The sequence below is a fragment of the Felis catus genome, chromosome B1 (assembly GCF_018350175.1).
Source record: "Felis catus isolate Fca126 chromosome B1, F.catus_Fca126_mat1.0, whole genome shotgun sequence".
NCBI classification, from domain to species: Eukaryota; Metazoa; Chordata; class Mammalia; order Carnivora; family Felidae; genus Felis; species Felis catus.
Window position 1 is genome coordinate 198111586 of NC_058371.1, and position 68835 is coordinate 198180420.

Consider the following 68835-nt stretch of genomic DNA (forward strand, 5'->3'; position numbering starts at 1 on the left):
TGCAGAACATGCCACAGTGGAACTGTGAGTGTATGAAGATGATAGCATGCAGGCATTAGTCAAGGCGGGTGGTGGCAGAGAACCATCAGAGGCAAAATAGATGAAATTATTATAACAGGGAACACAAGATCTCAATCCACAAGGATCTGTGGCAATAGCTTCTATTCCATGGTGAATCTAGGGTTGAGATAGATGGGCAAGGTCAAATTAAGAGCTCCCAAGAGGAAGCCTGACCACCACAGAAAAGATAATTATAATCCCTTATCTAATTTCCAGTTAGAGGCCCAATCCTTTAGGGAAAGAAAAATGATTTGGTAAGCCACAGCAAATACACCCAATAAAAATTCTCCAAATTCTTCCCCGAACAGACCTTCAGCCTAATGAACAATATTTTCTAACCTACTAGGAAAGGATTTACTATTCATTGGCCATAGCAATAGTGACCATCAGAACTGGTTTTAAACCTAGCTCAATAGGTAACAATTTTGCATCAGGAACTACATTCCTAGAAGTCAGCCATGATAGTCTCATGGTTCTGAAAGTCAGCCCATGAACACTCTTCTGAAAGTCTGCCAGTCACCAAACGTTTTCCAATGCCTGTGTAAGATTGGCTCTCACTTGTTGTGGAGACCCTATGACTTGCAAGTACAGCTCTCCCTTGTTTAGCAAGCAATCAATCCAGCATTTTGTTTCAAATATTGAGTGGCAGCATCTTCCCTGAAACAGGCTCTTTTCCAGAATAATAAACAGTAAAGAAAGGGAGTATGTAGACCTTTGAGAACTGTTGGATAAAGTTTATGGATTGGCAATAATACCCAGGGGACTTAAGTACCATGACAGTTCCCAGAAGTTAGAATAGGCTTCTGGAGACCAGCACAAAAATGAGTCCTGGCAGAAGTCTTTCTCACCGTGGTCTTAGTTGGAAAACAAAGCCACTATCTATTTACATAGTTCTAAATGGATAATTAAGATGGATATTCTTATAAATTGTGATAACTTTTTCTTTACATAAATAGAGTAAGAGCCATAATTGTAGTTAAGAGCCAAGTGGAAGCCTTTGAAACTCCATCACTCCTCATCCCATGCCAAGAAGATCATCCAAAAGCAATACTGCACCCCCCGAGTAGGTGCAAAGATTAGTGCCCCATCAACTACTTAAATGATTCCAATGTTTTATTCCCCATTATATTACCCCTTTCAATTAACCTACATATCCCTTGATAAAAATTCATGGAATTTTGATATGGTGGATTCCCATAAACTTAATCAAATTGTTGGCCCAATCGCAACTTCTGGAAATTGGTAGTTAGCTGTAGATATGGTAAATGGGTTTTTTCCCCCAATTCTCATCCTTAGAAATGCTCAAGAGCAAATATGTATCATATTGCCCAGATTTCTGTTAACACTTCTGCTCTCAATCAAAATATAATCCTGCAGAGACATTGATTGCTTGACATTCCACAGGCCATCAGCCTGGACCTCACTCACTGGTGTTAGTTGTCAGTTTTGCATTACTGTTTTACACAAAGCTTCTGCTCTGTAATGCAAAGATCTTCTCAGAACTAAATTTTCTTAAATCTCCTTGTATGGAAGATAGACTAAAACAACCCCAGGCATCCTCTCCTTCTGGTATTCACATCCTTGTGAAATCAAATCTGACTGAATGAGTGGGACCTGTAACTCGCTTCTAATAGAATATAGCAAAGGTGATAGGATGTACTTAAGGCTGTAACAACCTGGGTCACCTGGGTGTCTCAGTCAGTTAAGCAACCAACTCTTGATTTATGCCCAGGTCATGAGATCGAGCCCTATGTCAGGCCCTGTGCGATAGTGCAGAGCCTGCTTGGGATTCTCTCTCCACCCCTGCCCTGCTTGTGTTCTAATTCTCAAATTAAAAAAAAAAAGATTGTAACAATCTTCTTGATAGAACATTTTCTCCCATCGAAGGCAGGCTTTGACAAAGCAAGCAGCTATATTGTGAGTTACTCTACAGAGATGCCCAAAGGTCAAACTAGGGGACCTCTGGCCAACAGTCAGCAGGAAATTGAGGCCTTCAGTCCACAAGGCCACAAGAAACTGAACTCTACCAACAAGCACATGAATTCTTTAATGGATCCTTCAAACATAGATGAGACTGCAGCTTCTGCTAAACTCTTGACTGCAGCTTTAGGAGATTCTGAAGCAGTGGACCCAGCTAAATCACCCCAGCATGTGTGATTTACAGAAATTGTGAGATAATTAAATATGTTGTTTTAGTCTAAGGCTGTCATAATTTGTTACAAAGCACAAGACGAGGAATGAACCCAATATGGCTCTGAGTTGGAGATTGCCAGCGAAAAGAATGCATGAAAAATATGGAATATAGAAAAGGAGGGAGAGGTCATTATTACTGAGAGGGACAACATTATATCTGGTGGTTTTGCAAACTTTCCCCTAAACTCCAGCTTTTAAAGATCTCTTCAATAAGCTTCTGTGATTATGGCAGCACCACAAAAATTCTGAATTCTGACTTCACCCTTACCAGCACACACTTTCAGCTAAAGCCATTAGTGCCTCTTTCTTGTTCTCCAGACATAGGCTTCTAGACATACACTTTTCTAGCTCTTTCTAAATTCCCGTAAATATTGATTCCTGTGGTATTCCTAGGATATGTGTAGTGGCTCTGTTTTGGATTATAATCATAAACATACAATTATACCAACTCAAATTTCTAGCAAACTTTAATTATGTTTACATAAATTCATGTTACCTAATATCTAAAACATTATGCCTGTATGTATCAGAGACAATATGGCTTAACTGAAGGTATCATTTAAGCTGAAATGGGATCCAACCCTATTTAGTAACTTGTGAGTAATCCCAAAGCCTCCTTATAGCTCTAACCAGAAATCACGGCGTGGCATCCACTACAGACTTTGGATTACATCTCTGTCCCCTTGTAGCAATCTATATCACTGCATTCAGAGAACCTTCATTTTTTTCCTTTCTCCCTTTGGGAAGCCACACAGTAGGGACATTCAAAAGCAACTACACATACAGGGAAAATTAGAAAGTGACTACACATGCCTAGGAAAAGATATAGGCTTGAAAAAGACCTGCAGGATCTTAAATTTAAACCTCAAGTGGACCCTTGGCACTGAGTCTATAATGATAAAAAAAATTAAAAACCAGCAAGCCCTAAGGGGGAGTAACTGATTTACAAAATAAGCTCATCAGTAAATTCAAATGCCCAGTTTTCAACAACAACAACAAAAAAAATCACACAGGGTACAAGAAAAGCAGGCAAATATTGTCCGTTCAAAATGAAAAAATACCCCAGAAACACATCTGATGGCAGATCTACCAAAGATCTTAAAACAATGGGCTTAAAGATGTTCAAGGAACTAAGGGGAGATGTGGAGAAAGTAAAAACCCATTAACAAAATGGAATTATCAACAAAGAGAAAAGCTAAAGAGAAGTCCCAAGAATTCTGGAACTGAAAAGTACAGCAACAAATGAAAAGTTCACTAGAGGGATTCAGAGGCAGATTTTAGCAGGCAGAAGAGTCAGAGAACCTGAAGATAGGACAATGGAATTATCAAGTCTGAGGAAGAGAAGGAAAAAAGAACAAAAGAGGTTAAGGCCTAAGATGGCAACATAGGGGGCTCTCCTACCACAGACACACAAAACTTATAAGTATACATGGGAGCAATTCTCTGAAAGGACTCAAGAAACTAGCTGAGTAACTTCTACACATCAGGCAAACAAATGACCACATTGAAATGGGCCACTGGCATCTCTCTGGATGAGCCTTGTGTACATCTGGTCCCCTGGCTTTTGCAGCTGCCACCCAAGAAACAGACCCTTTAATTACCAGGCTCCAGTGGTGAGCAGGGCTTGCTTTCATGAGCTCAACAGGACCATGCTAACAAGAAACAGTTCTTAACTAGCTACCCACTGGGGGCTCAGAGCAGGGGTGGCAGACAGAAATTCCCACCTCCTAGTATTTCCCTAAAAGAGGGCTATTTACTTACTCTAAAAGCTGTTGCATACAGATCAGGTTTCTAATTTAGCACACAGAAAGGGGCTGACTACTATCATATCCAGAGACCAGAGACATCAGGGAAGCCAGATGCTACCTCCTCTTTCTCTTCATAGCCCACTTCAAAGTGCCAATATTTCTCAGTAAGGAACTTGTGCAAACATCAAGCATTCTAGCTTTTGCAGCTGTCACCCCAGGGATGCATCTCTTGATCACCTGGTTCTGCTGAGCGCTGAGGCTTGTGTTCACTGGTCCTACAGGACCGTACCAAACAAAAACAGTTCTTAACCAGCAATACCAGGGTTCAGTGCAAAGCAGACAGAAACTCCCATCTTTCCATGAAGGAGGTCTATTCACATACTTTAAAAGATGCTGAGGGTAAGTCTTCTAAGTCAGCACAAATCTAGGTACTGAAATACTTTCCTTTGGGGTATTGATAGGGTCTCCTAGTAGTTCAGGGTGTGCCAAGACCTAAGAACAAAGGAGCCAGCTTGTATAATCACAAAGGATTGAAAAAACACCAAGAATAGCCAGGAGAGACCACTAGAATAATTAGACACCAAAAAACAACCTAGAAGAAATTAATTCCTAGAAATTTGTAATCTTCCAAGACTGGATCATGAATAAAGTCTGAGTAGACTGATTATTAGTAAAGGTAGTAAGTCAGTATTCAAAAACCTCCCAGCAAACAAAGGTCCAGAACCAGAGGATTTCACGGGTGAATTCTACCAAACAGTCAAAGATTTAATACCTATTCTTCTCAGACTCTTCCAAAAATTGAAGAGGAAGGAAACTTTCTAAACACACTTTACAAGGTAGCAATATCCTGATACCAAAACTAGACAGGACCACCACAAAAAAGAAAATTACAGGCTGGATTTCATTCCCAACTCCCCCCAACAGCAGATGTCTCCATAAAGAATATAACCTGCACAAAAGTACACAAGTTGGTCCTGCAAGACTCAGAAGTCACACCCTCCCAGCATGATTTCCTCTGGATTCAGGGGCAGGGTATAAGAAGAGGCCTCCTCTTCAATCATCATGATACTATGCTGGAGGAGATCTACTGGTTAAGAGCACAACCATTTCACTCAGTCCCTGGTGGCCAAATTAGAGGTTCAATCCATTTCTCTCGTTTATATCTAGTCATCATTAGACCCACAGTGAGTACTGAAGGCTGATTGCAGTCCAGTGCTGACACGTTCAAGGAGATAAAGAATTAGTATTTACTTTTAAAACTTATTAAGCTTTCTAAGTCAGCTTCCACTCAAAATTAAATCCAAATTCCAAGCAGCCCACATTCAACACCCTCTATAAACGAGACAGTAAAGTGATTTCAACATGGAGTCATGGAACATCACAGGGCAATCCTTCCATGATGTCACAAAAGGCACCAAGGGGATGTGTAACGCCCACCTTCAACGGACACTGAACACAAGCATCAGGGCAAATAACATGGTCATGTTGAAATACATGTGCCATACAAAATACAGCAATCAAACCATGAAATAGACGCTTGGCCCAAAGGATATTTATATATGTTATTAGAGACCAACACCTACAGAAGAACAGAAGGAAGTGTATTTGTCTGAGGGAGAGGTCAACTGTGACACAGACCCAACCAAGTCTCAGCCCGTCACAGTTGTCCCAGTTGGACAGAGGTCCCTGACCTTTATAACACAATTTCAGTCAGTAGATGTGCTAGGAAGGGCATTGCCTCAGTCAGGTGATTTTCTCCACTGGAGGAAAACCCTGAAATACTCCTTGCAGCTGCTGGAGCAAGTAAGTCTACTGCTGGGGGGTCTGGGCAGTGTTGTCCTTGCCCACCATGCCAGAAATCCCAAATAACAAGATAAATTTTCCCTGGGAATCTTGTTGGAGGCTTGTCCACAAATGGCTAAAGTATCTTCTGATAAAAAGGAAACAGCAGGTCCCCAGTAGAGTCAACTTATGCTAAACCCCTTATCAGCCAACCAAGGCTTAATACCTAATTATAGTCATCCCCATCCCCAGGAATGTAACTTTTACCAAATCAACCTGGAAATACCTAAACAGCACTACCGAGGTAATCCACCTGCTGGAGCTCATTTCTGTTACTAGATGGGATGCTACCCAATGCATGATTCACTGCACAAAGCCAGATTAATCTGTAGGTGTACTCAGTTGAATTTGTCATCTAACACCTCCCAAAATTAAAATTAGTATCTCCTGTCCTTCAAAAGGTGAGCATATAAACTGTGGTATATTCACACAGTGAATACTATCAGTGATTTAAAAATGAGCTATAAGCCACAAAAAGACATAGAGGAATCTTAAATGCATATTACATAGTGAAGGAGACCAGTCTGAAAAGGCTGCATACTATATGATTCAAATCATATAACATCCTGAAAAAGAAAAAAGCTAGGGAAACATAAAAACACATCCATTGCTGCCAAAAGCTGGCATGGAGAAGGGGAGGAGAAGATGAACAAGTGGAAGAGGAGAGTTGAGGCAACTATTCTATAGGCTGCAGCTGAGAAGTACCAGAATAATGTCCACGACATGCTTTGGCATATGGATTGTTTTGAGCTAAAGGTCACAGAGAACCAGTAGATGCCTGAAAAGCTCTAGAAACCAGGTATGTTTTCCTTTTATAACAGAAATTTACATTTTTAAAGAAAATATCAATTTGTAGAGATGTCTCCTCCTCCTATAGCAGGAAGAGTAAGACCTAATAACTCTTGCCAAAGACTTAGAAATTTGCCAAAGAAAGCAGAGCTTAAATCTGCATGATAAATGTTACTAAACAACCCCTGTGTACCCCACTTATTTCCAATCACCTTCCCATACCTTACCCCCCTGGTCCAGAAGCCCAGGTCACTTTCCCTTTGTTTTTTGCCTAGCAGGAGATATAAGCCCAACTTCAGCCACACCTCTAAACTTGGTTCACTCAGTCTGTTTGGCCAATCTCATCTACAGGGCCCCAACTGGAGAACATGAGTGGATAGAGGAAGAGACTTTTTTCCTCCCCTACGTTGTAATGGTAAATGTGAAACCAACACATTAACAAATTCTTGACCATTCTACCCTAAAGCAGCTCTGGCTAACCAGATCAACTTACCCAACAGCCCAGATTCCCCTAGGCACCTGCCTAAGTAAAGAAATTGAAGTCAACATAAGGGTAACTTATCAAGGTTTCAGCCAAGACTTAAAGCTTCACCTGAGAACCTCAGAATTAAACTCACCACACACAGTATCCATCAGATACTCTGTTACCTTGATGATCAACTCTTCAGAGCTTGCCATCCCTGTGGACACATGATGCCCATTCTGTCTCTGAACACTCATTCTGTGGACACTCTCATGTTTCACTCTCCTCAGCTTCTAGCTCCTGCTCTCTCAGATTACCTCCCAATGGTTACTAGCACACAAGCTCTCTTTTCAGGATTTGCTATCATGGGAAACCCAGGCTAAGATATTTGGATACAGGAGTGCCACAGAAAGCAAACCCCTGGGACAAGATTTTAGAACAATATTACTGATAAGAATCCCACTTCTGATGGTGAACACCACAGCTTGTGGTAACATCACCATTAGTGAGATTCGTGGTAGATTGGGATGAAGAGCAGCGAGAAGGTAAAATGTTGACTTGCAAGATAGCTAAGTCACCTGAAAGGTGTGGGGCAATGATTTCTAGATCACGGTTTCTAAATCAACAAATAAGACTCCTTGTAACTAACTCCACAATCCCTGTAACTAAGACAGTGACAGACTCAGGTTAGTTGACTTTTAATAAAAAGCACAGTATACAAGAGTAATTCCTGGGGCGCCTGTGTGACTCAATCGGTTAAGTGTCCGACTTTGGCTCAGGTCATGATCTCAAAGTTGGTGGGTTCCATCTCCACGTCAGGCTCTGTGCTGACTGCTCAATCTTGGAGACTGCTTTGGATTCTGTGTCTCCCTCTCTCTCTCTCTGCCCCTCCCCAGCTTGTGCTCTCACTCAAAAATAAACAAAAAAAAATTTTTAAGAGTAATTCCTGCAGCTCCTAAAGTTCCAGTCCAGAATTTATTTGTATGAATTCCCAGAATCTGGAAAGAAATAGTTTATCCATGGAAATAATTTCAGGACTTGGTTAACGTGTCCTGGCAATAACAACCTCTAGCTTCAAGACCCATTAAGAGGTGACACATCTATAAACAAAGCTGACAGGTCTTTTATTTTTTCAACTAGCCAAACAAGACTGCCTATATAGTCACAGGTACAAACTGAGTGAAGGGCACTAATTTAACACTGGTGGGTTTAATGGGAGTCTGGGTCTTACCAAATGGATCACCTCTGGGCCTGAAAGTATGACCCAATAGGACAGAATCCCTAGTTCTAGGTATGTTCACTTGATGTCCAATGGCCAAGTGTTTCCCCTCTATTAGGAACCAGTAACACACCTCAAGCTGTTTCTCAACTAAAGTACAATTCCCTGTTATAGACAGCAAGGATTTCCTCCACAATCCTAGGGACCTGTGCAGTGATTCTCCCACTGAGGCTTGCCACAGCTCCATGCCACATCTTTCCAAACCAATAACCTCTCCAGCACCAGACGATCTGCAACTCTCCCAACTAATCCATAGCCTGGTCTGCCTTTCCACAGAGGAGAAAAGAACCTTTTTATGAACTACCCCATAGGCCCTCCAGCTCTTACACTTAGCTACTAGCTGCTCACCAGTAATGTTTAGGATCTCATGATCTGCTTGGAGATTCTAAGCAGCAGCCAACCCACTCCACTGTCCCTGTAGTCTACTTCCAGGTCTTTCAAATGCCTGAATCATGCAACTGAAACAGCATTTCTCTCCACCAGGCCATATTCTCAGACCACCACCAATAAAAGTTTTAGCCACGAATATCTACCTTCTTCCATGGACTATCCTCCCTCCTCACAGGTAAATCTGAGTAAAGAGGAAGTCTGCTCATTTTTTTTCTTAAATTCTACCTATAAGTGAAATCATATGGTATTTGTCTTTGTTTTCACTTAGCATTATACTCTCCAGTTCCATCCATGTCATTGCAAGTGGCAAGATTTCATTCTTTTTATGGCTGAATAATATTCCATCATATATATACATACATCTTCCTTATCCATTCATCAGCCGATGGACACTTGGGCTGTTTCCATAATTTGGCTATTGTAGATAACACTGTTATAAACATCAAAGTACATGTGTCCTTTTGAATTAGTATTTTTGTATTCTTTGGGCAAATACCCAGTGGTGCAATTGCTGGATCATACGGTAGTTCTATTTTTTGAACTTTTTTTTTTTTTTTTAGAGATTTCCATACTGTTTTCCACAGTGGCTGCACCACTGCACCAGTTTGCATTCCCACCAACAGTGCAAGAGGGTTCCTCTTTCTCCACATCTTTGACAATACCTGTTGTTTGTTTTGTTTTTACCCATTCTGACAGGTGTGAGGTGATATCTCATTGTAGTTTTGACTTGCATTTCCCTGATAAGTGATGGTTAACATCTTTGCATGTGTCTGTCGACCATCTGTAGGTCTTTGGAGAAACATCTGCTCATATCTTCTGCCCATTTTTTTGTTGGATTGTTTTTTGGGTGTTGAGTTTTGTAAGTTTGTTATACATTTTGGATGCTAACCCTTTGTCAGCTGTCATTTGCAAATATCTTCTTCCATTCTGTTGATTGCCTTTGAGTTTTGTTGTTTCCTTCACTGTGCAAAAGTTTTTTATTTTGATGAAGTTCCAATAGTTATTTTTGCTTTTGTTTCCCTTGCCTCCGGAGACACATCTAGAAAGAAGTTGCTATTGCCAACGTCAAGGGGAGGGGGGAGGAGGAAAGGAAGATCAAAAAACAGACTCAACTATAGAGAACTGAAGATTACCAGAGGGGAGGTAGGTGGGAGGATGGGTGAAATAGGTAATGGGAATTAAGGAGTGCAGTTGTTTTGATGAACATTGGGTGGTATATGCAAGTGTTGAATCACTATATTGTACACCTGAAACTAATATTGCACAGTATGTTTGGAGGAATTTGGAGGAATTCCAAAAGAGGAGGAAGTTTGAATGGAAACATCTTAGAACTAGAGTCAATTTGTCCAGCACCTTTGAAAAGCCAAAGGCAATTTGGAGTTAAACTTGTATGAATCTGGTTAGGGGAAACATCTATACAAGAGAAAACAGAGGGAAGGCAGCTGGAACAGACAAGAGGCTCCAGAACATGACCTTGAGTGAAGGAGAAAGGGAAAGAAGATTGGGTGAAAGCAGTATGGACAGGGTGGAATCGAAGGAAGTTTCAGCAAGGTTGCTGAGGAGTCCTTGAGCCAAAAATTGGCTATCAGAGAAATTGGTTTACCAAGAACAGGAGTGTTGGTACCTCTGCTAAGCTCAGCTGGAAGTAGTCTTTACAAAGTGCATCCTTCAGGATAAATACTCTGATGGACTTCAGAGCTCAGAGGCTGGAGTCCTTTGTCATTTATACTTCCTGTACACTCACAGTCACAACAGCAGTATAAGTTTAAGATGATCTTAAACCAGGCCATTAGGGAGTTCTCCCCAAGGTTGCCCCCCAGAGGAGTTCTGCAACTCCCAGAAATGAGTGTACCTTAGAATCCCCAGGGTGCTCAGTGATTGGCCAGGAGCAGCCCATGAGGAGAGTATTCTCAGCACAGACACAGTGATGGAGAGGCTGAGGCTGCTAGTCAATAACACTCCCAGCAATCAAGGACATGGGAAGTACATTCTTACGATCTCACAATGAATTTCCTTCAGACCACTATGAATCCTAGAGTCCTAGCTGGGATAAACATACACTGAGCCACATTCTGACCCTTACATCTGCCCTCACACATGGAAGCTAAGCACTAATGGCCCCTGAGAACTAAGAAAACAAGACAACAGATTCCTGGACATCTGCACTCCAACCAAAGCACATTCCCCAATAAGGGACCTATTAGAGCAACAGGATGGCAAAATCAGGAGGCACTTGTTATGATTGACCTTTGCCAACTTGCTTAGAGTTCTGTGAGAGTGGGAATCTTAAATGCATGACTAAGAACTATGGCAAATAGGCAATTATATGTTGGGCATTTGTTCCTTGATGTATTATAAACACTTAAGACCTCTTAGACACTTAAATAATACAGGAGCAGGCCTAATATGTCTTATCATCATAGACTACATACTGGAGAGAAAGGCTATGGGAGGAAATCTTGCAGCCAAAGCACTGAAGTGTTCAAGCCATTTCAGTCACCATTCTAGAGAAAAATGGCAATGAACAAAGGAAAACCTTATAGCTGGTTAGATATCTTAGTGACTGTTTAAGAATGTGTACTAGACAAAAGCCCTATGCACTAAATGTCCATCAAAAATTCTTCAGTCGTGGCTCAAATTGAATACCAGAGAACTTCTACCAGGGAACAGGTCTTATCCAAATGTTTCTCTTCATTTTGTCAGCCACACAAAAATTCAGAGTGGATTGAAATCAAGTGTAATAAGTTAAATATGGCCATTTTTAGACGTCAAAATATAGGCAGAAAAGTAGCCAACTTGTGTCCCCCCCCCCCCCCCAAAATTTAATAAAAACGCTAAAGATCTAACCTATAGAGTAAGGTAATATTTGGAAGTGGGTCTTTGGAAGGTAGTTAGGTTTACATGATGTCTTGAGAGTGAGGCCCGCATGATGGGATTAATGTCCTTATAAGGAGACCGACCAGAGCAGGCTTTTTTATCACTGTGAGGACACAGTGAAAAGACAATCCTCTGAAAACCAGGAAGAAGGCTCAGTCTCACCAGGAACTTAACCTGCCTTCACCTTCATCTTTGACCTTCTAGCCTCCAGAACCATGAGAAATAAGTTTCTGTTAAGCCACCCAATTCATAGTTTGAGTATGGGCTGGCCTTGATGACTTGTTTGACCAACAGGATGTGGATTTCCTTGGACCTCCAAAGTTACATCATACGAAGCCTTGCAGCTTCTGCCAACCCTCTTGGGTTCCAAGGATGAGCATTCCAATTGCCATGTTGTGAGAAAGCCCAACCACCCCCCAGGGAGAAGTCCACATGGGAGAGGGCATAAGACCTCTGGGCCAAGAGCCTCACTTCATTCCCAGTTGACAAGCAGCACCAATCTGCCATCCCTGTTAGTGGGCCAACGCACTAACCCCCCTGAACCATTCTAGCTGATGGCACATGGAACAGAGACCAGATGCTCAGCCAAGCCATTCCTAAATCACAAGATTGTGAGCAATAGAAATTTGTTTTAGGCCAATAAATTTTCCTGTAGTTTGTCACATAGCAGTGGATAACTGGACCAACCTATAAATGCAACCACCACAGAGAATCCTTCAGAAATGATGCACCCTTAGATATGACAGAGTATGCTAGAGGAAAAACTTCAGGAATAGAAGGAATACAGAAGAAACTTATGCCATAGTTTAATTCAGTTGGTTTTTTAAAACATACAAGACAAAGTGATTTTCGAGCATATTCCCCAAAGGTTAACATGAAAAACATTTATACTAGAGGGAAACCTTCTAAATTGATGGAGCTAAATTTTTTAATTTGATGAAGCAATCTGAAATTTTTAAATAAAGTTTTACTCATGTCCTTAGCAAAATTAAGAGTATCTCTTCCTTCTGACCTCTCCACAGACAAAACTTTTACTAATAAACCTCATAGGAAATATTGCTAATGCCAAAATATAATCTAATCCTATGATAAGCTCAATCTTTTAAATTTTTTTAAAAAGTCATAACTTTGGGGCCCCTGCGTGGCTCAGTCAGTTAGGTGCCCAACTTCAGCTCAGCTCATGATCTCACAGCTCTTGAGTTCAAGAGCCTGCATCAGGCTCTGTGCTGACAGCTCAGAGTCTGGAGCCTGCTTTGGATTCTGTGTGTCTCTCTGCCCCTTCCCACTTGTACTCTCTCTCAAAAATAAATATTAAAAAAATTTTTAAGTCACAACTTTGTCATTACTTTTCTGATCTTGCATGGTCTATAAAATCTTTGTAGTTTTATGCTTGTGTGGACCAAGATTTGGGAATCTGCTTAAAATATCTTTTAAACACAAGAATCAAAAAGATTCCTCATTTAAAAGAAAATATACTCTATTAACTCATTTCTCATATAAATACTATAAAACAATCATTGTTCAAATTTGAATCCAATTGAAAAAATTCCACGAAGATGTTTTATTATTTCTATTCATGGCCTGTTTTATATTCCACATATATAAAAAGTCAAAGTATAGTAACAGCAAATGATGCTAGGATAAAGTAGCTATGTGAGAGATTAGAAACAGAACTGTAGCTCTCCCCCGCCCAAGGGGGCACACACAGGAGTGGGGACAAAGGGGAGGGAGAAAGACTTTTAAGCAGGGTTCACACCCAACACAGAGCCTGACTCAGGGCTCAATCCCACAGACTGTAGGATTATGAACTGAACTAAAATCAAGAGTCAGATGCTCAACTAACTGAAACACCCAGGCGCCCCTTTTATTTCACTTTTTATGGCAAAGTAAGTTCAAGTTACAACAGATTTTAACCATAAAAGACAAAGGGTATAAGGACTAAGAAAAGCTAAAAAAAAATTTTAAAGTCTGTGAGTGGGGAACAGCTTTTTAATTATGAGAGAAAACCCAGAAGGCACACATTTTCAAGTTGTAGATTTTTCAAGTCTTTCAACGAACAAAAGAAAGATTTCTTTAATAAACCATAAAATAAAAAAGAAACCAGCTGAGGAAAGTACTTGCAACTCAAATGATAAAGGACTTTATTTTAACGTTTATTTTTGAGAGAGAGAGAGGACACGAACGAGCAGGGGAGGAGCAGAGAGAGAGGGAGACACAGAATCCGAAGCAGGCTCCAGGCTCTGAGCTGTCAGCACAGAGCCCGATGTGGGGCTCAAACTCATGAACCATGAGATCATGACCTGAGTGGAAATCAGAGGCTTAATTGACTGAGCCACCCAGGTGCCCCTAGGACTTTAGTTAGCATATAAACTGCACCTCCAAATCAATAACGACATGACCACACAATTCACATAAAATAAAACCCAAGTGGATTTTAATTATATAGAAAATACTAAATCAGGGGAAATTTATTAAAACTAAGAGTACATGTGGGACCCAGGCAACCCGCTTGCCTCCTGATATTTCCCTATCCCACTGTGACTGACTGGCCATGTACAACAGCCAAAGGCATCTGTTTAGAGCTGGTGGTGGTCTCCAGCTCCCTGACCATGTGGAACTGAACCCTGTGGAGGGGACAGCTGAGGGGAAGGGAATGAAGAACAGACGTGGCAAGGAAGGACGTTAAATACCAGTTAGTTTTTGTTCAGCTACAGTGATGGAGGCTGCCATTGATCCCAGTAACCTTTTCTAGAGCTTCCGAGTGAGACATGCGCTGGAGCCAGAGAGGAAATGCCTCCACACTTGTGGATCCTGGGTCACAGGTATCTGGGATCTACTGCAGGTGCCACAACTGATGGAAAGCCGGAGCTGTTCTACTTGGAGCTCTGTGGCTGCGAGGCCACGCCCCCCAGTCTGCTACAGCCAATGACGGGTGCAGCAGGGATACTGAGGCCCACCCTTAGTCCTCTGATGGCTGCTTTGACTCAAGGACTCTCAGTTGGGACTTGAACCTTGCCTGGGCTCTCTGGGTCAGACTTTCCAGTATAGTCTGACACCTCTTCCTTCCTGTGCCCTATTTTCTCATTCCTTCTATTAAAACTCTTGTTCCTTTAATCTCTGGCTAGGCCTCTCAGAGAACCCAAACACACTCAACTGAGAAAACAGTAGGAGCCAAAAAAGTCAAGGATTCTGCCTTCTCATTTAATTCATCTTAGGCACATCCCACGTTCCTTCCCACAGAGCTGTTTATAGACACCTAGAATAGCTCGTTAGCATTACTAAAACTATAGACCAAGCAACCATTTGCAATGGGGACAGAAGGCATTGTGGTACATAATCCCATTCTCCTGTGCTTATCTGAAATTTCTCAAGTGAACATCTCCTTCAACAAACATGTGGCACTAACGGTATTAAAATTCCGATTTTTGGAGACCTAGGCATTGTACATGTTTTTTGTTATATATCACCTGCAAAAGTCAATAAAACATCTGTAGAGTTTGGAAATAATGAAATTGTAACTGTGGCAGGGAATGTACGGATAGAAGAAAAGTATCATGGAATCAAGACTCATAAGAGGTAGGTCTAAGCATCTTTGAGGATTGGTTCAGGTAAGCCAGGAGTGAAAGTGCCCATCAGTACACACCCACTTAAAACTCTGGCCTGAGGCTTCACCTGGGAGCATTCTGGCTATGTTTCCTCCACCTGGAGTTCCTCAGGAGGATTTCCACAGGCAAAAATGGTTGACCTTGACAATACTGTGACATAAAGGTCCCAAGGAGAAAGTTGGTCATTTCACTAGGATGGTCCCTTAGGAAGCCAGGGACTCACCTCCCCACTTCTCCAAAGAGGATTTCACAAGACAGATGGTGGTTCAGAACCTCCTGGCCTTTCTTCCCCGTGTTCCCTCAAGGGCATGAGGCTGGTGATTTAAGCACCTATGGACCTTGCTATTCTTGGGCAGCTTACTTGCACATTCTGAGGTTATGATAAAAACTTCACAAGGAGTAGCAGTTTGAAGTGAGGCATCTCATGTATAGTATGCTGCAGAAAATATATTGTCTGAATATAAAAAACATCACCTTGCTCAATTAGCTTGTAGATGCTGATTCATATAACCAAGAAATCAGGGCTAGTTTATTAAATAGTATGGACAGAGAAGTACACTTCAGGATCAATGCCTATTGTAGGATGAAAAAAATAAAGGAAAACAAGAATATCCAGTGTTGAGTTACTGATCTGGTTACTCCTGAAACAGGGCAAACACTGTGAAGATGAGGAAATCCTCAACATACATCGCTCTCTCACTTAAGGAAAGCCATTACTCAAAGGAAACTATAGGGTAAGGCTTTCCGACAGAATAATTTCTATTATACAGCCCAATTACTTCTGGAAAAGACAGCACAAAGGACAACTGCCCAATCAGGAAAGACGAGAAGTGGCAAATAGCATTTACCATCTGAATGTCTGAATGCTAGGAGCTTACCCAACAGTTTAAATATCAAAGATCATCATCGAGGAAAGATTTTCCTAGTTTTCTACTAACCCCTGTGGACCATCCTTCAATGGGACAAATCTGATACATGTTCTAGGTTGATGTCTCCCCACAAAATCAAAACCCATGAAAAATAGACCCACCTCCCAAAGAAAATATGTTACTTGAAGGTACAACCACATATGAATCCCCTACCAACAAAGACAGGATACTTCCATGGGATCAACTTCCAATGACTGAGAACTCAAGATACAAGAGCCTTGGGTAAGTACCTGAATGATGTAGGCTCACAGAAAATACTGCCACATAACCAGCATCGAGTCAATGTGTCCAGGAGTAAGTTGGAGCTAAACTCCGTTCCAGGACATCCAAAGGTTAATGCTCCTACCTGTAGCTTCACAGAACACAGACAGAAAGGACCCATCTGACAAACGGAACAAGTGTCAGGCAGGCAAGTGTTAAAGGATGACCCAGACTATCTCCAGCAGGGCTGGCAGGATGAGAAGCACACTCCAAAATAAGACCCCTGCAGGCAGAGTCCAGCAAAATAGCTCTGAAAGCCTTTGCCTTCATAGGCCAGGCCAGTCACTAGTGCAACCCCACCTCCAGGTTTCAAACCCATCCCACATGTCCTTCTGATTCAATTTTGGGAGGTTCAAGTGGGAAGGAAGCACTTCCCAGACCAGGCTTCACCAGAACACATGGGTAGCAGGAAGAGCACAAGATCATAGCATGGAATAAACTCTCACAAACAAGAGTCATTTGTTCACATTCAAGTGACTGACCATTCTTAGAAGCTCAAGAAATGGGGATGTGATTCACTGACAAATGCTGAAAGATACACCATTTTGATCATATATCCTAAATGAATAGGAATATAATAAAGTACACTCCTGGAAGGGGAAAAGGATGTCCATGTAGTGACATGTGTACCGTTAGAAGGGAGTCAGATATAGTGTAATATTCACACAGGAATGGAACACCTTATTGTCCATTCCATTCCAACTCAGGAAGGGAATATTGTAGATTTATTCCACAATGTTCTTTGCAAATTCATATCAAATTTTTGGTAATACTCCAATATAACCTTATTTTCCATGAAGGAATAGGAAGTTTGAAAAGACAGGAAAATCATTCATAGATATCAAGGTAAACAGATTTATCAGAATTCGAAGGTGTCTTGATTTTGGCTGACACACTGAGAGGCAGAGATGGGGGTCTGTAAAGAATCTCTTCTCAGGAGAGGAAAAACAGATTCCATCACAAGATGATGTCAGAGACCTCACCTATGCTATATGGATAACCTTGCTAATGTAGACCTGTCCCATTTCTACTGAAATGGGAACTCAGGAGGTTGGGTATTCTTCAGGGATGGGTGGGCATGTGTGGCAGAGACTGGGGTGCTCTGGGATACACCCTCCAAACCCTGTGCTTTCAGCACATCTAGAGGGCAGCACCAGGCCTGTTGCCCATGTTCCACCAGAAGACCCTCTTGTGATGTGTGTCAAGTTCTGTCCCAAAGCTCTGTTGGAAGTCTTCTATGAGAGATCAACCCCAGGCACAAGGTTCTTGTCAGATGAGCAGGGAGAGTACCACCTCCACCAATGGTGTAGATGGAGTTACAGGTGAGTACTTGGCTCCTGTCCTTCCAGGGAGGATATCTTGCAACACATTATATATGATTGGGTAGACAGTGCCTGCTGGAAATTACACACAGAGTGAGATGACCAGCTCAATGCTGTGTCCATTACTGGCTGTTCTCATTTAATCCCCCATTCATCACTCCAGCCCCTGTGCTACCTGGGTAACTTCCAGTAGAGTGTATGCCCTAAGTCCAGGTCTGAGATTCAGAACTCCAAGTCCAAACTAAGATATTCAGAGTTCAATTCAGGTTTCAGAAAAGAGGACTCATTCATTTATTGACATGAAACATTGGGTGTAAAACAACAGAAGGAACAACTTGGGGGGAATTATAGAGTATCAAGAAAAATAGAATGAGGAAAATAAAAAACATTTGATGAAAACTTTGGAATGACAAGAAAAACACGAGACTAGCCTGGAATCTTGTCACCCAGAGATGGGTGACATTACTCTAACTCCAAGCTACTTTCAAATGATCTTTGTGACTGGAGTCTGAAGCCTATAAAAGTCAGGGCACTTGGAAGTTGGTACCACAGAGAGTTCAACATATATACCCACTAACAGGCCCCTGTTTTGGACAATGTGGACAACCTCTTACTTCCAGGACCATCCTCTAACTTCCAGCATAGCTTGGGCACATGAAAATGTAAGTAGCTCTTTGCTGGGATAATCCCATCCACTGGACACCTCTTAGAAAATGCATCAATGTTGGGCCCCTCCTGAAGTGGATCACCTAAGGAGAAGCGAGCTAAGCCTGCCCCTCCTGCCCCCGTGCACCTTGCCTACCCACCCCAGCTAATACGCCAGATCCCCAGCATCACAAGCCTGGCAGTGTGCAAGTAGCCCAGATGGGCCACGCCACCCCACAGTGAATCCCACCCCTAGGAGAGGGGAAGAGAAGGCACACACCAGTCTGACTGTGGCCCCAGCGGTGGGCTGGGGGCAGACATCAGGTCGGACTGCGGCCCCACCCACCAACTCCAGTTATACACCACAACACAGGGGAAGGGCCCTGCAGGTCCTCACCACGCCAGGGACTATCCAAAATGACCAAGCAGAAGAATTCCCCTCAGAAGAATCTCCAGGAAATAACAACAGCTAATGAGCTGATCAAAAAGGATTTAAATAATATAACAGAAAGTGAATTTAGAATAATAGTCATAAAATTAATCGCTGGGCTTGAAAACAGTATACAGGACAGCAGAGAATCTCTTGCTACAGAGATCAAGGGACTAAGGAACAGTCACGAGGAGCTGAAAAACGCTTTAAACGAAATGCATAACAAAATGGAAACCACCACAGCTCGGCTTGAAGAGGCAGAGGAGAGAATAGGTGAACTAGAGGATAAAGTTATGGAAAAAGAGGAAGCTGAGAAAAAGAGTGATACACTAAAAAGAAATAATATATGCATAATTGGTATCCCAGAGGAGGAAGAGAGAGGGAAAGGTGCTGAAGGGGTACTTGAAGAAATAATAGCTGAGAACTTCCCTGAACTGGGGAAGGAAAAAGGCATTGAAATCCAAGAGGCACAGAGAACTCCCTTCAGACGTAACGTGAATCGATCTTCTGCACGACATATCATAGTGAAACTGGCAAAATACAAGGATAAAGAGAAAATTCTGAAAGCAGCAAGGGGTAAACGTGCCCTCACATATAAAGGGAGACCTATAAGACTCGTGACTGATCTCTCTTTTGAAACTTGGCAGGCCAGAAAGAATTGGCACGAGATTTTCAGGGTGCTAGACAGAAAAAATATGCAGCCGAGAATCCTTTACCCAGCAAGTCTGTCATTTAGAATAGAAGGAGAGATAAAGGTTTTCCCAAACAAACAAAAACTGAAGGAATTTGTCACCACTAAACCAGCCCTACAAGAGATCCTAAGGGGGACCCTGTGAGACAAAGTCCCAGAGACATCACTACAAGCATAAAACATACAGACATCACAATGACTCTCAACCCGTATCTTTCTATAATAACACTGAATGTAAATGGATTAAATGCACCAACCAAAAGACATAGGGTATCAGAATGGATAAAAAAACAAGACCCATCTATTTGCTGTCTACAAGAGACTCATTTTAGACCTGAGGACACCTTTAGATTGAGAGTGAGGGGATGGAGAACTATTTATCATGCGACTGGAAGCCAAAAGAAAGCTGGAGTAGCCATACTTATATCAGACAAACTAGACTTTAAATTAAAGGCTGTAACAAGAGATGAAGAAGGACATTATATAATAGTTACAGGGTCTATCCATCAGGAAGAGCTAACAATTATAAATGTCTATGTGCCGAATACCGGAGCCCCCAAATATATAAAACAATTACTCATAAACATAAGCAACCTTATTGATAAGAATGTGGTAATTGCAGGGGACTTTAACACCTCACTTACAGAAATGACAGATCATCTAGACACACGGTCAATAAAGAAACAAGGGCCCTGAATGAGACATTGGATCAGATGGACTTGACAGATATATTTAGAACGCTGCATCCCAAAGCAACAGAATATACTTTCTTCTCGAGTGCACATGGAACATTCTCCAAGATAGATCATATACTGGGTCACAAAACAGCCCTTCATAAGTTTACAAGAATTGAAATTATACCATGCATACTTTCAGACCACAATGCTATGAAGCTTGAAATCAACCACAGGAAAAAGTCTGGAAAACCTCCAAAGGCATGGAGGTTAAAGAACACCCTACTAACGAATGAGTGGGTCAACCAGGCAATTAGAGAAGAAATTAAAAAATATATGGAAACAAACGAAAATGAAAATACAACAATCCAAACGCTTTGGGACGCAGCGAAGGCAGTCCTGAGAGGAAAATACATTGCAATCCAGGCCTATCTCAAGAAACAAGAAAAATCCCAAATACAAAATCTAACAGCACACCTAAAGGAACTAGAAGCAGAACAGCAAAGGCAGCCTAAACCCAGCAGAAGAAGAGAAATAATAAAGATCAGAGCAGAAATAAACAATATAGAATCTAAAAAAACTGTAGAGCAGATCAACGAAACCAAGAGTTGGTTTTTTGAAAAAATAAACAAAATTGACAAACCTCTAGCCAGGCTTCTCAAAAAGAAAAGGGAGATGACCCAAATAGATAAAATCATGAATGAAAATGGAATTATTACAACCAATCCCTCAGAGATACAAACAATTATCAGGGAATACTATGAAAAATTATATGCCAACAAATTGGACAACCTGGAAGAAATGGACAAATTCCTGAACACCCACACTCTTCCAAAACTCAATCAGGAGGAAATAGAAAGCTTGAACAGACCCATAACCAGCGAAGAAATTGAATCGGTTATCAAAAATCTCCCAACAAATAAGAGTCCAGGACCAGATGGCTTCCCAGGGGAGTTCTACCAGACGTTTAAAGCAGAGATAATACCTATCCTTCTCAAGCTATTCCAAGAAATAGAAAGGGAAGGAAAACTTCCAGACTCATTCTATGAAGCCAGTATTACTTTGATTCCTAAACCAGACAGAGACCCAGTAAAAAAAGAGAACTACAGGCCAATATCCCTGATGAATATGGATGCAAAAATTCTCAATAAGATACTAGCAAATCGAATTCAACGGCATATAAAAAGAATTATTCACCATGATCAAGTGGGATTCATTCCTGGGATGCAGGGCTGGTTCAACATTCGCAAATCAATCAATGTGATACATCACATTAACAAAAAAAAAGAGAAGAACCATATGATCCTGTCAATCGATGCAGAAAAGGCCTTTGACAAAATCCAGCACCCTTTCTTAATAAAAACCCTTGAGAAAGTCGGGATAGAAGGAACATACTTAAAGATCATAAAAGCCATTTATGAAAAGCCCACAGCTATCATCCTCCTCAACGGGGAAAAACTGAGAGCTTTTTCCCTGAGATCAGGAACACGACAAGGATGCCCACTCTCACCGCTGCTGTTTAACATAGTGCTGGAAGTTCTAGCATCAGCAATCAGACAACAAAAGGAAATCAAAGGCATCAAAACTGGCAAAGACGAAGTCAAGCTTTCGCTTTTTGCAGATGACATGATATTATACATGGAAAATCCGATAGACTCCACCAAAAGTCTACTAGAACTGATACATGAATTCAGCAAAGTTGCAGGATACAAAATCAATGTACAGAAATCAGTTGCATTCTTATACACTAACAATGAAGCAACAGAAAGACAAATAAAGAAACTGATCCCATTCACAATTGCACCAAGAAGCATAAAATACCTAGGAATAAATCTAACCAAAGAGGTAAAGGATCTGTATGCTGAAAACTATAGAAAGCTTATGAAGGAAATTGAAGAAGATTTAAAGAAATGGAAAGACATTCCCTGCTCATGGATTGGAAAAATAAATATTGTCAAAATGTCAATACTACCCAAAGCTATCTACACATTCAATGCAATCCCAATCAAAATTGCACCAGCATTCTTCTCGAAACTAGAACAAGCAATCCTAAAATTCATATGGAACCACAAAAGGCCCCGAATAGCCAAAGGAATTTTGAAGAAGAAGACCAAAGCAGGAGGCATCACAATCCCAGACTTTAGCCTCTACTACAAAGCTGTCATCATCAAGACAGCATGGTATTGGCACAGAAACAGACACATAGACCAATGGAATAGAATAGAAACCCCAGAACTAGACCCACAAACGTATGGCCAACTCATCTTTGACAAAGCAGGAAAGAACATCCAATGGAAAAAAGACAGCCTCTTTAACAAATGGTGCTGGGAGAACTGGACAGCAACATGCAGAAGGTTGAAACTAGACCACTTTCTCACACCATTCACAAAAATAAACTCCAAATGGATAAAGGACCTAAATGTGAGACAGGAAACCATCAAAACCTTAGAGGAGAAAGCAGGAAAAGACCTCTCTGACCTCAGCCGTAGCAATCTCTTACTCGACACATCCCCAAAGGCAAGGGAATTAAAAGCAAAAGTGAATTACTGGGACCTTATGAAGATAAAAAGCTTCTGCACAGCAAAGGAAACAACCAACAAAACTAAAAGGCAACCAACGGAATGGGAAAAGATATTCGCAAATGACATATCGGACAAAGGGCTAGTATCCAAAAATCTATAAAGAGCTCACCAAACTCCACACCCGAAAAACAAATAACCCAGTGAAGAAATGGGCAGAAAACATGAATAGACACTTCTCTAAAGAAGACATCCGGATGGCCAACAGGCACATGAAAAGATGTTCAGCGTCGCTCCTTATCAGGGAAATACAAATCAAAACCACACTCAGGTATCACCTCACGCCAGTCAGAGTGGCCAAAATGAACAAATCAGGAGACTCTAGATGCTGGAGAGGATGTGGAGAAACGGGAACCCTCTTGCACTGTTGGTGGGAATGCAAATTGGTGCAGCCGCTCTGGAAAGCAGTGTGGAGGTTCCTCAGAAAATTAAAAATAGACCTACCCTATGACCCAGCAATAGCACTGCTAGGAATTTATCCAAGGGATACAGGAGTACTGATGCATAGGGCCACTTGTACCCCAATGTTCATAGCAGCACTCTCAACAATAGCCAAATTATGGAAAGAGCCTAAAGGTCCATCAACTGATGAATGGATAAAGAAATTGTGGTTTATATACACAATGGAATATTACGTGGCAATGAGAAAAAATGAAATATGGCCTTTTGTAGCAACGTGGATGGAACTGGAGAGTGTGATGCTAAGTGAAATAAGCCATACAGAGAAAGACAGATACCATATGGTTTCACTCTTATGTGGACCCTGAGAAATTAACAGGAACCCATGGGGGAGGGGAAGGAAAAAAAAAAAAAAACAGGTTAGAGTGGGAGAGAGCCAAAGCATAAGAGACTGTTAAAAACTGAGAACAAACTGAGGGTTGATGGGGGGTGGGAGGGAGGAGAGGGTGGGTGATGGGTATTGAGGAGGGCACCTTTTGGGATGAGCACTGGGTGTTGTATGGAAACTAATTTGTCAATAAATTTCATATAAAAAAAAAAAGAAAATGCATCAATGTTGAACAACAGCAGTGATAGTGGACATCCCTATTGTGCTTCTAACCTTAGGGGGAAAAGTTCTCATTTTTCCCCATTGGTGATTACATTAGCTGTCAGTCTTTGTTAAACGGCCTTTAATTATGTTGAGGTATGTTCTTTCTATCCCTATTTTGAGGGCTTTTATCAAGAATTTCAAATGCTTTTTCTGTATGTATTGAAAGGATAATATAGTTTTTATCCTATCTGTTATTAATGTGATGTGTCCTGCTGATTTGTGGATATTGAACCACCTTTGTAGCCCAGGAATAAACCCACTTGATCATGGTAATTCTTTTAATGTATTCTATTTAATGGATTCAATTTGCTAGTATCTTGAGAAGTCCTAGCATCAGCAACAAGACACCAAAAAGAAAGGCATATAAACTGTCAAGGAAGAAGTCAAATTTTCACTCTTCACAGATGACATGATACTCTATGTGGAAAACCCAAAATATTCCACAAAAAATCTGCTGGAATACAGGAGTTCAGCAAAGTCACAGGATATAAAATCAACATACAGAAATCGGTTGCATTCCTACACACCAATAATGAAGTAGCAGAAAGAGACATCATGGAACCAACCCCATTTTCAATTGCACCAAAAACCATAAAATACCTAGGAATAAACCTAACCAAAGAGGTAAAAGATCTGTATGCTGAGAACTATAGAAAGCTTATGAAAGAAATTGAAGGAGACACAAAGAAATGGAAAAACACTCCATGCTCATAGACTGGAAGAATATTGTTAAAATACCTATACTACCCAAAGCAATCTATGCATTCAATGTAATTCCTATCAAAATGACACCAGCATTCTTCACAGAGATAGAACAAACAATTCTAAAGTTTGTGTGGAACCAGAAAAGACCCTGAATATCCAAATTAATCCTGAAAAAGAAAACCAAAGTTTGAGGCATCACAATCCCGGACTTGACACTGTATTACAAAGCTGTAGTCAAGACAGTATGGTACTGGCATGCACGCGAACACACACACACACACACACACACACACACACACACACACACACACACAGGAATCACATCACCTCATGAAAACTGCCTTTGGCAAAGAGTTCACTCTCTGCTGATCTACATTACATACAAGTTGGGGGCAAAGGCGGTTGTGTTTATAAGTCTTCTCTGACCATGAAGAAATTCTAAGAACACAGATGACTTACAGCCATCATCAGACTCAACACTTCCTCACAGCCATATCAGGCTGTGATATCACAGCCATATGATATCATATCATATTAGGTTCACAGACCTAAACGTTTCATATCCTACTTAGTGGACGACCCCAGTGAGACAGGAATGAAGTCACCAAGATACCTTAAATAGCAGCAAAGGAAAAGCAGCTACATCAAAAGCAAATTGAGTTATCACTGGTACTAATTTCTTTGAAGGAGTGGTTGAGATCCCAATGAGGGCCTCCTTCAACAACCTAAAATGCCAGTGAAACATGAAGAGAAATCTTTTAAGTCACGTGAGAGGTTATACTTTGAAAGGGGTGTAGTGGGAAATACCTACACCTTGGGTGATTCACTTAACCACTTGGTGATCAGCCAATGGCACATGCCAGGAAATGGACAGTTTACACTTGGATCCCATCTATGGCCCCAGGGGATTACACAAGAAAGCTGGTATCATACTGTCTAAACAGACCCACATCTACTGAGCATGAGTCCCCACATGCTCAGTGTTTGGAGAACTCAACAAAGACCAGCTCAGTTCTCTTAGCAGTTAACAGGGAACATTCGTACATAGAACATGGTCTCCTGTCATAAAGAGGAGGACTGTACGTTTTGGGGGAGGACTATTCACACAGAAGCTGATTAGTCTCTTATTTGCCATCTTTAAGTGACACACGGTCTGTTGAGTGGTTTCTAAATGTAGGTTTTTGTCCCTACAACTGAGAAACCATCTTTGTTCAGCAAAAGAACATCACACATCAAAGCACAAACATTCCAGGGGCCCTTTTAGGTATGTGGTTAGTGATGAAATATAGTGACTGGGAGTGAGCTGCTGCTCCCTCATTTTCTTGCTGAAGGACTCACAGCTTTTTACAGCCATTTCAACTTTGGACAGAGACACAGGAGCTCTTGTTTTCCATTGACAAGCATCAGAGAGCAAGTGTGGGTTATTATAACCTTCCAGTGAATTTTGACTCTAGGGCTCTCTCCACTCTACACAAAGGAGGACTAACTTTCCATCCTGAGACACAACATCAAGGAGAACTATCACCGGCAGTCGAATCAAGGTACAATAGACCAGTGATGACAAAGATGGCTAGCTGAAGTGAAAATAGTCTGAAAGGCTCTATTCTTGGATAAGAAATGAGTAAAAGGCAGCAAAAATCAGAACACAAAAGAGAACTCAAGCACCTTACTGGGAGACAAAGAAGAAATCAATGATTGGACCTATAGCAGGCCAAGACTTACTACAGCTTACCATTGAAGACTCCAAATAGGCTTATGGTGTTTCTCTTTAAGGCATGAAGAATTCCAAGTACACACCAGGAGGTGATTACAATCTCACAAATCTATGGAAATATTAGCAACTGGAACTCCCACTCAACACAGTTGTCCAAGCTGAATTGATCTGGTACCTTCTGTGAGGGAGATCAGGACACTGGGCACTCCAGACTGGCAGCGGTCTCATCTGGGGTCCAAGTAAACTCTGTCCACTGGCTGAACTCTCACCAGTTTTACCGTTCTGAGGGGCTAAGATACATAATCTCCTCTCTCCCACAAAAAGGTTTATTGTTTCCATTTGGTTCATGGCTTGGGAGAAGGCCCCAGAATGGATAAAAAGCTGCTAGTGGCCGCAGGGAGGGTCTCAGGCAGCAGCTCTGACACCAGGGGGGCCTCTAGGGGGATCCCTCAAAGGCTGCTGGGTTCCAGAAGCTCCTAGTGTTACTTGAGGGTGAACCTCTCAAAGAGAGACTTACCCAGCCCATCCTGGGGCTAGGCAGCCTGCAGTTTGTTCAGGTGATTGTCCATGTTTCTTGATTAGTTTCACCTCCTTATCTAGGAAGTGGTTTCCCAGGAAGTAACACAGACAAAAGTCTGCATGGGCAGAACTCATGGGATACAGATCCAAAAGGGCCTTGTTCAGGTTCTTCTCCAGGACCATGGCAGCTTTGATGGTGTCTAGGGTTTTACCCAGTCATCTTGGGATGGCTTCTGCACATCTTGGATACCATGTAGATTTATCTTCAAATGATGCTAGGTACACTCACATTTCTCCTTGGCCAACTCATGGAAGAAGTGATCCATGCCCTCTAGAGTATATCATCACAGTTGAAATAGAAGCCCAGAGAGAGGTGCAAGAGGCTCAAGATGCATGTTGACCACGTAGTTGATAGCAGCTGCCACTTGGGTGGGAACACTTCTGAGGAATTAGCAGCTCATGATTGATTGTCAATAAGGAGCAAGGCTAAAAAAAAAATGGTGTCCCCTGCTTCTGAAGGCCAAATGATGGCTAAGAAGGATGTTTTTAAAGGTTAGAAAGGAGGTTGGGAGGGTGATCAGAGACTAGAAGAAGGGACATTCATGGGTCTGTTCCATCTAGACACTGTTGAAGAGACAGATCCATTGAGCCACCAGGTGCACTGTTGGTGCATGATTCTTTGTATTACAGGTCAGTGAGGTTTCTGCTTCACAGTCTTGTTGACCAGCAGGAGGGGAGATCTTCATCCTCCTCCTAACAGCATGTTCCTTATGTAAAAACAGTCCCAGCATTATTTTCCTCTTATTACAGCCATTCCTCAGGACCTGTGAACCATTCTCTCCAGAAAAGCATCACCGAGAATAAACCACAAGGGATCTAATACCTAGAAGGTATGACCAACTGTTGCTTCTCCTACCGAGAAAAAGGTCTCTGGCTTGTGGTTTGGAGACTAGCTCAGTTTGTCCCAACAGTGTGACACTGTGGGATTGTGATGGTTTTAGAATTCATCTCAGATGTATCAGACAAGCCTGAGCACAGAAAACAAGATACAGTTGGTCTATGATGACCATTGTCTCTCATCTGTCAGACATGATATAATAACCACTGGTGCCAAAAGAATTCAGAAAAGTTAGAGGACATCCAATCTAACCTTCTAACATTTAGGGATTTTCTTCTTCTGGGGGAAATTTCAAGGCACAGCACACAAAACATCCCAGCTTTGGAGGACATCCAGGTACAGTACAAAATGGTATTAAACCCTTGTAAATGTACCTTAGTCCATTAGAAGCCAAATATTTTAAACCTAGCACCACTGTGACTACACGTGTTCAAGAATAATAGTTACAATAACTCAAGGTCCAAGACAGTCACCTTAAGGGCACCATATTTTAGAGATAACCTATCCTCTACTCTGTAAAAAGATTAATAGGTTGAGAAATTAAAATATGCAGTCAGTATTGTCAGAAAAATGAGTGGATATTAGCCCAAAAACCATAGACAAAATATAGAAGGAAACACTCAGCATTAATATAGTAATGTGGGGAAATACATGCAATAGAATGAACGTGGCTGAAGATCACAAAGGAGTCTCAAAAGACTTAAGAGAAAACTAAGAGCAAAAGTGTGGAAGACAAAGGGGCAGATTATTTTCTTATTGCTCATTCAAAAACCCTTCTCCAGGGGCTCCCAGAGTGCAAGGGGAGAGGGTGAAATAGTACACTCAGGCCTTGGGGTTCAGGATCCCATCCATGGCCATGGATTGTGGTTAATTCACCTATGGACCCTATTGTGCTCAGAGAATTCATTTGAGTTACAGCAAGCATCATCAGGAGTAGAAAGAAATAACAGACTGTTCTTTATGTGTTTAGGAAACAATGGGTTTCCATCAGTATAAAATGGCATCCTTACTAAATAAGGCAAATGCAGACTTTTGATCCAGATCCTATTGACAAATCAGGACTGAGTGTGTGACTAAACCACACTTAAATGCTGGCATTTCTAAGGACTAAAAATTGGACCTAGAATATCCGGAGTTGAATTCCTGACATAGTCCATGGCAGATAGCACAGAAGATCATGAAAATCCAGAAAATGGTTCTGTGTCTCTTATAAGTCCATCAATGCAGAAGAACCACAGGACTGGGTGTACAGATGGAAAATTTTCAGATGAAAGCCACCATTTGCAGAAAAGGCAGTAATGGCAAGGAATAATCTGTGGCCCTTGATTAAGCCACCTTCCACGTGACTTATCTCGAGACCAGGAAGCTCAGACCTTGTCTTTGCATCACAAGTAAGCATCAGACAAGGGATTGCCTAATGAGTCAAGTCCACCAATTCATCTTCAGCTAACTCATCCCCACAAGGAAAGTCAGGACTAGTTTCATTAAGAGGACACCTGTGTCAATACCTCCAGGCAATTATATTAAGTGTTATAACTAAGAACATCATGGCAGGATCCACTAGAGGGTCAGCCCTCTACACAGCATGGATATATCCTGAACCTTAGACCTTCACCAACCCAAAGGGAAGTCATGACAGAAAAGGCTGAATACCTATGGTCCATTTACCATGGATGGACATGTCTGGGGAAGAAGATCCAGTTGACCCAGGTCTATGAAAAATGCTGCCAATGTAGTAGACATTGAGAATTCTGTATAAATTGGAGTACTCACCTCTTCTAAGGCAGCTATATAGTAAGACCACTCACCTGGGCCACCCCAAATATGCAGGGAAGGACCCATTTTTGTGATGTGGGAACAACGATATCCAGTAGACAAATATTAAACTCCAAGACTGTGTCCATCGAGGGCTCAGGTGGTGTGTATGAATTCCCATCTCCCCTCCACAGATCTGTGAACAGAAGTCAAAGCAACATTTCTTTGGAAAGACTCCCCTTAGAGCATCAGCACAGGGTCTAGTGAGGCCATGCGCTCGGGTAAGGCTGTGCCAAATTTGTATGTGAGGCACAATGGAAAAAAACATCTTAGTCTCCCTCATGACTCAACCATGGGAGTTTCAAATGGGAGAACAGGATAGCCCCATTAGAAATAAAGTGAGCTGAAGGGGAAGGTGCAGGCTAGAGAACAGATTACAATCTTCCCTACCAAAGTAGAAGTTGTTCAAATTGAGTTCTAGCAAGAAACAAAGCAAAGCAACCTCCACGCCCAGTCTGGGCAAGATGAAAGCTTCTCTCCCATATGTAACAGTTCTTAACACTGAGAAGTCTTCGCTATCCCCTGGTGTCTGGAGAACGATACATTTCTGGACATATGAAATTTTTAGGTATGTTTGGAGAAGGAAACTATTGTTTCCCTGATCTGGCTGTTATAAGCAACCTATTCCACCTCCAGGACCCATCAAGATGGGACCCATCTTGGCCCATCAAAGGTAGCTCAGGACTGTGAATAGAAAGCTCTTTGTTTGGAAGCCCTAGCCCAGTGGATACCTCTTAGAGGGTGCACCAGTGAAAATGCTCCAGGAACATGCCTTGGCTTTTGGTCTGACATTCCTAGAGTTCAGTCTTAGCCTCAGTCAGTAACAAGGATAATTAAAGAGAGGAAGCCACCTCCTTTAAAAGAGTATGATCCTGAAGGTTGTCACTTCTGCTTATATTTGGTGGCCAGTACATAGTTATAATAGCTAACTGACATAAGCCAGGTAAGTCATCTTTATTCATGTTGATTCATGAGCAGCACAGGCCCAGTAAGATATTACAGGAATACAAGTTCCTTCTCCATCACCCTTTAAGGTCTTCTCCTGGATCAGGTAGTACAGGATAGGTTAGCAAAAAAAAAAAAAAAAAAAAAAAAAAAAAAAAAATCCCAAAGTAGAAATCCAACTGTGAACAATCACACACTGGCCATCTCACCTTCCAGACATGTCCAAGTTTGAAAGGTTTCACTCAAAAGTAGTCTCTACAGTTTAGGGGAAAGAGTATAAGCTACATGACCCCCCTCAGTATGGTACAGGTGTCTTCACTAGTACTGCCTCTCCCCAAAAGGAATTTCCTTCTTCTAAGCTATATTATTTCATGCAAGTTAGGCTGGGGCATCAAAAATCTCCATGGACTGGGGAAAATTCTAGGAACCAATAACTTGCAGTAAACAATGAACAGCTAAATGCATAAAATTCCTCAGATCTGATCATTAGAGTTTCCTATGGAGACAGGAGAACATTACCAAAGTCCCTGTAGACAACTAGAGAACACATCCCTTCAAACACTTGATTTTATCAAATGACACTAATTTGTGTGCGTGTATTTTACTTTTTAACTTACACCCAAGTTAATTAGCATATAGTACAATGATGATTTCAGGAGTGTATTCCAGTGATGCATCCCCTATGTGTAACACCCTGTATTCATCTCAGCAAGTATCTTCCTTAAAATGTCCCCTACCCATTTAACTCCTCCCCCCACCCACAACCCTTCCAGCAACCCTCAGAGTGTCCTCTATATTTAAGAGTCTGTTTTGTCCCCCTCCGTTTTTATATTTTTTGCTTCCCTTATGTTCGTCTGTTTTGTATCTTAAATTCCACGAGTGAAGTCATAGGATATTTGTCTTTCTCTAATTTCGCTTAGCATAATACACTCTAGTTCCATCTACATTGTTGCAAATGGCAAGATTTTATTCTTTGATTTCCAAATAATACTCCATTGTATATATGTACCACACCTTCTTTATCCATTCATCTGTCGATGGACACTTGGGCTCTTTCTATGCTTTGGTTATTGTTGATAGAACTACTATAAACATTGGGGTGCATGTGCCCCTTCAAAAGAGCATACCTGTGCCCCTTGGATAAATACCTAGTGATGCAATTGCTGGGTCATAGCGTAGTTATATTTTTAACCTTATGAGGAAACTCCATAATGTTTTCCAGAGTGGCTGCACCAGTTTGCATTCCCACCAGCAGCGCAAAAGAGATCCTCTTTCTCTGCATCCTTGCCAACATCTGTTGTTGCCTGAGTTGTTAATTTTAGCCATTATGACTGGTTTGAGGTGGTATCTCATTGTGGTTTTGATTTGTATTCCCCTGATAAGTGATACTGAGCATTTTTTCATGTTCTGCTAGCCATCTAGATGTCTTCTTTGGAAAAGTTGTCTATTCATGTCTTTTGCCCATTTCTTCACTAGATTATTTGTTTTTTGGGTGTTGTTTAATCAGTTCTTTATAGATTTTAGGTATTAACCCTTTATCTGATACGTCATTTGCAAATATCTTCTCCCATTCTGTTGGTTGCCTTTCAGTTTTGCTGATTGTTTCTCTTGCTGTGCAGAAGCTTCTATCTTGATGAGGTCCCAATAGTTCATTTTTGCTTTTGTTTCCCTTGTCTCCGGAGACATGTTAAGTAGTTGCCGCGGCCAAGGTCAAAGATGTTCTTGTGTTTTCTCCCCTAGGATTCTGATGGTTTCCTGCCTTACATTTAGGCCTTTTTATCCATTTTATTTTTGTGTATGGTGTACAAAAGTGGTCCAGGTTCATTCTCCTACATGTCACTGTCCAGTTTTCCCAACACCATTTGCTGAAGAGACCATCTTTATTCCAGTGGATATTCTTTCCTGCTTTGTCAAGATTAGTTGGCTATACATTTGTGGGTCAATTTCTGGGTTCTCTATTCTGTTCCATTGAACAAGTGTGTTTTTGTGCCCGTACCATACTGTCTTGATGATTACAGGTTTGTAATACAGCTTGAAGTCCAGGATTGAGATGCCTCAAATTTTGGTTTTCTTTTTCAGGACTGCTTTGACTATTCAGGATCTTTTCTGGTTTCGTACCAATTTTAGGATTGTTTGTTCTAGCTCTGTGAAGAATGCAGGTGTTATTTTGATAGGGATTGTAGTGAATATATAGATTGCTTCGGGTAGTATTGACATTTTAACAATATGTGCTCTTCTAATCCATGAGCATGGAATATTTTTCCTTTTTTGTGTGTGTGTCTTCAATTTCTTTCATAAGCTTTCTACAGTTTTCAGTGTCTAGATTTTTCACCTCTTTGGTTAGGTTTATTCCTAGGTATTTTATGGTTTTTGGTGCAATTGTAAATGGGAATGATTCCTTGATTTCTCTTTCCATTGCTTCATTATTGGTGTATAGGAATGCAACCGATTTCTGTGCATTGATTCTATATCCTGAGACTTTGCTGAATTCATGGATCATTTCTAGAAGTTTCTTGGAGTCTTTTTGTTTTTCCATTTAGAGAATCATGTCATGTCCAAACAGTGAAAGTTTGACTTCTTCCTTGATGATTTGTATGTCTTTTCTTTGTGCTGTCTGCTGAGGCTAGGACTTCCAATACTGTGTCGAATAACAATTGCAATAGTGGACATCCCTGTCGTGTTCCTGACCTTACAGGGAAAACTGTCTTTCCCCATTGAGGATGTTATTAGCAGTGGGTCTTTCATATATGGCTTTTATGATCTTGAGGTATGATCCTTCTATCCCTACTTTCTTGAGGGTTTTTATCAGGAAAGGATGCTGTACTTTGTCAAATGCTTTCTCTGTGTCTATTGAGAGGATCATGTGGCTCTTATCCTTTCTTTTATGGACGTGATGTAGCTCATTGACTGTTTTGCAGACATTGAACCAGCCCTGCATCCCAGGTATAAACTCCACTTGGTCATGGTGAATAATTCTTTTAATGTATTGTTGGATCCTATTGGCTAGTATCTTCAGGATTTTGCATCCATGCTCATCAGGGAAATTGGTCTGTAGTTCTTTTTAGTGGGGCCTTTGTCTAGTTTTGGAATCAAGGTAATGCTGGCTTCATAGAATGAGTTTGGAAGTTTTCCTACCATTTCTATTTTTTGGAACAACTTCTAAAGAATAGATGTTAACTCTTCTTTGGTAGAATACCCCTGGAAAGACATCTGGCCCTGGACTCTTTTTTGGGGGAGATTTTTGATTAGTAATTCATTTTCTTTACTGGTTATGGGGCTATTCAAATTTTCTATTTCTTCTTATTTAGGTTTTGGGAGTTTACATGTTTCTAAGAATTTGCCCATTTCTTCCAGATTGCCCAATTTATTGGCATGTAATTGCTCATATTATTCTTTTATTTTTGTTTGTATTTCTGCAGTGTTGGTTATGATCTCTCATTTTTTAGGTCCTTTCCTTCTCCTTTTTGATCAAACTGGCTAGGGAGTTATCAATTTTGTTAATTCTTTCAAAGAACCAGCTCCTGGTTTCACTGATGTTTTCTACTTTTTTTTTTATTTATTTCAATAGCATTGATTTCTGCCCTTATCTTTATTATTTCCCATCTTCTCCTGGTTTGGGGTTTTATTGTTCTTTTTCCAGCTCTTTAAGGTGTAAGGTTAGGTTGTGTACCTGAGAGCTTTCTTCCATCCTTAAGAGGGCCTGTATTGCTATATGCTTCCCTCTTGTGACCACCTATGCTGCATCCCAGAGGTTTCGGGTTGTGGTGTTATTTCCATTGACTTCCTTGTACTTTTTAATTTCCTTTTTAACTTCTTAGTTAGCCCATTCATTCTTTCATAGGATGTGCTCTAGTCTCCAAGTATTCGTTGTCTTTCCAAGTTTTTTCTTGTGGTTGATTTTGAGTTTCATAGAGTTGTGGTCTGAAAATATACATCAAGATCAATATATCTTGATCTTTTTTGCTTGTCGAGGGCTGATTTGTGTCCTAGTAGGGGATCTTTTCTGAAGAATGTTCCATGTGCACTTAAGAATATGTATTCTGCTACCTGAGGAGGAAATGTTCTGAATATATCTGTTAAGTCCATCCAGTCCAATGTGTCATTCAAAGCTATTGCTTCCTTGTTGATTTTCTGCTTAGATAATCTGTCCATTGCTGTAAGTGGGGCGTTGAAGTCCCATACTATTATGGTATTGTTATCCATGAGTTTGTGCTTGATTTACATATTTAGGTTCTTTCACATTGGGGGCATAAATGTTTACAATTGTTAGGTCTTCTTGGTGGATAGACATCAATTTTGTTTTTTTATAAACACAGAAATTTATTTCTCATAGTTTGGAGATGGAAAGTCCAAGATTGGGGTACCAACATGGTCAGATGAAAACCTTCTCTGGACCACAGATTTCCACCTTGTGCCTTCACAGGGTGGAAAGCATTAGGGAGCTCTGTGGGGTTTCTTTTATAAGGCATTAATCCTATTCCTGAGGGTTCCACCCTCATGAATTAAGCCTTTCTCAAAGTCCCCATCTACTATACCATCACCTTTGTGGATTAGGATTTCAACATGAATTTTGGGGGAGTACCTCATCATGTTTAATTGATGCCTTAACTCTGACATGCTTCTATAGACGGTCTCTATTAAATTCTTTTCAGTTAAATACAGTCGATCTCTGAACAACATAGGTTTGAACTGAGTGGGTCCATTTATATGCAAATGTTTTGACAAATACAGTATGGTACTGTAAATGTATCTCTCACTTCATTTTTTTAATAGGAAGTTTACTGTCAAATTGGTTTTCATACAACACCCCATGCTCTTCCCAAAAGGTGCCCTCTTCAATACCCATCACCCACCCTCCCCTCCCTCCCACCCCCATCAACCCTCAGTTTGTTCTTAGTTTTTAAGAGTCTTTTATGCTTTGGCTCTCTCCCTAACTCTTTTTTCTTCCCCTCCCCCATAGACAAATTTCTCAGGATCCACATAAGAGTGAAAACATAAGGTATCTTTCTCTGTATGACTTATTTCACTTAACATAACACTCTCCAGTTCCATCCATGTTGCTACAAAGGGCCATATTTCATTCTTTCTCATTGCCAAGTAGTATTCCATTGTGCACATAAACCACTATTTCTTTATCCATTTGTCAGGTGATGGACATTTAGGCTCTTTCCATAATTTGGCTATTGTTGAGAATGCTGCTATAAACATTGGGGTACAAGTGCTCCTATGCATCAGTACTCCTGTATCCCTTGGGTAAGTTCCTAGCAGTGCTATTGCTGGGTCATAGGGTAGGTCTATTTTTAATTTTTGAGGAAACTCCACACTATTTTCCAGAGCAGCTGCACCAGTTTCTTTAACAAATGGTGCTGGGAGAACTGGACAGCAACATGCAGAAGGATGAAACTAGACCACTTTATTACAACATTCACAAAAACAAACTCAAAATGGATAAAGGACCTGAATGTGAGACAGGAAACCATCAAAACCCTAGAGGAGAAAGCAGGAAAAAAACCTCTCTGACCTCAGCCACAGCAATTTCTTACTTGACACATCCCCAAGGGCAAGGGAATTAAAAGCAAAAGTGAACTATTGGGACCTCGAAGATAAAAAGCTTCTACACAGCAAAGGAAACAATCAACAAAACTAAAAGGCAACCAACAGAATGGGAAAAGATAGTTGCAAATGACATATTGGACAAAGGGCTAGTATCCAAAATCTATAGAGTTCATCAAACTCCACACCTGAAAAACAATCCAATGAAGAAATGGGCAGAAAACATGAATAGACACTTCTCTAAAGACGACATCCAGATGGTCAACAGGCACATGACAATATGCTGAACGTCGCCCATCAGGGAAATACAAATCAAAACACACTCAGATATCACCTCACGCCAGTCAGAGTGGCTAAAATGAAATCAGGAGACCATAGATGCTGGAGAGGATGTGGACAAACGGGAACCCTCTTGCACTGTTGGTGGGAATGTAGACCTCTTAATTTTGATATACTGCCCTTCTTCATCTTGTTACATTCTTTAGGATATAGATTATCTGCTATCAGTGCGGCTACTCTTTCTTTTGGCAACAATTAGCATAACATATGGTTCTCCATCCCCTTACTTTCAATTTGAAGGTGTCTTTAGGTCTAAAAATGGTCTCTTTTAAACAGCATATAGATGGATCTTGTTTTCTTACCCATCCTGTTACCCTGTCTTTTGACTGGAGCATTTAGTCTATTGACATTTAGAGTGAGTACCCAAAGATATGAATTTATTGCCATTATGCTGCCTGTAAAGTTAGAGTTTCTGGTGGTGTTCTCTGGTCCTTTCTAGCCTTCATTGCTTTTGGGTTTTTTGTTCCCTCTCCCTCTCATTTTGAATGACAGCCTTGCTGGATAAAGAATTATTGGCTGCATATTTTTCCAATTCATCACATTGAATATATCCTGCCCCTCCTTTCTGGCCGGCCAAGTTTCTGTGGATAGGTCTGCTGTGAACCTGATCTACTTTTGCTTATATTTAAGGACTTTTTTCCCTTGTTGGTTTCTTGATTCTTTCCTTGTCTGTGTGTTGTGTCAATTTGACTATGATATGCCTTGTTGATAGTTTTTGTTGAATTTAATGGGAGTTCTCTGTGCTTCCTGGATTTTGATGTCTGGGTCTTTCTCCAGGTTAGGAAAGCTTTCCACTATCATTTGCTCACATAAACCTTCCATACCCTTTTCTCTCCTCATCTTCTGGGACCCCTATGATTAGGAAGTTATTCCTTTTTAATGAGTCACTGAGTTCTCTAATTCTTATATCATGTTTTGCCTTAGTTTCCCTCTTTTCTGCTTCATTATTCTCCATAAGTTTGTCCTCTGTATCATGGATTCACTGCTCTGCTTCACCCATCCTTGCCATCGTGGCAACCATTTAAGATTGCATGTCAGTTATAGGATTTTTAATTTCATCCTGACTAGATTTTACTCCTTTTATCTCTGCAAAAAGGGATTCATGCTTTTTTCAAAACCAGCTAGTATTCTTATTATCGTGACTCTAAATTCTGGTTCAGACATCTTGCCTATATCTGTGTTAAGTCCCTGGCTGTAATTTCTTCATACTCTTTCTTTTGGGGTGATTTTTATCTCAGATGGGGCTGTTTCCAAACCCCTCACTTCTGAGGGCCCTGCAGCATGGGTACACTCCAACCCTCTGATGGAGGGTCTGAGTAATGGCCAAGTGCCAGCCGGCCCCCAGGAACGTTCACATGACTGCACTGTGGTAGATGCTCAGAGACTGTGGCTGGGTACCAGTCTGCCCCAGAAAAAGTTCACACAATCCTGTAACAGCAGCATTTCAGGAATTATGATAAATCACAACACACATCTGGCACCAGGCTTTGCCACCCCTTAACCCTTGTTCCAACACCAACAAACATGGCTGTTCTTTGGGGCCCACTGGGACTTTGCTTGTGGGGAGGCTGCATAGCTTCTACCAAATATCCTCTCAGGAGAGCTGCCGCCTCTCCCCATGTGGCCTGAGGACCCATCAGACTTTGTTGTCTGCTCCTGGGGATTTGTCCTTCCCACCAGAGCTCCACCAATTATCAAGCTGAGGAGTTTCAGATTTTGCACTCCCCCATTTATAGAGTCCTAATGGGATTCAAACCCTCTCCTTTACCCCTTTCTTGTTCAGTCCTTTATGGGTGTTTCCACTCTCTTTCCAGCTGCTTTCAGAGGTAGTGCTTTTCCTGTATTCTCCCCTCTGTCTCCATCCTCTCTCAGCAAGCAAACACAGCTCCCTACCCTCCGTGGCTTCTCTCTCCCTCAGTTCACTTCTCTGCACCACAGACCTGCCAAGTTCTGTGGCTCAAGTTATACAGATTGTTGTGTTAATCCTCAGATCAATTTTCTAGGTGTGCAAGATGGTTTGGTGTTGATCTAGCTGCATTTCAGGGATCAGGGAAGCAGAAGAATTCCATGCTGCCCCACCATCTTGTCCCCTTGCTCCTCAAATGACACTAGTTTTTAATTTCTCATCTCTAAAATTGAGAATTAAAATAAATTGGTTTTGTTGAAGCCAAAAATTGGTGGTCATTTGTTATAGCACCAAGGAGATTACAGTACTGGTCTAAAATTCTTATTTCACATTCTACATTCAGGGGAATCCATACTGACCACTGAGGTTTACTATATTTTTGTAATACTGGGATCATTATTCTTTCACAGGCAGCACTAATCAAGAGGAGAATAGTCACAAGAACAAGATACTGGTTAGCATCCCAATCTAGAGTATTAAAAAGGTGTTATGTACAGTATCCATTTAAAATGTGGAGACAAATGCCTTGAGGTTACTAAAGCTTGTTTAAGAGAAAGTAAATATTGAAAACCCAGAGTTTAATTTTTTTAATTTTTGAGAGAGCACGCACAGGTGCTACTGAGGAAGGGACAGAGAAGAGGGAGCTGCTGAATCTGAAGCAGGCTCCAGGCTCCGAGCTGTCAGCACAGAGCCCAACACGGGGCTCAAACCCACAAACCACAAGATCATGACCTGAGTCGAAGTCGTTCACCTAACTGAGCCACGGAGGTGCCCCTTGAACACCCAGAGTTTTAATGGTAATTAAATATGCATTGAAAACCTTCCCACAAAGTATTCTTCCTCAGCCCAGAAATTTCATTCCTAGATTCCACCATGAATTCTGACAGAAACATACCTATCACATGCAAATCATTCCAGTGAAAGGAAGTGATTTCCCAAAATTTTTCCCTACCAAGAGGATTAAGATGTTGGTGCTCATCTTGTGCAGGTTTATCATCAGTAGCAACCAGAATCACAGCTGCATTGGCCCATCCCTGAGAACATCACTTGATGCACTGAGTGTGGGATACAAGGGAGTCACTCAGATTTGGCTGTACAAATCCTCCAGATCTTCTGGGGGTTGGAGTGGTGTCCAGTGGGCAGGGACCCATAAGAAACTGCACTCTGAGTCAACCTGGGAGGATTCCTGAGTCCAACCCGAGGAACCTTTACCTCTCAGCACCCAGGGAAAAAGAATGACTGTAATACGCAAATTGAGAACACTTTTAATAACCCTTAAAGTTACATTGTCAGCATAATTATCAAGGGACTGGGAATAAGGGACAGAATGTTTGCATTTCAATCGTTCAAACTCTCCTCAGGTATCCCCACAGAGCACAGTGGAAGGAGGTATAGACTTTTAAGTTGTTTGGTTCAGTTTCCTTGATGGTCCTTGACATGATGTTCTAACCTATGGACCTGCATTCTCAGAGTCATCACTCACAGTGGAAAAAAGAACCCACAGATTAAGTAAGCCATTGCCTAAATGTTTCAACACTTGAAGATCTGTAACTTAGTTCCCCAAAGAAACACTGGAAGAAGGATCACAGCTAGTGCTGTGAAAACCAGAGACCTGAGATTCCAGGGATGCCAGACTTGGGGGCAAGATTGGATAAGCCCAGGCTCCCAATGCACACTGCCCATGCAGTAAACATCCTGTAAGACTTGTCTGGGCTTAAATCAGAGCTAAAATCTCCTCAGCATCCAGAAAATAAGAGCCCACTGGCCAATCTCAAGTACTCTGAGAATGGGATAATCTCAGTTCTGACACTTAACAAGAACATCAGACAAATTAAAGAGATCTTAGACTGGGACATAGGGGGATTGGCAGAAGGGGGATCACAAAACCTTCATGGACTCCTATGGGAAAATCAACCACAAATAGCCATGGGAGCCTTCACTTTGGTCTATCAGCAAAATGTATAAACCACTGTGATCCAGGGTTAGTCCTTGCAGCAAAGACAGCAGGACAAGCTTTTAAGACACCCCTCACCTGTGCTTCTGAGTCAGTCCTGAGTACTTCCCATGCCAGGCTTTATTCATATTCATAGGATGAAATGTAAAGATAAATGTCAGAAGAGGGAATTAGATTCTTCTATCCAAGAAGACCATATGTTAAATTGAAGAGAGAAGTGGACAGTTCTTAGAAGTTCAAGAACTAGAATTATTAAACTAAAGTGTAACAATTTTAGATCACATTGTCCCCTAAATGATAAGTTACAACTAGAAATATAGTAGTAACTGACATATTGAAGTTTACACAGGAATTAAACCTAAAACCCCAGTACCATTCCACTGCAATGTAGGAAAGCGATAATGTAGATTTCTCCCACAGAAGACTGCTTCAAAAAAAACCACTACATTTGAAGCCAATTAAACATTAGCTAGTACAACATCAAGTTATATTCCTGGACATATTTAAAAAAAAAAAAAAGAACCCACTGAGCCACCCAGGTGCCTCTGTTAAGTGTCCAGCTTTGGCTCAGGTCATGATCTCACGGTTTGTGGGTTCAAGTCCCATGTTGGGCTCTGTGCTGGCAGCTCAGAGCTTGGAGCCTGCTTTGGATTGTGTCTTCTCTCTCTGCCCCTCTTCAGCTTGCCCTGTCTTTCAAAAAACATTGAAAAAAAATTTTTAAAGACAACAAAACTACCAATAGAATCCAATGAAAGCTTATGAATCTTTTCCTTTTATTAATTGTTCCTATTGCTGTACAGATGTTGGAGTTTGCTGTAGTCCCATTTTTGTTCTTATTGTTTGTGCTTTTGAGGTAATTTCCAAAAAAAAAAAATTAAGACATTTGTCAATGAACTTCCTTAAGTTTTTTTTTCCCCTAGGATTTCTATGGTGTCAGGCCTTACGTTTACATCTCTGATCCATTTCAAGATCATTTCTAGGAGTCATGCATCAAATTTAATTGTTCTGCATGGTTTTATCCAGTTTTCATAGCACTATTTGTTGAAGACACTGTGCTTGGCTCCCTTGCCAAGTATTAGTTGACCATATATGCTAGGATTTAATTCTGGGCTCACTGTTCTGCTCCATTGATCTCTACATATGTGCTATGTACCATACAGTTTTTATTACTATGGCTTTGTAGTATTAGTTTGAAATCAGGAATAGGATACCTCTCACTTTGTTCATTTTCCTTTTAATTGCTTTGGCTATTCAGTCTTTTGTGGCTTTCACACAAATCATAGGATTTTTTTCCTTCTATTTCTGTGAAAAAATACCTTTGGTATTTTGATGGGGATTACACTATCTGTAAATGGGAACATGGCCATTTTAACATTTATTCTTCTGGTCCATCAACATGGGATGCCTTTCCATTTGTGTCTTTTAAAATTCATTTCAGCAAAGTCTTATAGTTTTCTTGTACAGATCTTTCACTGCTTTGGTTAATTTTTAATATCTTATTGTTTTGGGTGTTACTGTGATTGAGAAACTTTGATACCGCCTTCAAGCTTCATCATTAGTGTAAATGAATACAACTGATTTCTGTGTGTTGATTTTGTATCTACAGATGGAAGGAGTATTTTGCAAACCATATATTGAATAAGGGGGATGTATCCAAAAATCTATAAGGAACTTTAACAGAAAAACCATCTGATTAAACAGGAAAAACTAAATACACATTTCTTCAAAGAGGACATTAAAATAGGCTAAAAGGCACATGAGAAGATGCTCAACATCAGTCATCAACAGGGATATACAAAAAGCAACAATGAGAGAGCACCTCACACCTGTTAGAACAGCTAATACCAAGTCAAGAGGAAGGTTTGACCAAGGATGTGGTGAAAAGGAACACTTATGTTGATGGGAATGTGAATCGGTCTAACCCTTAGGGCCAACAATATGGAGGTTTCTCAAAAAATTAACAGGGCTACCATACAGCCCAGCCATTCCATTTATGGGAGTATACCCAAAGAATATGAAAGCAGAAATTTGAAATTTTTATACAGATAAAAATACATTCTCATTTACCACAGCATTAGTCACAATAGCCAAGATGTGGAAATGACCCAAATGCCTATCAATGGATGAACAGATAAGATGGATGTTGTATATACACACGATGGAATATTATTCAGCCATGAGAAAGGAGGATATCCTGCCATTTGCAGGATGGACCTTCAGCACATTATGCAAAGTTAGAGAAGTCAGAAAAAGCCTAGTATGTATCACTTATATGTGGAATCTTAAAAAGCCAAACTCCTAAAACAAAACCAAAGTTTCACCACCACCAGAGAGTAAAGCAGTGGTTACGAGGGGACAGGGGTGATAGATAAGACTGATGTCTAAGGGCACCAACTTGTAATGAATACTAAGTAAGCCATGAGGATCTAATGTACAGTACATTGACTATAGACAACACTGTACTTTAAGCATATGTGAAAATTATAATGGAAATCATATCACTATATGTATGTATCAAAATAAAACTACTGTGTACACTCTAACACTATATACCTTAAGTTTTGTCAAATTATATCCGATTAAAAAAATATCTCAAGTAGAATTCTAAGTTACTCAAAACTCTGGCAGACAACATTAAGACACAGAGATGGGAACAAGTCTGAATAGGCTGAGGAATCTATAATAAAACTTATCTTAGGAGCAGGAAACAGACACTATCACACCAAAAAAAAAAAAAAAAAGGATGACAGAGACCTAAGTTATAGAATTGAAATATCTTTGCTACAGTATGATTCATCTTTACCTTTCCTACTCAAAGGAAAACCTTGGAGCATCTGCATTCTTCTGGAATAGGTATGCAAGTCTGCAGAAGCTAGGGTGCTCTGTGACATCTTCTAGATCCCTTGACATAATACATCAGTGAGATATTTTACTTCAAAAAACTGAATAAAATTAGAAAAAAAAACAGAAAAGACAAACTTTCCACCTGTTTTGGTACACCTGCAGCCCTCATTCCTGGATGTGGGTATTCTCAGGTTAACTCTCAGCCACCTTCCTTTCCACCTGTGTGACTAATGATTGAAGACTACCATTCTGGATCACACGAGAATGGGTACTCTTTCAGGAATGAGACACACCCAAGTTCCTATCTGTGTGTCAAGAACATGGTCTTATAACCTCTGGGACCACCTTCTCCCCCTTCAAATGTAGCTTATCTATGGGAGAATAGATCTTTGCTGGGACATTCGGTGATATCATGTAGAAAATACCCAAGAACCCTCAAGGTACACTCCTGTTTTGTGCTGCCTCCCCTAGCCAATAAGAACATTGGAAGAGGGAGTCTACCCCCTTTTAAAGGGACCAGTCTTGAAGATCAGACATCACTTTACCCACACCCCATGAGCAGTCCTTATTTATGTGACCCTAGCTGAGAATAGGGACACATCAGCTTTATACAATTTGACTCATGAGGAACATACACAACTCTAAAAAATATAGTAGTAGTCCTTTTTTCATCCCCTCTTTAGCTGCAAATACAGCTGTTTTCTTCTAAATCAGGCCACAGGGAGAAGGTTAGAAAAAAATAGACAAATCCACCAGAGAATCAACACCCCACTCATCCCTTCTGGCTGACCTTTCTCATAGATTTAACTCCAAAATAGATGGCTGTAATTTCAGGTAAGGAATAGACCTCTCATTTCCAGTTTGGTGGGAGATTGCTTTGCACTATTGCAAGAGGGAATAGGTCTCTTCACTAATTTCTTCTGCAAAGATACAACTTACTTTATATATGTACATTGTTCAAATTTGAAAGTGTGGGTGGGTGGACAGTGATAACCATAAGGTATCTTACAGGGAAGAATCCTAGGAACCTACAGTTCTTCATGGTCTGAGCCTAGATTATCCATAAAATTCTACATATCCTATTTACAGGTATCCTCATGGAACAGAGGGAACAATGTCAATGTCATGTCAATATGGAACATGTAGTATGTACCCATACTTTACAGAGCAGCCACATCAAGTTAGAAAGGTAAATATATGGTGACATTTGTGCTCACTTGTAGCAGTGATGCAGGTCAGCACGTCCTCCTTAAGAGGAGAGTAGAAAAATGGTCCAGTCCCATTGGAGAGTAATGTTCTGAAAATGGCTGTAGTGGAAATTAACCACATGAGTAATTCTTCAAACTAGAGGGTTACTTCTCACTGATAAAACATTCAAGAAAAAAGGCAGAGTTTACATCACACAGCTATCAGATATAAGGGGGCATATAACCCAAGTTTTTCCTCACAGTGATTATGGTGCTTAGAGGAAGTTTCCACCCCCACCCCCCACATATGGTCTTCTACAAAGAATTTCATTTCATATAAGATGGGGAAAGGAACAGGGGGAATGGCCATAATCTCTGATGGAGAACGAATTCCAATATAAAAAATAACCAGGATCTAAGAGCATAAAATTCTCCAAGTTCTATTCAGTGGAGGACCCCAATTATGTCACCAAGGTACTTTTAATAAGAAGCAGATAGGGTGGAAACAGGAGATAGGGCACAGCTACATCAACATGACAAGGTAAAATATGATCACTTATATTCTTTTGTCACTTTGTGAGGGGTTAAGTCCCAATCAAGTGCTCCCTGTGCAGTCAGTCACAGACAGGAGGGCAGGGCCACCAGCAGCACCAGCTCTGGAGACCCTGGAATAGGCTAAACGATGGCTTTAGTGAAAAATGTTCTGTTTCTCTATAACAAAACACCACCTACTTAGTGGCTGAAGACAATGCCCATTATCACATGGTTTCTGTAGCTCAGATTCTGGGCACAGATTAACTGATTCCCTCAGGGTGTTACAAGAGGCAAAGTTGATACCTGCACTACATTTCCATCTGGAGGATGGACTAGCCAAAATATCACTTGTAAGATCAGTTGTTGGCACAGTTCTTTGTCACTGTCCCGTTAAAGCCAGAGTGGGAGACAGCATCTCCATTGATAATGGAGCATCCATCCTCAGCAAATACCTAATATGTCTTTAAAAGATTTCTTACTGGGGCATCTGGGTGGCTCAGTTGGTTAACGGCCGACTGTGGCTTAGGACATGACCTCACAGTTCATGGATTCTCCAGGTCGGGCTGTGTTGATAGCTCAGAGCCTGGACCCGCTTCAGATTTTGTATCTCCCTCTCTGCCTCTCCCTCACTCACACTCAGTCTCTCAAAAATAAGTGCTTAAAAAAAATTGGGGGGGTGGGGCAGCACGCCTGGGTGGCTCAGTCAGTTGAACGTCTGACTTTGGCTCAGGTCATGATCTCACAGTTGGTGGGTTCAAGCCCCAGGTCGGGCTCTGTGCTGACAGCTTAGAGCCTGGAGCCTGCTTTGGATTCTGTGTCTCCTTCTCTCTCTGCTCCACCCCCTCTTGTGCTGTCTTTCAAAAATAAATGTTAAAGTTTAAATTGTTTAAGATTTCTTACTACATAAGTCAGGCCTACCCAGGATAACCTCACTTTTGGCTATTCAAGGTCTTCTGATCTGGGACTGCAATACATCTGCAAAATCCCATCACCCTTGTATTACAAGGTCATCTAATTGTGTTCCTTACAAGAAGGGGCAGAGATCCTAGGGGCCATCTTAGAATCCTGCAAATGTTCCTTGATAATGGCATTATCTTAGCCTTGACAGAGGTGAAAATCACTATCTAAAGGAGAAGAGCTGGGGGAATATATAAGGGTATAAGGTGATGACTTCAAAGGTCACATGAGACAGTAAATTGAGTCAAATTGAGAAGTGACCCAGCTGATTGGTGAACTCCTGGATGAGTGTGACAGCAGAGTCTCGGTGTACCCATCTGAGCCACAGTCTTTATTGATGAAGACTTTAGAAAGATGTGCTCAGCAACCCCACATCCAGATTGGGTGTTCTGAAGAAACCACTTCAATTCAATCTTGAGTCAATAGTTCAAGCATTGCTACATATAATGAAGGCAACATCCCAGAATTCAGCTACAGCCCTCTTTAGAAGCACCAATCTGACTGCTTCAGTGGAGGAAGGAAGAGGTTCCATCAACCATAACTGCTACAAACATTCATCCCAGGAGTCCTGGACTTCCCAATGCCAAGGGCTCTCACAAACCTGAGTCTCCTGGCACCTGAAGGACTGCCTCTGTAGGAGATTCACTACCTCAGGAGAACCACTAGACAAGGGTGGGGCCCTTTAGACCTTATAGGGTCTCCACATTCTGAGACACACGTTAGTTTGTGCAACTCTACACCTTCTCCAGGGAAGAAGATCCTAGGTAATATCTCTTCCTTAATGTCCTACCTGATGAAGTTGGTACCAGTCTTCAGTATGGCTCAGATACAGCTATACAAATCCAGAGCACTGTGCTCAATAGGAGGACAGTTTCCAAACACTTGTAACAGGTAAGCCTGAGTCTAAACAGACTAGAGCTCAGAAATTTACCTTTTACTTTAAGTTTCCTTCACCCCTCCTCCACAGACTGACCCCTGGACAGAAGTCAAAGCAACTTAACTTTGGAAGGATCCCGAGAGCATCACGACAGGGTCTATTCAGTCCACGCCATTAAGTTAGCTTCTGCCAAGATTTGCGTATAAGGAAATTCTCAGTCTCCCTTCTGACTCAACTATGGGAGTTTCAAATGGAAAGACAGTATAGCCTCATTACACATCATGGGAGTTGGAGAATGTGGAAGGTCCTAGACCAAATCTCAATCTTTTCTTTGAAAAATGTATGCTACTTTAAAACACCAATTAGTGCCAGCAAGGAAAGGCAACACAATCTCCATTCCCTGTATGGGGAAAAATAAAGACTCCCCCAGATGTAGTGGCTTTTCACTTATCACCAAGATGCTTTCAATATCATCTTGCAATTGGTGTCTGAAAATCATACCTTTTAGGAAACATGAAACTGAATGGGTGCTTTGGAGGAACCAATAAGGATGTAGGAGTTTTCCCTGATGTGGATGTTACAAGCACCGTAATTCTACCTGCAAGACCATCTTCTCCTATCAAATGTAGCTCAGCACCATGAATAAGCAGCTCCTCTCTCTCAGTCGGGACACAGACTCCCTGGGCTCATAGTGTGCTTATCACTAAGGAGCAGAGAGATTCAATTCCACTGGAGACTCACACTTTACTGACAGTAAAGCTAATGGGAATGGGACTGAGTAAAGCAGATGGGAATGAGACTTCTTAGATCTGGCTAGACAGGATTCCTGCCTCACAGTCAGCAGAGTGTCCCAGAAAAGTAGAATGCTTATCACCATGCACCAGGAAACCAAGCCTAACATGGTTGGATAAGGATTTTCTCCCAAGGGACCCATCCTCCAGGACATCAGAAACCCATTCCCCAGGAAAAAAAAAAAAAAGACACCAAGCACAACTAGAGAAGGATTAATCTGGGAAGGCACAAGTACAGCACATACCCTACCTAAAGACACACACGTAATTACCTCACAGGATATAGTGAGGCCCAAGCAGGATGGTACTGTGACCACTGGTACAGTTAGAGCACTGCTTCATGTCTCCAGGGCCTGGCTACCTGGAACAGACAGCAGTGCCCTCAGCCTGTATCAAAACTATCAAGAAAGAAACTTCAGAGGCACCTGGGTGCAACTTTCTTACTTTCAGTCCTGTACTTCCTACATATACTCCCAGGAGATACAGCTGGCACATGGCAAAGATCACCCATTATTTAGCAAAATCTATTTGCTAACAGGCTGGAGATCTGATCCATGTTTTTGAGCTCTTACTCTAATACGCATTTTCAGACAGTAACCAAAGCCAATGAAAAATAGAATCCACAGATCAAAAAAGGCCACCATGTGTAAGTACTACCACATTATGATAAAGACTCTTTATCAATGAATACATTGCACTAGGAGATCAACTTCCAGTGACTGAAAAGCCAGATATTTGAGCTCAGGGGGTATGAGCCTTAGGTAAAGGCCTGAATGTCATGGCCTGTGGTAATTCTTGCCATGTAGTCAAGGTCCAGTGAGTGTGTCCAGGAAGAAGTTGGAGCTAAACCCCCATCTAGGACATCAAAAGGTTAATGCTTCCACCTAAAGCTTCACAAATACTTATGGATGGACAACACCTCTCAGACAATAGGAGTATTAGGCAAGTGTTCTCGGATGACCTACATGATCTACAGCAGGGTTGTCAGGATAGAATCCTGCTCCAAAAGGAGACCCCTGTAGGCAGAGTCTGTCATAATAGTTGTGGAAGCAGAAGAATGGGAGAAGAGCAGAGTGAATAAGAAGTTTGAGGAATAGGACAAAAGGGACATGATGAAAACTTAGAATCATAGCAAATAGGACATTTTAGTCTCCTCTGTCTGGGCCATCCTAGAACCTTCTCTCAGACCTGGCTGTTTTTACTCTAATTTTGAGCCACTTCCCATTCCAAATGTGTAACTGGTTTCTGAGGCCTGTAAAACTTAGAGCACATGAGTGTGGGGGGTCTGGACGGACCTACTAACAACCCACTAAGAGTGTAACAACACTTCAACTGGTCTTAAAGGTTAACTCGCTTCAAGCTTAGGCACTCTGCTTGCATACCTAAGCCCCTTATAGTTTGTAGAGCTTTGAGATTTTGTAGACCACTGGCCTTGAACAAAGGCATCAGACTTTCCCAGAAAATAAGGCCTGATCGCATTTGAAAAACACTGCCATGGGTGCCAGTAAGTGTTCAGGGTCATGTCAACAAATGATTAACTACTGAGCACTGTCTTCTCCTGCACATAGCCCCCTCACCATTTCCCATGCCTGCTCCTTTAAAAACACGCAGCTCACCTGGAGGGACAAGATGGTCTTTGGGATGTTAGTCTGCCATTTTTCTAGGTTGCTGGCTTCCAGAATAAAGCAACCTTTCCTTTCGTCCCACCATGTCTCTTGAGTATGAATTTAAGTGGCAAACAGCCAAACCTCAGTTCAGAACCTGTCCTCTGTCCAGTAATAACAGGTCCTTGATATGTAGGTTGCAGACTCCTAAATCCAGGACCATCTTCCCCCTTCAAATGTAGCTAGGGCACATGAAATCTATAGTAGCTCTTTGCTCAGATGTCCCAGAGTCCACTGGACACCTTAGAATATGCACCACACTATAGCCACAATTTACTGGCCATTCCTAGAGATAGTAATTCATAGACTCAAGGAGGATATTGGAGAAAAGAAACTACTACCCTTTCAAGTACAGGATACTAAAGGGTCAGACATCATTCATCTAACATAGCTAGAAGCTAATTACCTGATACTACTAATGAGACATAAGCAGGGAAATCTCTATTCTGTTGACCCACAAGGAACTAACATGATCCTGTAAGAAAAGATATGGGGATATAGGTTCCTCTGAGATCTCTTCTTCCTCTTCTGTCTTATTACCTTCAGTCTTTATCAGGCAGTGCAGAGTAATTAATTACCTAAGAGCAGCCAAAGAATATTTCTATCTAGGAGAGGATACCACATACCTGTCATCAGATATAGAGGGAAAGGACATGCTCTCATTTCTACTTCAGTGTGGGATTGACGTGCTTTATAAAGAATGGAAATGCCTTCCCTTCCTCTGAGTGATTTGCAAGATGCATCATCCACCAATGTCTGAGGAACTGGCAGACAGGTTCAAGTGTGTGACCTTGTGGAACAACCTGTTCTTCACAAGACAAGCTGTAACTCAAGGAAGTCTGCATTCTGCTCATTCCAAAAGGAAAGAAACAGCACCAGAGACAAAACCCACAAGGCACTGATGGCTTTGTGGGAGCTGGGCAGTGACTATGTCAGAATCCCACATGATGCTTCACCAGCAAAGTATTTGTAAGGATTCACTTGGCCCTTAGGATATCCATCCTGTGTTACCACGTTACAAAATGAACAGGCTATTTGAAGCCAATGTTACTGAAGTACCTTTTATGTGCATAATGATGTATCAGATTCTATCCCATGACCAGTTCCTAGACCCTGACCCCAGCTACAAACAAGGACATCAACATCAGAACAAATGGTCTCATGAGGAATCTACCTGACTCCGAGGCATAGGAATAGTCCTCATTTTTAGTATCTCCCTGTTTATGTCCGCTTGAAGTACAACTGTTTTCTTTTAGAGGAGATTGTACAGGGAAGCGTAGAAGGAGGAGGCCCAAATATAAATCCACTGGAGAATGAATACCACATCTCTCATCCCTCCTTGCTGATTTTTTTTTAACTTCTAAATATTAGGCCACCTAATATTTCAGGCAAGTTTCTCTGTCAAGTATATTTTGGTAGGAGATTACTTAAGAGGAAATAGGTCTCTTAAGAATGTCTTTCATAAAATGTAACATTCTCTGTCTTATTTTGACTCAAATTTGGAGGTGTGAATGGGTGAGGACCATCATAAGCCATCTCTTATAGGGAAGACTCCTGGAAACAATCAGTTTGTCATGGTCCAACCTAGACTTAACAAACAAAATTCTCCCCTATTTGCAGAGATCTTCATGCAACACCAGTAACAATGCAAAGATCAGTTCAGTAACAGGCCTGTAATTGGACTTAAAGAGCAACTACATCAGTTGCAAAGGACTGTGTATGGTATCACTAGTGCTCACTTCTCATATGAGTGAGTTCCATGTAACGTCCTTGGGAGGATGGGAAAAGAGTAGAAACTGACAAAGGAATTCTAAGCACAGCCAACCACAAGGGACTAAACTCTTCCCACTTCGAGGAGGATCCCATAGGACAATGGTGCTGTCACCAAGGTACTTTGAATAAAGAGCAGATAGGGTGAAAATGGACAAGGAAGGGGAAAAATGATTAGGTCTCTAATGTAGGAATTCACCATAGGATTCTTCACCTAGAGAACTTGCCAACATGTGTGGGGCTTCCAGTTCTTGTTAGGACCTCCATTTTCTGAGACTAAGGTTAAATTGTGCAACCTTACACCTTCCCCATGGAAGAGGAGATCAGCATCGTAATAGCTTTTTCCAATGTTCCACCTGATGGAGTTGGCACTCATTTTCAGTATGGCTCAGATACAGCTATGCAAATCCTCGCGAAAGACTCAACAGAGTGACACTTTTAAACAACCTTAATGGGTAGACTTGGTTTGAAACTGATCAGAGCTCAGGGATTTGCATTTCCCTGTAAGAAAAAAATGTTTCCCTCTTTTCCTCATTGCCCACATTTTTGTTTTTCCTTGGAGTTCTTCCTCACATTTGTTAATCACAGACAGCCTCAAGGGATTTAAGTAGCAAACCAGCTTTTCCTAGATCTCACCATATCCCAAGTTGAGCATGGAAACAACCCAAGTCAATACAGCTTAAGAATCCCTGGTCCCACTGTTTAGCTCTTTTAGTACTCATGTAGGTTATCATCTACTAGAAGAGTGTTGTCCAAAGGCCAGGAGATTACAGAACTAAGTATCCCAAGGACAGCCACAGAAAATTTCTCTGCTTTATACTCTTTCATGTCTCCTTTACCCCCTTACCAGAAATCAGTGCTAGTTCCATTAAGACATGTATTTTAGCTAAAATCAACACAAGAAACAACAGGTGTTGGTGAGGATACAAAGAAAGGGAATCCTTTTACACTGTTGGTGGGAATGCAAACTGCTACAGCCACTATGGAAAACAGTATGGAGGTTCCTCATAAAGTTAATAGTTAAAAATGGAACTACTCTATGATTTAGCAATTGCTCTACTGGGTATTTACAAAAAAAAATTACAAGAACACTAAATCAAAGGGATACATACACCCCAATTTTATATAGCAGCACTGTCTAAAATAGCCTAATTATGGAGACACCTGGCTGGCACAGTTAAACATCTGACTCGATTTCTGCTCATCATGATCTCACAGGTTCATGGGATTGAGCCTGACATCAGGCTCCATGCTTATAGCAAGGGGCTTGCTTGGAGTTCTCTAAATGAACTTAAAGTGTTTTTAATAAAATAAAATAGCCTAGTTATGGAAACAGCCCAAGTGTTCCATCAGCTGATGAATTGGTAAAGATGTGGTATGTACACACACACGCACAAATATTACTCAGTCATAAAAAAAAAAAAAGAAACCTTGCCATTTGCAACAACTTGGATGGAGCCGGAGTGTTATGGTATTCATCTTTCTTTATGTTGCTTAGCATAGGATTTCATTCATGTGGAATTGGAGAAACAAATGAGCAAAGGAGGGAAAGAGTCAAACTAAGACAACACAGGCTCTTAACTATAGAGAACAAATGGATGATTACTGGAGGGGAGATAGGTAGGGACGGATTAAATAGGTGATGAGGATTAAGGAGTATACGGGTTATAATGAGTACTGGGTGTTGTATAGAAGTGTTGAGTCACTATATTGTACACTTGAAACCAGTTATACTATGTTAACTGGAATTTAAGTAAAAACTTAAAATTTTTTGAATCAAGTATCAAATATCCAGGATTCCTATAATAGAAACTAGATACAGAGGGCCCTTGAAAAACATGGCTTTGAACTTCATGGGTTGTCAGATACATTGGAAAATATGAGATTTTAATGGAAAATTTGAGATGTGCAACAATTTAAAAAAAACTACATAGCCTTGAAATATCAAAAAATTAAGAAAAAGTTACCTATCTCATGAATGAATGGATACTATTTTATCATGGGCTACCAGGATACACAAAAGTTATAAAAAGTTAATCACATGCACAAACAGACAATATCTGGCACTGCAGCTGAAATGTAAACCTGAAGATGCAGTATTAAATCACACTGTATAAAAATAACTTTAGTCGATACTGTACTCATGTAATAATTTTGTGGTCATCTATTGTTACTGCAGTGAGCACAAGTGTCCCAAGTATCTAAACATGCCATGTGATGGTAATCATCTCTGCATGATCAGTTGGTCTCTCCAGTAAATTGGCATGGCAGTAATAATGTGATCTTTTGTGCATCTCATATTTTTCATCATGTTTAGTGCCACACCATAAACCTGGAGTAACACACCAGGTAACCCATACAAAGTGATACTAGGGATGCTGGAAGTGATCCCAAGCAGCAGAGAAAATTCAGGACATTACAAGAAAAAGTTGAATTGCTTTAGCTGTCCTTTAGATTAAGGTTATACAACAGGCATGGAAACCTTGAGCTTTTTGCCAACGCCTTTTTATCTTGTAGTAAAAATACAACTTTTTTTTATAGGTACAGGATGGCTAGAAGAAAAGCATACTATAGACTCCAAGATGACTCAAGAAAGTTATTACAGGACAACTTAAGGCTAAAAGAAGGTGAAGGACCTAAAGCTGGAGAATTTAAGGTCAACAAGGGATGGTGTGATAAGTTTAGGAAGAGGTTTAGCTTAAGAAATGTCAATGTAACAGGAGAAGCAGCTTCTGCTCACGAAGAGGTAGTTCCCAGAAGCCATCAAGAAAGTCAAAGAAGGGATATCTGCCTGAATTGGTATTTAAATACAGACAAAAGTGCCCTATTCTGGGGGGGGTGGGGGGTGGGCAATGCCCCAAAAGCCATTAGCAAAGAAGAAAAGCGAGCACCAGCATTGAAGACCGAAGAGGTTAGGCTAACTCTGTTTTCTGCAAATGTAGTCAGGTTTCTGTTCAGGATTGCCCTTATCTATAAAGCCAAAAACACCTGAGCCCTGAGGGAAGTGATAAACACCAGCTGCCAGTCTTCTGGTTGTATAACAAGGCCTGCACACCAGAACACTTTTTTCTGCACTGGTTCCATTGATGCTTTGTCCCTAAAATCAGGAAGTACCTTGCCAGTAAGGGAGTGCCTTTTAAAGTTCTTTTGACAATGCCCCTGGCCACCCAGAACCCCAGGAGTTCAACACCAAAAGCACTGAATTATTCTACTTGCCCCAAACCTGTCTCTAAGTTAGCCGCTTGATCAGGGGGTCATGAGTACCATGAAAGTTAATGAGCCTTCTAAACATAGTACTCTATGGAAAATATTGTCAATGTTATGGAAAAGAACCCCAGTACAGAGATCGTAGAAGTCTGGAAGGACTTTTTCCAGATTCAAGATGCTCATGTTACAGAAAAAGCCAAGAAAGCTGTCAGGCTTGCAACAAATTCCTACTGGGGAAAACTGTCCAGATATCATGTAAGACTTCACAGTATTTATGTCAGAGCCAATCAAAAAAGTCATGATAGATTGTGGACATGCCAAAAAAAAAGTGGGGGTAAAGGATTCTAAGATATAAACCTTGGAGGAATTTAAGAGCTAATAGACACCAAACCACAGGAATTAGGTTACTTGATGGAGGGGAGTGCTTCCAAACCATTAGCAGACAGTAAGAAAACCTAGAAGCTGTGCCAGAAAACAGACATTGGATAATCTGGCAGAAGGGCTGTGATTATTCAAGGCTGCTCTTAGCTTGTTATGGTACAGACAAAAAGGCCACCAGCCCAACTAGACAGTCATGAACTAAGAATAGGGCGTGAAAACTTTCACCTAGTTAAACACAGTGCTCACCTTATGCAGATGCATTACCTATAGGAACCAGAGTAACAGATATATGTGCCATTCCTGGGGATATCACTATACACTGAGTGTGGTGGCAAGAGAGCCATTCAGATCTGACTACACGAACTCCCTCCTCATCCACCAGAGGATTTAAGTTCAGGTTCCCTCTATGGTCTTTGACAGGTGATTTCAACACATGTGGACCCACATTCTCAGAGTAAGCACACGTGGAAAAGAAACCCCACAGATCAGAAGGACTGTCACCTGAGTGCTCCACCCTTTAAGATGTTACATTTAGTACCAAAAGGAAAACCATTGGAAGGAGGATCTCAAGACAGTGTGATGAAGACCAGAGATCTGAGATTCCAGGTGTGCCAGCCTTGGAGGGAAGACTGGAATGGCCCAGGATCCCAATACACTGCCCATGCAATCAACATCCTTTGGACTTGCCTGGGCATTAGTCAGAGTCTCAGCATCCAGAAGAAATCCCACTCAGCCAATCTCAGTACTCTGGATGGGAAAGACCCCTGTACTGACATAGGAGAATTAGGCAGACAAAGGACATCCCAGGCTGTTCCATAGGGGGTTGGCAGGATGAGGATCACACAAAACCTTCACAGACACGCGTAGGAAAGTCCACCACAAATAGCCTTGGGAGCCTTCACTTTGTCCCATCAGCATGGTGTATAAGCCTCTGTGACCCAGGGTTAAAGACTGCATGAGTCAGTCCTTGGGGTTTCAAATGAGACGACCATCCCTCTCAGCCCAGGCTTCATTGGACTTTACGGGGCTAAGATGAGTGACAGGATGGTATTTAAGCCCTTCCCTCCACAGAAAGACCATAAATTTTCTTCAACACTTCTTAGAAGCTCTAGGATAAGAATCCTTTATCAAACTAAAAGGTACCAATTTTAGATATTTTTCCAGAAGTGATAATATAATGATTTGCATTCTACTAGGGAAGCAGTAATTGGCATTAAAATAACACATGAATGGTAACAAACTTCAGCAACCAATCCATTGTGATATGGGAAATATTTTTTAATGTTTTAGTTGACAGAGAGAGAGAGAGAGAGAGAGAGACAGAGACAGAGAGAGACAGAGAGAAAGCAGGGGAGGGGCAGAGAAAGAATCCAAAGCAAGCTCCAGGCTCTGAGCTGATAGCAGAGCCTGACGCAGGGCTTGAACTCATGAACCATGAGATCATGACCTGAGCCAAAGTCAGACACTTAACCAACTGAGCCACCCAGGTGCCCCAGGGGGAAAAAATATTTACATTTCTCCCAGATTAATTCTTGAAAACCTTATTACATTCAAGTCAAGTTATAGAAATTTGTGACGGAAATAAATGATATTTGAAGACAAAGCAAAGCCACCCACAGAACCCAATGAAAGCAAATGAATCTCTAATAATCAGAAATCTGAGGTACTTGATTCTGGTAAACATTACTGGGAGGCAAGACACCCTCAAATCTCAATGAGATTAGGAGTCTAAGGAAATTCTTCTTGGGAGAGGAAAAGACGCCATCACAATATGGAGGTTATAGACCTCAGCTATGGAATCGGAATAGCCTTGCTGCAGGCAGACTCGTATACCTTTCCTACTGAAAGGAAAACCTAGGAAGACTAAGACCATGTCCTCCTAAAACAGTCACCAAATTTTCAAACTCTGAAGAAAATTGTTGAGCATGTGAAAAATAGATCCATGGAGGTGTTGGCAGTAGTGAATGAGTCTTTATTCAAAGCACATGGAAAAATCCTTTAATCAAGGATTCCTGTGTCAGATTTGAAGTCTTACAGGAGGTATCTGACCATCAAGAGGAGAGGGAAGCCTTGAGGCAGAATTTATGGGAGTGGGATTTTTATGACCCTTGCTTGGCCCTGAGTGACCAAAGAAATGCAGAGGTCATTCTCTCAAAAAAGAATATTTACATTTTTGCTTACCCCCCCCCCCCCACTTCTCCAGAGGCCTCTACAAGGCAGAGGGTGGTTCAGGAGACCTCCCAGCATTTCTACCTAAGTTCCCTCCAGGGGACTAGGCAGGTGACTTAAGCACCTATGGACCTGCCTACTCTTGGGCAGCTCATTTTCACATTCTGAGGTTATGATAGAAACTTCATAAGGAGTAACGAATGTAAGTGAGAAGTCCCAACGTATTTCATACTGGAGGAAATCTTGACCAGCATCTCTAAGCTAATTGAGAAAGATGGTACTTTGTATATTCAGATAATACAACTAAGAAATCAGGGTAATTTATCAAAGAGGAAGAACGTACACTTCAGGATCATTGTCTATGTGATTCTACTGTGATGACTGAAAAAGAGTAACAGGAATATCCAGTGTCGAGTTCTGGATCTAGCCACTCCTGAAACATGACTAACCATGGGAAGATTGGAAAACATACATCACTTTCACCTAAAGAGAGTCACAGGGTAAGGCTTTCAGGTAGAATTCCATGACACACGCCATTTACTTCCAGGAAAGGCAACACAGAGGTGGGGGTAGGAGAGTACACTGCCCAATTAGAAAAGGTTACAAGTGGCAAATAGTACCTACTTAAGTATTGTCTGGAGGCCAGGAGACTACAGAAGTATCACAAGAACAACTTACACAGAAAATGTTTCTGCTCTACATTCCCTCATTTCTCCCCCACCCCGCTGGCCCCTTCAAGCAAAGTCAGGGCTGGTTTCACTAAGACAACACCTATGTAAACATCTCCAGGCAATCCCATCAGGAGCCAACCTACAAGGTCAAAGGGGAAGTTGCTTTGTCAGAGGTAATATTTACCAGTGGGTCAGCCCTACACACAGAATGGACATCCTGGGCCAAGAACCTCAGCCCTTCTCTCTCTCTCTCTCTCTCTCTCTCTCTCTCTCTCTCTCTCACTCACTCACTCACTCACACTCACAAAGGGAACCCATGGCACAGGAGGTGAAATTTTGCAGCCTAAGAGCCATTGGTGTGGTTTCCTGGGGAAGACCTAGTTGATCTGGACCCATGACAACTACTGCCCATGTAACAGACATTCTGAGAGTTTAATGGAATTAAATTTAGTGTATCTTCAACTCTTCCTTCCACAAATAGAGCATGAATAGATCATATTCAAGAGAAGTAGACAGTTCTTAGAAACTCAAGGAAGAAAACCACATATAAAATTAAATTTTTCAGTCCTATTCTCCTCTAAATGATAGGAATATAGTAGTGTGCCCCATTAAAAATGCAGTAACTGACCTATTAAAGCATTCATGCATGAATGGAAACCTAAAACCTCAGCATCCATTCCCCTACCATAACAAAATGTTTTTCTGAATAGATAGATATTGTAGCTTTCTCCCACCATGTTTAAGATTAAATTTTAGATAACAGTGTTCTAATTGTGAATGAAATAGAAAGCAATGATTCCTTGGAAAGGAAGCAAAACCACCCCTATAGAATCCAGAGACAGCAAATTAATCTCTATTAGGATTCTAAAGGTACTTAATTCTGGCAGACATTATTGGGAGGCAAAGATGGGAACAAGGCTAAGGGGGTGAGGGATGTACAAGGTATCTGTTCTTAGAAGAGAGAACAAGATATCACAAGAAGATTAGAGGTCAGAGATCTTGGCTATGGAATCAGAAATAGTTTTGCTGCTGTAGGACAGACCAAAGGAAATTTCCTAGTGAAAGGAAGATTTAGGAGTACTTCAATTCTTCTGGAATCTGGACATTTCTGCAGCGGCTGGATTCTCCTATGACACATCCTTTAGATCTTTTTGGCATGGTAGGGATGGTTCCCCACCCCGCCCCACCCCCCAATATTTTGAGAGCACATATGCAAGTGAGGAGAGGGGAAAAGAGTGGATAGAGAATCCCAAGCAGGCTCCTTGATGTAAGCATGGAGCCCAACGTGAGGCTCAACTCCATGAACCACGAAATGATGATTAGAGCTTAAATAGAGTCGGACACTTAACGGAGCCACCCAGACACCCCAACAGGGAGGTATTTTAGTTGAAAGGAGACACTACCTAAAACCAGAGAATCTCAGGAAATAGGACAGAGTTCTAAGAACAGACCTTTACTTCAGCCCTCTTTGGGCAGTTGATGCATAATCAGACTCGGGATCAGGCACCACACCACAGGGAAGCTCAGACAAGGAGGCCCACACAGAAGTCCACTGGGGAATAAGCCAACACAGCCCTGTCATACCTCTTTCTACACATGCCTATTTGTTAAATGTGTCCCTCTAGGCTAGTCTGCTAGGATTTCAGGTTAAAGAATATGTCCCTCATTTCTTCTTCCTGGGTGATTGTTGTATGAAAGCAAAAGAGAGGTCTTCATAAGAGGAAAGGTGGAGGGAATGTGTCCACAGCCATTATAAGCTGCACCTGACCAGGAAGAATTTCGGAAAATATACTTTACAAACTTAGAATTATGTGTGGGAAGTCTATTTGTGGGGGTCATATCAACAATAGAGTACAGATAAAGTGTCACCAGAGGTGTGAGTGACAACCACATCAAAATGGACAGTAAAGCATATGGTGTATCCCTAGTGCTAACTTCTTGCTATAGGAAAGCTGAAGTCTGTGTGAAGTCCTCAAACAATCTAAGATGGGGAGAAAAGGAGACCACTTTGAAGTCACATTGGAGTAATTTTCTGAAAATGGTTGTAATGGAAGTTAACCACGTCAGATGTACTTTTTTAAACTAGAGTATCACCTCTACCTGATGACACACATCAGGTAATGTATACAGTTAAATACTGAGAGCCTACCTGTGGACCATCCACACTGAGATGGATTATCTAGGACCAGCTGATATCATCTTGCTTACCTATGCCAAGAGAATTTACTTTCTATCCTGAGTGTTTCAAAATATCATCAATCTCCATAGAACCAAGGAACAGATTCTGAAGGTCTGATGTCATAATCCTTATACATGAGAGTCTTGGAATAGGCAGAGCATACTGATGTACTGAGCCAACAAAGTCAGCAGGGAGAACAGTCTTCAAGTTGACCCTGGGGTCCTCTGTAAATGAAACCAGGGGAATACAGGATCCTCCTTGAGTTAGCTACCTCCAGTCTGCTCCTGGATCAGGGAGCACAGGACATATTAACTCAAAGAGGCCAAAGCAGAAATCCACCTGGGGAACAAACCATCACCGATCTGTCATCAGATCTAAGGTAGATGCACATATCCCTCATTTTTTACTTCAGTGGAAGACTGTTGAAGATTATTGTTCTTATGTAAAGAAAGGAATTGGTGTCTTTACAAGTATTTAAAGAAATCCTGTCTTCTACAAAAAGGCAATTTATTCTCTCCTCATCTGTATTACATTCTTGCACATGGGAAGAAGGGGAGTGCCAGGAGCTCTGACCAAAGAAGAAGTATAACAAACTACCCACCAGGATCTAAAAGCATAAATTTCTCCATATGCTATCCCTTGGAGTCCCCTAATGAGACAAGTGATGTCATCTGGGAACCTTCAACAAAGAACAGATAGAAAATAGTTAAGAGCAGGTACATTAGCACAAGAAAAAAAGTGATCGGTAGTGCTAACTTGCCATCCTATAAGTGGTTGAGGTCCCAATGAAGAGCTCCTTCAACAACCTAGGGAAAACTCCAGTCTCTTGAGGTTTTACTTTGAGAAGGGCTATAGCAGAATGTAACACCCCCCCCCCAAGTGGCACACCTAATTACCTGGTGTCCAACAGCCAATGGCACGTGCCAGCAAATAGAGGTTACATTATGATGCTACTAAAACCAGTAACCAAAGGGCTAATGGCACTAGTAAGTACAGCTGCAACATTTCACCCAAACTTTTGTTTGCTTTTAAATATTCCTGACTCTCCTTCCTTGGGCAGAATTTGAGGCCTGCTCTCCCATCTCCTCATTGGCTGCCTTGAACAAACACTTCCCTTGCTGCCCACTCCAGTGACTGTCAGCCTAGCGTGCAGCAGAGCCATAGCTAGTTTCAGTTACACTACCTATGGGCCCATGGGATTGAACAGGCCAGAAGAACATCCTTTTATTGTTCAGAACAGACCTTAAGCACATCAATCTCCTGATGCCCACTGACAAGAAGATCAAGACCAGCATTGTTAAGTCTAACAGGTCTCCTCACAATGAACTCCCCCGATTAAGATGATCGAGGCTTTTTGGGGAGAACCACTTTACAACTCCTGACTCTTTCCACCTTTAAGTGATGTACAATCTGTTGTGTGCCCCCTACAGCTGGGTTTTCCCTGTAACAACTAACAGACCTTTTTATCAGGTACTGAACATCAGTCACCAGGGTGTGAGCATCTTAAGGACCCTCCCTAGGGCTGTGTGGGACATGAGGAAATGGGAACAAGTTTCTGTTCCCACATCTTCATGAAGGACCCACAGCTTTTCACAACCACCTCAGCTTTGGACACACACTGAAACTGGAGTTCTCATCTTGACAGACTTCAGGGAGAAACATGGATGTGGTCACAACTTTCTAGTTAATTTTGACTTTAATACTTTCTTCTAGCTATACAAGAAAGGACTAACTTGACATCCTGAATATGACACAACATCAAGGTAACCAGTCACTAGCAGGACCAAGGAACAAGAGATAAGTGATGACCAAGATGAAAGAGTGAAAGTAGTGGAATGTGCTCCCACCATCCTTAAATAAGTAATGAGTGTCCAGCAAAGACTATATGCAAAAGAAAGCTGAAGCACCTTACTTTGAATCAACATGTACTCCATTCGTTGGAGCTAGGACATGCCAAAACTTCCTTGCAACAGCCTATCATTGAAGATGCAGAACCAGCTCTGTTCTCTAAGGAAGAAGGAAAAGTTTGGAATATACACAAGGATGCAATTATAAGCTCTGAAGTCAGTTTCCATAGGAACAAGACAATGTGAATTTTCCCCTTAGCAAAACTATCAAGGCTGAATTGATCTGGCCCCCTCCTTCGGGATGGTCATGACAGAGAACCCCAGACTCAAAATGAGTCTATCCCTGAGGACCAAGTAAGACCCTCAGTCCACTGGGTGAATTCTCACCCACTTTTCTACCAGAATAAGATATAGGAGTCCTCAGAGCCCACAGCCTTCCCAGTGAGGTCCTGGCTTCACAGATGCTCACTGGTCAGCAGAGCTGCCAGGACAAACCAAACCCTTTACCCTTACAACACCAAGATTGTGGAACAGGGGAAAGCCCTAGAACTGTTCATTTCCTTATTATAACATCCTTCAGGACTTTTGGTCCAAGCTTCATAAGAAAATATTGCCAGGAATAATCCAGAAATGAACTAGAGCCCAGAAGGCATGACCAGCAGCAATCTTTCCTGTTAAGAACAGGCCTCCCATCAGTTTGGGGTAAAAGGTCAGTTATTCCCAGAAGTGTGACACTGTGTGACTATGATGGTTCCAGAATTCTGTTCATGTCTCCCAGATGGGTCCTGGATGCTCAGAGGAGGTACAAAGTTGCCCATGAGTACTGTCCCCCACCTCTCTAGAAATTTATATTGCTATTGATCATACCAAAGGCATTCAGAAGAACCACAGGGGGCATCCAGGTCCAATTTTCTAGTATTTAGGTCTCTGGTTCCTCCCAGGGAAAGTGAACGAACAGCCCCTAAAACCACATCATCTGAGAATACCCAGGCACTGTACCTTTTTAATTTTTTTAAATGTTTTTTAGAACCTGTACCAGAAACAGGGAGTCTTGTCTAAAGCAAAGCCTGAGCATTACATTTTTTCATCTTCTGACATCAATCCCGGAAACAGGCTTTCCCGAGAAGTATCATAAAACAAACCCAGAAAGGTGGTCAGATCTTCCAGGTTTTAGGAACAGTAGCTTCCTCGACAGAACCAATGACTCATGCTTCCTAGAGTCTGAAACCTAGCAGGGTAACATTGACAGCTTGAAAGGGATTCCTAATTCCAGGCCATGTCTTCAGATAGAGTCCTAGATGCCCAGAGCAGAAAGTACTGCTGTTGACCAAGAGGAGCACTGTCCTCAGCCTGAAACAATTATGTTGCTGGTGGTGTCAAAAGCTCACCTTAACGGGCATCTATCTAACTGCAACCTTCCCACATTCAAACTGCACTTCCTATTGTACTTTCCAGCAGGCACACCTTAATGACACTTCACCAGTCTAAGAACATCCATCAGCTTAGCAAATAGATTTACATCAAACCCGTAGTCAACACCCTGTGGACATTCCCCATGTAAGTGAGCTAAAATCTCTTTTAGAGCATCAGGAAAATAAAAAGCCTCACTGAAGAGAATTTGAGATGGTCCAATGAAGATGGTGCATAAGGTCATTTAAACAAAGTGTCAGAGGAGGTAAAGGGATTCCTGGGCTGTGGCCATTAGGCCCTTAGACTCCTGGCAGGATGGGGATCATATACTCCCCAAAGACCTACAACATGGGAAAAACCAAAGCAAAATAGCCTGAAGTTTTCTCCTTGGCCAGTGTCTAGTACAAACTTATACTTCAGGTGAGACTCTGCATGGCACATAGCTAGCTTCCTTCTGATTCAGTCCTAAGAGTTCTAATGAGAGGTCAGCCTCCCAGGTCAGGTTTCACCAGAATTCAGGTGGTTGAAGATGATGAAATGTGTGAGAACAAGACTTAAACCCTTCCCTACACAAAAAGAGCTTAAATCACACACAAATGAGAATTCAACAGGTCTTGAAGCTCAGACGACAAACGTATCACTAAGTGATGACTTCACATGGTCTTCCCGTCTAAACCATTACTAATATAGTGAAGCTGGTACTAATAAAATGCATTTATGTATTGAAATATTCACACAGGATCCTAAAACTAACATTCTATTCCAACATAATAAAGAGATATTGCAGAATTCTTCTATTTTTCCTTGATATGTCCTATCATTTTCATGATCACTTAAATATCGAAATACACATCGCTCAAAATATTATCTCCGTTTAAAGGAGACTTTGTTAGGACTAAAACTTGAGAATCACAGGAAAAGAGAAGACAAAAATCCCCTATGCCTGTATGAGTAAAACCTTGAGCCTGTTCTCCAGAATAGGGCTATTCTCAGGCTACCTTTGAGCCCCATTCTACTCCGTCTGTGTGGCTGGCATCAGAAGACCATACACCTTGGGGCACATGAAAACAAGGGCTCTGGAGAGAATACAGACGTACCCACTAACTTGTCCATGATCTAGAGGTTACAGAGGATCTTTCCACCTCCAGAACAATCTTCTTTCAATTGTGGGTCAGGGCCATGAGGGAGGAATAGCTATTTGCCAAGAGGCCTAGACCATTGAACACCTCTTAAAAAATGAAAGAACAAGAAAGCTCAAACATTCCTCTCCCTTTTGATCTGCCATTCCTAGAGGAGATCACTCTTGGCTTCAGTCAATAAGGAAGACAATAGAGAGTAGAGGCGACCTCCCATAAAGGAGCACGATCCTTAAGTTCAGACATCATTTCTGCTGCTCCTCTATAGCACAGCATGAAGAGACTGAACTAAAACTAAGTGCAATTGAGCAAAGGTCTTAATTCAAATAGACCCACTAAGAAGAACCTACTAAGCAGAGGACTATCACTGATATCCTTACCTTCACTCCCACCTGCCTTTACCACCTGTAGTCTTCTGGATCACGTAGCACAGAGCACACTAGCCAAAGCAGAAATCAAAGAGCAACACACACACACACACACACACACACACACACACACACACACACACCTTTCCTTCTTACAGACTTCCTAATGCTTGGATGCCTTACTCAAAGCTAGTCTACAGTGGTTTGGGAGTAAGGGATGTAACGCTCATTTCTGCTTCAGTTGGGGGATTTCTGTGAATGACTATGTAAAGACAGTATTGTGAAGAAAACAACCTGCTACAGAGACTATATTCTAGTCCACTTTAAAATGATCCCAATTAGAGGAGGAGGATCATCAGAAGCCATCTCTGGCCAAAGAATTCTGGAAACACAGTTCCTATGGCTACCAACCTAGATCTCGACACAAAATTCTCCATAACTTACCTAGTGCAGGTTCTCCATGAGACAGGGGTAATGACACCAATGTTCTTCAGAGCAGAAGATCAGGTAGAGTGCAATCATAGGTAAGAGATGCATAAAGATGAAAATGACAAGCAAAAGTGTGGTTATCACTAGTTTAAATCTGTTACTGTATGAGTGGTGGAGGAAGGGATGAGGTTATCCTTGAACAATACAAGACGATAGAGAGAAATAGGAAACTAATCCGGTGGGAGGATACTTTGAGAACAGTTGTAGTGGAAATTAACTACATTGTATGTGATTTCCAGATAAGAGTGACCTCCATCTAATGCCATATACAAGGTTTAAATCCTGAGATCCCTTATGTGGGCCCATAGGATTCACTGGGACAAGTTGATTTTGTGTTACTGTTTTATACAGAACCTAGTCTCCTGGGTACCCAGGGTTGAGGTGCTCAGTGACCAAAAACCATTTAGTCCTGTTCTCTCAGCAGTTGACAGGCAGAAGTTCCCACACTCAACAGGTCTTTGATGAGGACTAGGTGCTCTGGAGATTACTCAAGTTCCTGTAACTTATACACAGAAAATATGAGACAGGGTCTTCTAAACAGATTTTCCCCAATAACTGAAAGATCTCCTCATAGTCCTGTTGAATATCATTTGTGAGAGCTAAAGTGTTTCAGGGATTCTCCCAGGGATGTTGGTTAGTGGTAACCTAACCTAGAGACTGAGACTGAGTTTTCTGCTTCATCTTCCAGCTGAAGGACCTACAACCTTTTGCAGCCATGTCAGTTTTGGACAGACAGGATTTCTTCCACACAAATATACATCACCAAGTAAGTGTAGGTATTTACAACCTTCCAGTTAATTTTGATTCTAGGCTTTCTATACCCTACATAACAGAACTAATTTTCCATCCTGAATGTAACATCAAGGTCCAGTGGTCACCAGGAATAGGATCAAGGAACAAGAGACAAATGATGACAAGATGAATAGCTATGTGAAAGTACTCTAAACAAGCTTGATTCTCTGTCTGGGAAACGATTTCTCCTTCTATCCTGAATGACAGCCTTGCTGGATGGATTATTCTGGCTGCAGACTTTTGCCTATTCAGCACATTGAATATATCATGGCACTCCCTTCTGGCTTGCCAACTTTCTGTGGAGAAGTTTGCTAGCCTTATGAGTCTTCCCTTGTAAGTTAGGGACTTCTCCTTTGTCTTGCTTTTAGGATTTTTTTCTTTACTACTTATTTTGCAAATTTAATTACAATAGGTCTTGGTGTTTGTCTTGCTTTTGGTGATTTTGATGGGAATTCTCTGTCTCCTGGATTTGGAGGATTGTTTCCTTCCCCAGGTTAGTGAAGTTTCAACTACTATTTCCTTGAATAAACCTTCTGTCCCTTTTTCTCTTCTGGAACTCTGTCCCTTTATCTCTCCTTCTGGAACCTCCTATGATATGAATGCTGTCTTTAATGGAGTTCTTGAGCTCTCTATTTTCATGATCCATTATTCTTTTGTTCAGCTTATTTTCCATAATTTTATCTTCTATATCACTTACTCATTCCTCTGCTTTTTCCATCCTTCTAGTCAGGACATTCAGTTGGTTTCAAATCTTATTGCATTTTTGATTTCCACATGTTTACTCTTTTCTCTACAGTGAGGGTCTCTCAGGTTTTATATGCTTTTCTCAAGCCCAGAGAGTGTCCTTAGGATGGTTGCTTTAAATTCTCTATCAGGCATTTTATGGATATCTGTTTCAATTAGATTCCTGGCCATGAACTTAGGTTATTTTGGCACAAATTCCTCCATCTTGGCATTTTGTCTACCTCCATTCTTGAATGTGTAATGTTTAGCTGCTAACAAAGACAATATGCAAAACTGAAGTGCCTTGCTAGGAATTAAGGGCTCCATTAGGTGGAGCTATAACATGCCAAGATTTTTGATCACAAAAGTCCACCATTTAAGGTTCAAACTTCTAGCTCTGTGCTCTAAGGCATGAGGAAGAATTACAAGTACATACCAGCAGGCAATTACAAGCTCAGAAATATGTTTCTAAAGAGTTCATAAGCAACTTGAACTCCCTCAGCAAAATTATCTAGACTAAATTGATCTGGTTCCATATATAGGGGGGAGTCATGACACAGGACACTTTAGACTAGAAGTAGTCTCATCCCTGAGGACCAAGTAGACTAAAGTCCAGTGGTTGAATGTTCACCAACTTTACTAAAGCCAGAGGAATTAAGATGCAGGAGTCTTCAGACTCAGACGTCCAGTGAGGTCCCTGCTTTGCACAAGCTGGTTGGGCAGCAGGGCTGCCAAGAGAAGCAAACTATCTGCCCTGCACACTAGCAAAACAAGTTCTTTGTGAAAAACAGCCTCTTATGAAAATTACAGCTCTAGTATTATCTTCCTCTTATTACAGCCATACTCTCACCCATTCTCCACAGAAAATCATTGCCAAGACTAAACTAGAAATGGCTAATGCCCAGATGGCATGACCAACAGCTTCCTCTCCCACCCAGAAAGTCTCTCCTCAATCAGATTTTTGGGCCAAGAGTCGAGTAATTCCCATCATTGTGACCCTGTGGGACTTTAGTGGTTCCCTAATTTCTATCCATGTCTCACAGATGCACCTTGTCTTCCCAGAAAAGGGATAATGATGCCGATGATGAGCACTGTCCCACTCCTGCCTTCTACATTCATATGTTATTGGTGCCAAAGAAATTCAGAGAACAGCAACAGAGGGCATCCATCTCCAACCTTCTAGCCTTTAGGTCTTTGCTTCTCTTGGAGAAGTTCCAATAAACAGTATCTGAGATTTCATTTTCAGAGGACACTCAGGTACCACAGAGTTTCACATTTAACCCAAGTGGACATCACCTCAGCCAAATACCAAAAAGTAGTAGTATTTATCAATAGAACCTTTCTGCCAAGATATATGCTCAGGTAGGGGCCACCACAAGCACTCACAGCACAAGGTAGCAAGTACCTAAAGGGCATCAGTTTAAGAGAACTTAACCTATTCTCCATGAAGAGGTTAAAATCAAGAAATTGAGATAGAGCCACAATCCTCAAAGCATCAGATATTAGCCAGAGAATATGAAGTCATAAAGCAGATGGAAATATTTAGTCAATGGGGCACCTGGGTAGTTCAGTCGGTTAAGCATCCGACTTCTGCCAGGTCATGATCTCACCACTTTTGAGTTAAAGCCCTGCATCAGGCTCTGTGCTAACACCTCAGAGCCTGGAGCCTGCTTCAGATTCTGTGCCTGTCTCTCTGCCCCTCCTCTGCTCACACTGTCTCAAAAATAAATAAAAATTTGTAAAAAAGAAATATTCAGCCAATACCCTATAGAAAGACATGGATAAATGACAGAATAAGTGTGGCTGAAGATCATTTGAAGGAACTCTGTTCAAAGCATCAGGAAAAGTAAAGGCTAAAATGTACAAGACAGTGTTTTCACTTCAATCACTAGACACCCATCAGGACATACCCAGAGTACAAGGTAGAGGACAGTATAGATTTTCAGGCATTTGAAATTAGTGTCCCATCCATGGAAGACAGTTAGTTCATCTATGGCTCATGTTGTACTGAGACAAGTTATCTGAATTCTGAAGAACTTTAAATACAAGTCACAGGAGGTTACTTCTCTATATCCTATGTCTAGAAAATAATCTACTTCTATCACAAGATATCATTGTTATACAAGGAAATAGGTTTTTATTTTGATTTAGAAGGACAGACAGAGTTTAAAACAATAGCACATTCAAAATAGTTAGCTTTGTGAGAACTAAAAAAGAGACCTGGAAAATCCAGTGTTGAATTCCTGATTCTAGTCAAACTTGATTGATGCCAAATCACTCAGAATCAGGAAAACCTGTATGGAACTGAACAAAGATACATAGATCAGAACAGAGCCCAGAAACACACCCAAAATTATATGGTCAGTCTATGACAAAGAAGGCAAGAATATACAATAAGGGAAAGACCATCTATTCAATAAAAGGAACCCTTGTACACAGTTGGTGGGAATGCAAACTGGTGCAGCCACTCTGGAAAACAGTATGGAGATCTCCCAAGAAGTTAAGTAGAACTATCCTACGATCCAGCAATTGCAATAGTAGGTATTTACCCGAAGAAAATGAAAACATTAACTCAAAAGATATATGCACCCTTATGTTTACTGCAGCATTATTTACAATAGCTAAGGTATGGAAGCAACCTAAGTGTCCACCCATAGATTGAT

The 68835-nt window shown here is 41.3% G+C and overlaps 2 long non-coding RNA genes across 2 annotated transcripts; both read left to right on the forward strand.

The window, feature by feature from the left end:
- The first annotated feature begins 5455 nt into the window (after positions 1-5455).
- Positions 5456-53633, forward strand: LOC123385118. Its single transcript, XR_006597233.1, has 3 exons — positions 5456-6642; positions 27577-27656; positions 53342-53633. It is a non-coding gene; the product is annotated as an uncharacterized LOC123385118 (long non-coding RNA).
- A 5164-nt stretch (positions 53634-58797) lies between these two features.
- LOC109499279 lies at positions 58798-63453 on the forward strand. Its single transcript, XR_002156555.3, has 2 exons — positions 58798-59786; positions 61121-63453. It is a non-coding gene; the product is annotated as an uncharacterized LOC109499279 (long non-coding RNA).
- The last annotated feature ends 5382 nt before the right edge of the window (positions 63454-68835 follow it).